The following is a 72,089-nucleotide window of genomic DNA, read 5'->3' as shown; positions in this document are numbered from 1 at the left end:
TGACACCAGGCCTAACACACAAGTATTGGTGGATCCTGTGTTAGGCCTTAGGCTGTATTCTTCCACAATACGACTATGCTGAGCCTGTGTCTTTACCTTAGCAGTGTCCACTCTGCCATACCAGTAAGGTGTTTCTCCTCCTGGATTAGCCTTAGCCACCCCAGGGACATTCTGTATGTTGCATTTCTCTAACTGCCCAGTCCATATGTGTAACTCCCACATGATACCTCCCTCTGCAGCTTTCCCTTCCCCTGGATGGAACATACTTTCCCAGTGTTATCCAATGTATATCCAACTTTCCATATGGATCCTAATATGCCGGTGACGTCGTACTTATGGTGATGGTACAGCAACTGTGGCGACGGGCCTATACCATGATGGTAATTGAACAAACTCAGGTTTTTGGGATTTATTTGACAAACCCCAATCAATTCAATCAGGCTTTGTACCACGATCAGTGGTGGTTCTACATTGAATTACACCCTGGGTGAGACCTTCTTCGAGCACCTCCTCAATTGCATAAATCCTTCAACAGTACATTTGAAAAACACACTTAGAATAATTATTTAGGGGCTATTGAAATTGTTAACATTCTTCTTCTTCTTCTGACATTGGAGTCTATGACAGCCCATAAAACCGCTTGCGGGAAAGTTATGAAATTTGGCACTCAGATAGAGGATAGTACCAATAGTAACCACACCAAAATTCTAGCGCCACCACCTATCCAAAGTTTCACTCATATTTATGTGTATAACTTTTGAACCATAATAGCTAGAAACAAAATTCACCTTCCTCTGATTCCTTGACTCAAGCCAATTCGAATCCATTTCCATATGATTCCTTGACTCAAGCCAATTCGAATCCATTTCCATATGAACATTTTCCCGCCATTTAACATTTTCTGAAAAACCTACTTTTTTGCACTCCTCCTAAACGGTTTGTCTGATTTGCATGAAAATTGAACGTCTCAGTTACGTATGTAACCCTCGTTCCTTGAGGAGGGAATGGAGGCGTAATGTCAGTGACTGATGAATGGGGGTTCGCCTAGAAGACAATCATCTTCGAGATCTAGAAAACGCCCAATGACATTGGCATGCACAATTTGCATAGCATAACTCCGCCCCACCAGGTGGGTATATAAGGAAGCTGGCATGATTGCATTATGTTTACCTGCTGAGGAGCCAAGACTGAACTCTCGGTCGTTCCACAGTACAGCGGATGTGGCACAGGGACGTTACGTCTCCGATTCCAATGTCACTGGGAAGCATATTCCAGGTGGATATATGCAAAGATGCCTACCCGTAGGGAGGACTTAGAGAGTTCACATATGAACCGATAAGGGCTGCTTATGGAAGATCACTGGGGTACCAGCCAAAGGTGGATTTTTAAGCACAGGGGCGGCAAGGGAAGACACCCGCTCAGCGAGGCTTACGGTGGAAATAAACATGTGGGGGGTCATGGGGGGGTCATTGGGGGCGTTGACAGTGCTGGAGGAGCTCAGGGCTTCCAGGGAAGCTCACCTGGAGGAGCTCAGGGCTTCAGGGAAGCTCACCTTAGGAGAATATTGCCCGTATCCAGTCCGTGGAGTGGGATGGCAAGCAAGTGATGATACCTGAGTCCAGTCCATTACCGGCCACTTGTAGAGGTGGGTACATAGTCGGACACAGGCTCCACCCGGAGATTGTAGAATCTGGTGAATGTGTACAGTGTCGCCCGGCCTGCATCTCTGCAGGTGTCTGTTAGTGAAGCGCCATGTGCTAAAGCCCAAGAGGAGGCCACACTCTGAATGGAGTGTGTCCTGACCTCAAGGGGACATGGACGCCCCAGCATCTGGTAAACCAAAACAATGGGGTCCACTATCTAGTGAGACAACCTTTAGTTTGAGAGAGCCTTCCCTTTCAGCTTCCCAACGTTACAGACAGAGAGCTGTCTGAGGTCTTGAAACACTGCGTCCTGTCTACGCAAGCGCGGAGAGCGCATACTGGACAGAGCACTGCCAAGGCTGGGTCTGCCTCCTCCAAAGGTTGGGCTTGCAGGTTCACCACCTGGTCTCTGAACGGAGTGGTGGGAACCTTGGGCACATATCCAGGCCGGGGTCTCAGGATCACATGAGAGTCAGCCAGCCCGAAATCCAGGCACGCTTCATCAACCGAAAATGTCTGCAGATCCCATACCCTCTTGATGGAGGCCAATGCAGTCAGGAGTGCTGTCTTCATAAACAAGAACTTAACATCTACTGACCGCAAAGGCTCAAAGGGAGCCCTCTGCAGAGCATCAAAGTTTACTGAGAGGTCCCAAGAGGGCACGAGGGGAGCGTGAGGAGGATGTAGTCTCCTCGCTCCCCTCAGGAACCTGATGATCAGGTCGTGCTAACTTAACAGTTTGTTGTCCAAGAGGTCATGATAGGCGGCAAAAGCAGCCGCATAAACTTTGAGGGTGGAATGAGACAGCCTTTGATCCAATCCTTGGAGGAACGATACCACAGACCCGTTCACGCTTTTCCAGAGGTCTTCTTGACGAGAAGAACACCAGGTAACGAAGAGGTTCCACTTCAACACAAAGGCGTGTCTCGTAGACTCGGCCCTAGCGGAAGTGATGATAGGTAGGGTACTCAAACCTCACAGGTCCTATCCAGGAGACACACATTCCAAAGATCGGGACATGGGTGCCAGAGGGTGTCCCGTCTCTGAGAGAGAAGGTCCTATCTCAGAGGAATCGGCCAGTAAGGGGCTGTCACAAGGAGTAGGAGTTATGAGAACCAGTTCCGGCCGTGCCAGTACGGGGTGACCAAATTACCTGCTCCTTGTCCTCCCTGACCTTGCACAGAACCTGTGCAAGAAGGCTCACTGGGGCCAGCTGTGCGCTAGTGCACCCGTGCCGAATGCGCTCTCGGTCAGGGAATAATACAGGCTGCAATGGGACGAGTCGTGGGAGACAAACAGATCTACCTGTGCGTCCCCGCACTGATCCCAAATCAGCTGGACCGTCTGGGGAAGGAGTCTCCATTCTCCAGGGAGTGGCTGAAGCTGTGAAAGATCATCGGCTGCACGCTTCAGGATCCCCGGGATATGGACAGCACGAAGGGACCTCAGATGCTTCTGACTCCATAAAACGAGATTGTGGGCGAGTTGGGACATGCAGTGGGACCTTAGACTACCCTGGTGGTTGATGTATGCTACAACAGCTGTGTTGTCCGACCAGACTAATACATGTTTACCCTTCAACAACGCTCGGAAGCAAAGGCGAATATCCGCACAACGCAGCTGCTGACGAATGTACGCTGTGTTTAAATCCTGCTCTATGAACGACACTTTGACTCCGAATTTAGTTTTATACAATTGTGTGATATGGAAACATTACAGGTTCTGTGTTGAATCATCTGAAAACAGCTGCGATCATGTATTCATGACGAGGTAAAGTGGAACACGGCAATACACACAAACGTTTCACTTTAGCAGAACCACAATTTACCTTGCAGCTAACAGCAAAGATATATATAGAGGCTTTATAGAGGCTGTTTTCGTATTTTCTACAGGTGACATTTTTTTACTTACAAATATAATAGTTTATTATGTATGTTTTATATAGTTTTAGAACCCATATAGCCATATAATGAGGAGCAAGGTTTTTACAGTCTATGTTTTTTACCCTGTGACTACCATGATCTTACATTTAAATGAAACTGGCCCACAGTAAACTACTGTCTATAAAACAGCTTTAAAGTCTGGATCCCATGAATTAAGGACAAAGCTTTTTCCTCTTTAAAAGTTGTATTAACTTTTTTAATAGATTTAATGAAATTTAATAGCCTCATGAAAGATAGATATCAGTGTCTTACTTAAATTATGTGTTAACTCTTAAAAAATATTATTGTTCAACCCAAAAATGTGATAATTTACTCACCCTAATGTCATTCCAAACCTAAATAAATTTATTTCTCTGTAGCATAAAATAAAATGATTTGAGTCTGTTTTTTTGTTCATACAATATTCAAATGGTAGCCTAACCAAAATGGCTTGGTTGCCAACATTCTTCAAAACATCTTCTTTTGTGTTTCACAGAAGTCATACAGGTTTGGAATGAAAGAGTGAGTAAATGATCACACCATTTAAAATAAGTAAATTTACTTTACTGCATCCTAGCTCAAAATCATCTACCAAGGGCATTTCTGTGTGACAAAAAAACTAATATTAAGTTTATCTGCATTTGCAGCAAATTCGATAATATCTATCATTATTTGTCCTTGTCCTAGTTTTATTTATATATGCCAATTTAAGGCCCCAACCCCAGCATAAACATTCACGGGTGGGCTGGGTATGCCAGAGTCGAAGTTTCGAAACAGTGCCACCTAGTTGAGAATTTTTTTTTTCTTCAAATGCTTATAACTTTGGGGTGTGGTGGACTTATTTTAACAAGAGTCATCTCCTTAGAATCATTGCTGAGTCCAATGCTACCAGACTTGCCAGGATTTGGTGTATGGTTTCTACAAAGTTCTAAATTAGCGCTTAAAAATGTCAGGTGATATCTTTGAAACCGCAAGTGCAATTGAGACGAAACCAGCATCAGAAGTTCTAAAACATAGGTCGATATGCCCTAATGTAAAAATGTTGATAGTAAGGGGTAGTAAAATCCAATCAAATAGCCTAGAAATCTAGACACACCCTAGTGGCAGCAAATTTAATCTGCCCGCAAGTGTCGTCTAGGAACTCTCAATACCCTTCTGAGCTGTATTCCTCTCAATCTGGACGGGCCAATCACATCGTGTATAGAGTCGGCGGGCGGGGCCATAATGACGACGGCCGAGTTGCGTTTGCGTGCTCCTAGTAAACACAGAAACTGGCGAACGGCGGCGGTCTTTCGAATCAGCTTTGACTGCGATTCTGGAAGACTTGGAGTTAAGCTTTTCTCTGAGAAAAGAACAAAGAACGGCACTGAAGTCATTCTTAAAAAGGGAAGATGTGTTCGGAGTTTAGTCGACCGGATACGGTGAATGTTTAATCTATCAACAAGCTCTGCTTCACCTTCGTTGCTCTGGTTGGTGTACCGCTATCCTATCGCGTGCAGAGGGAGTTTGAAAGACAAACGTTTATCCCGCCCCTCGGATTGAGCTCTGTCTATGGTGAGTTTCCAGACCAAACATCTTGATGTGGGTCTGGCTTGTCAGGCTAGTGTCACTCATTTTTTATGTTTTTTTTAATTATATACACACTATGTATGTTCACTCTGAGGACACATACAAAAATGGTGGGATTATGCATCTTGGTGGCGCTATAATAGAGTTGTCTATTCGCCGCTTCTCCACCCAAAAATCATGTTAACTGTACTGTTAGATTTAGATTTTATTTTATTTCAGTATGACTGTGACTAGTCAACCAGTCAGGGCTACAATTGGGACTGTTGCTGGCAGCAACTGGGAGGACGTTGTTCACCGTTCGCAGTTTTCGCTGTTTTTGTTTGATTTGTTGTGGTTGCTTCTGATTTGAAGGACATTTGATGTTGCTCGTGGCAACTGCTTTCTCTTCTAGGTGTCGGCTGCTCACTGGTGGACTCCCTCGAGCTTGAACTGAGGTTGCCGGTGGATTGGCGGCGTTTGCGGCAGGTTAGCGTCATCAGCATCCGTCATGATGTTGAGATGTTCTGCTTCTCGGCTGCTGAGTCTCAGCTGCGTTGCTGTTCTGTCTTGCCTTGCGGCCATGGAGTGGCTTGGACTTCTGCGCCGACCCTTCTGTGTCCACAGAAGTTCCCGGAAAACTTTGTTTGCCTCCTGCATGGTGCTTAGCTGCGCATGTGGTGTCTTGGCGACGTCATCAGGACACTGCCGAATTGGGAATATGTGGCAATAGAGCCTCTAGCACTGGGAGAAATGTAAAATGTGGAGTGGACCACAGTGTACTGCAGAGCTTACAGACACTACCACCACCAGCTCTGTTTTCTGTTCAGAAAAACTTTTAAATGTTATATGTTAAATGTTTGATTGTGTGTATTATTCTATATTTTTACTTTTAATCATTTTTTGTTATTTTTTCCCTTTTTTTACCATTACGAAACTCTGGGTGTGTCTTTGGGACCATGCCCTGAAGACACTAAACAAGTTTTGAAGCAGTTGTGGTCAAAAGTTATAACAAAATTTACAAAAATGATAATACATTTTTAATAAATTAGCCTATTGTAATGAAACTGGTAATAATGCTTTCCTTCCCGGGAACATAGATTTCATAACTGTACCACCTATTGGTAAAAAGTGATAAACAATTAAAACATTATTAGCCAGCAGCCATATCACCCTGTAGCCCAAGACTGGTTTCCCACTGAAGCTAAGCCTGGCTGAGCCTGGTCAGTACCTGGATGGGAGACCAAATGGGAAAACCAGGTAGCTGCTGGTAGAGATGTTAGTGAGGCCAGGAGGAGGTGCTCACCCTGTGGTCTGTGTGGGTCCTAATGCCCCAGTATTGTTATGGGGACACGGTACTGTCAAAGAGCACCGTCTTTCAGATGAGGCGTTAAACCGAGGTCCTGACTCTCTGTGGCCATTAAAAATCCCAGGATGTTATTCGATAAAGAGTAGGGGTGTAACCCCGGCATTCCAGGCCAAATTTGCCCATTGGCCCCTCTCCATCATGGCCTCCTAATAATCCCCATATAATGATTGGCTTCACCACTCTTTCTCCTCTCCACCAATCAGCTGGTGTGTGTTGCGCGTTCTGGCGCAATATGGCTGCCGTTGCATCATCCAGGTGGATGCTGCACATTTGTGGTGGTTGAGGAGATTCCCCCTTTCTATATGTAAAAGTTTTTTTGAGTGTCTAGAAAAGTGCTATATAAATGTAATTAATTATTATTATCATTATTATTATTGAATGTATTTATAATTTTACAGCTATTTTACCTTAAATTATATTAACAGCTTTAATGGCTGATTTTTGCAGCGGGTCTGACACTCCTAGCCATATTGGCATATCTTATAGTCTTATTTGCGCTTGGCCTCGATAATGGCTTATATTTAACTGTTGCAATTACAACAGGAAACACACGTTTTTAGGTGCACAATCTAAACTTCCAACACTGCCAAAAGGCAAGGAACACAATTCTGCACAGACTATAACAGTATAAGTTATCAAAACTTAGGGTACATCGGGCTAAAGGCTCCACAGGGTAAAAGGTTCCTTTGATTTGATTTTCCTCTAATTCATTAGATGGCACAAAAACTTGCCTCAGCACTTTCCAAAACATTCATTTTTCAAGACGTGTGGAAATTTGTCTGATTTTTGAGTCTTGATCTAATATTTGATATTTTTTAAAATGTTGTAGAATTAAAGGGGAAAATGAAAATTCTCTCAATAATTACTTACCCTTCAGTAATTCGACGTTCTTTTTAATGATTTAATGTCAGCATTGTCCAGCTTCTTTGTGCAAAATGTTATTATATTTGGAAGCAACAGCCTAGGAGGAGTTTGTATAGGAGGTTTAAAAAAGAATTTAAAAAAAAATGTAGACAGAAATTATTCTATACATTTTGACTTGACTCCAGTATTAAGGAGAATAAAGAATTCTGTTTCAAGCCTTTACAGAGCCACCTAGTGTTGAAAGGCTGTGTGCCTACGCATCTGTCAAACCACTGAGGCGCAAGAAGGGGACTCAAAATGTTTCTAAAGTTAAAATTCTCCAGTTTACATTCTCTGATGCATATCTCTTTTAGGATAGTGAAATAAAGAAGAAGATTTTAATCAGTACATGCAAAACAGGATGACAGTTCCTTTGTTGCTTATATAATCCCTAAACATTTAAACAGAACATTACAGTACAAGTAAACCTAATCAGTAGTCCACCAATCGCAGCAAAAGAGAATAGTTTTACACTCTTGGGATTGATGACAAAAGTTTTTGTGTGACACACATATATAATGGTAAAGCCATCTCTTCTGAAACACTTTTTGCTATTGAATCTCATGAAGCTAAAGGGAATGCAACAGCTGTGTGCCACTATATTAAACTGAGGAGACAGCTATTTATCTATTATTCATCTACCGTATGTAAGTATACATATAAGAGTGGGGTGGTTTTCAATCCTGGTCCTGAAAACTCACTACCCTGCACATTTTGTAAGTCTCTTTTATTTAATACACCTTATTCATAGTATCCGCTCATCAGGTGAGCACTTAATGAACTCACAAAAGAGTGTCACAAAAGAGAGAAATCTAAAATGTGCAGAGTTGGTTTGAAAACAACTGGGGTAAACAAATCAGGGGAGAGTTTATTTAATTATTTCATATTTGATATTTATTCATTATCAAATATTTAATATCTGCAGCTGTGGTTAAACGTTTATGAGAATTACTGGCATGGGCAAATATGGGTTCTTTTTTTGACTACAATGTGAAAAAAAAAAAATTCTGACAATTTTTTTCTACTTCTGTGTTTCACAAACGCATCATGAGTCTAAATTGGTTGTAAAAAAAACTACAATCTACTGTCTCTTTGAACTTCTTATGCTTATACAATGCTATATCTCCTTTATCTATTCTTTAGGTCACAGATGGACAACCTGACGGTCAGATACAACATACTCTTGGTGGAGGGACTACAAGAAACAAAACTGTCCAATTATCTTGTATTCATCCTTTTTTTACTTCCGTACATATTTATTACAGTATCTAACGTTGGGATTTTGATTCTAATTGCAGTGGAAAAAGGGTTACATCAGCCAATGCACATTCTTTTCTGCAATTTGCCACTGAATGAGTTATTAGGGACGACTGTTATTTTGCCAAGCATGATGAGTCATATCTTAAGAGACCCCTCTGAGCGCTATATCACGTATGTGGAGTGTGCTATGCAAGCTTTTTTTGCACATTTATATGGAGCAGCATCCCACACTATACTAATGATCATGGCCTTTGACAGATATGTGGCCATATGTAATCCATTGCGATATCCAACCATAATGAGCAATAAAATGATGGTTAATCTGTCGGCAGGAGCCTGGGGTTCTGCAATAGTACTGGTGGGAATTCTGATCGGCCTCAGTCTCCGTCTGTCTCACTGCAGATCTGTGATTCAAAACCTGTTTTGTGACAATGCTTCACTATTTAAACTGTCCTGTGAAAATACAGTTATTAATAATGTGTATGGATTAACTTTTACTGTGGTTTTACTAACATCCTCATTGGGGTGGGTGTTATTGACATATCTCAGGATAGCGAGGGTATGCTTCCAAAGCAAAAACAAAGCAACTAATAGCAAAGCAATAAAAACATGCAGCACTCACCTGGCTGTTTATATGATCATGATGGTTTCTGGATTTGCCACCATTTTAATTCATCGTTTCCCTGCATCCTATGAAAGTAAAAATGCATCTACTATAATTCGCTATGTTATTCCACCAAGCTTGAATCCCATAATATACGGTTTACAAGCCAAGGAAATCAGACAGAGACTGTTTAAACTTATTTTTAAAAGTAAAGTTAATTTAATGTGATTTTTTGTTACATTACAAAAATAAAATGAAAATAATGTTATATTACAATATTTCTATAAGTAATAATCATAAAGTTTGAATAGCAAATATACATTGATCTTCATTTCTGTTTCATTCTAAATATTCATTCTAATATATAATATTGTGTGAATATCCTATATAACATTAAATGCATTGGAGACATCAGCTAACAACCTTGTGATGAATGTGGACAGTGGAACTATAAATGTGCTAATAACAACAGGCCTTTTATGTCCCAGGTAAGCACTCTAAAACTTATATATACACACACACACACACACACACACACACACACACACACACACACACACACACACACACACACACACACACACACACACACACACAAGTGCTTTATTGTATATAACCATCTCCACATTATAAAGATGAAGGTAATTATAACAGCAATTAAATATGATACAATATATACATGTACATATATCATATAGAATATGACTATAATATACATGTAAATATAATATAAGTGAAAAAAAATCATCAAAAGATTCAATGTCACCTGTTAGCACTAATGCTTATTTTAAATTACTACTCTTGTTTCGTAAGAGAAAATAAAACTTATTTTAAAATAAAATAAGGTGAAGAAAGCATAAATAAAGTTAATTAGTAATTAGTAATTAGCAATGAAGGAACAAGAAAAAAAATCAGCAAATCTCACAAAATCATAATGTACTTTCACAGTGTGTCACGGTTTATTCATGTTCATGTCTTTCATTTTCAAATTTTTTTCACAGTAATGTTTTCTTTTTTGTCATGTGCTTCCTGGTTTGTCATTTGATTCTGTTGCCCTCGTGTGATCCTGCCATGTGCTGTCTTGTCATGTGTTCTGCTGTCATGTTCTCATTGGTTCATTGTTAATTCATTGTTCACAGATGTCGCTTGTCTAGTCATTAGCCTCTGTGTATTTAAGCCCTCATGTTTGCCTTGGCCATTGTTGAGTATTGTTATGTGTAACCCACTGTTGGTGAGTGTTTGTAGTCAAATCTGGTCATAGTCAAGTATGTTTTAGTTTATGTAGGATCTGTTCTCATGCTCAGTAAAGCGGCACTTGGGTTTACTTTCAATTTGCCTGCATTGGATTTGTTCGTTACATGTCCATATACATTTCCATACGTGACTAAATGAAAACTGCAAAAATGCTCTGCTTTTAATTCAACTTTCCATAATCATGATTTTAATTAAACTTAGTACAATCTTATAAATGTCATGTAACCACATTAATATAACAACATTGAGGACTTTGTAATATTAAAGGGATACTTCAGCGCTAGAAAGATGAATCTGTATTTAAAATTATTGTATTAGAAATGTGAAATTATTTTTGAATTTGGTGCCTTTGACTGAGAAAAGACAGAAAATGTATTTTTGTCTCATGGGGATGAAAGACTACAACTCCCAGAAGGCTTCGCTGCCCTGTGAGGTTATTCCCAAAGCCGTCTGGCACGTTTTCAGTTCATGCCTTTGGAAGCTTAACTTTCATATAAATTAATTTGAGAAGTTAAAACATTTACATTGCTCAGCATCCGTTTAAATAAATGCCTGCAGCTAAGCTGAGTGCTGTGAGTGCGATCTCCATCCCTCCTGTGTGGGCATGAGCAAATGGCTCCCTCTGCTGGCTGTAGTCTTTAGCCTTTGGCCAAACATTCCAAAGATGACGCAAATATCGTCAATTTGCATCACGGGAGGATTTTTACCAGAAATAAAATGCATAAATCTCTTGTCTCAGGGGCATATGAGGGGGGAAGCACAATAATTTGATTATACTCCAGGGTTTCTACTGATACAAAGCCATATTATACGAATTGCTGAAGTAACCCTTTGAGGCATATCTCAAGCAAGAGCGCAACACCTGTAGAATGATTAGCAGTGGCAAGCAGATCAGATGTGAGAGAGTGATACTGCTTTTATACAATCATTATATAATCAAAAGTTTCAGTTACACTTTCTCTTTGTTACACTGTTATTATACATTTAAGTACTGAGTAATATTAAGTAGCTATGTACTTAGAACTAGGTTTGGTTTAGGGTTAGTTGCATGTAATTATGCATATTTTATAGTTATTACTGTAATGTAACAATGATACTGTAAAATAAAGTGTTACTGTTTCTGTCACGGTTCATGAATTCACTGTCTCCTTCTGCCTGTGTTGTGTGGTGTTGTTGGATGCGTGGTCACTGATTACTCATCACTGATCACTCTCACCTGCTGCACCTCATTACCAGGCCCATATATTCCTGCGTCTCACTCAGTCTTTTGTCAGACCGTTGCAGTGTGTCTTGTGGGTTCCTGTGTGTTCATGTTCTTCGTGGGATCGCTTCGCTTCGCTCCGGTTCCGGTTCCGTCCGACCGCATCTGCCCTCAAGCTTCCCGGAGAAAGAAGACGACCGGCGTGCCGACGTGGTCATGTTCTCATTAGAAAACATGAACCACCCACGAACGCAGTCTCAGCATGCTGCCCAGACATGTGAAACCATGCTCGTGGCCGTCAGTGAGGACAGAGAACAACTGCAACCAGAAACACACAAGTAGATTGGCATCTTTATAAAGACGCAAGCTCTATCTGTGTAGCTCTTTTAGGGAAAATGCTCTCTGGGGTGCCGAAGCACACAGGGGATAGTCGCGGCGACACAGACAGGGAATGTGTGTAGCCTGTCATGCGCGCTCTCGTTCTCATAGAAGGCGATCTCTTACCAGCCGTAAAAATGGCTTTTTAGCGCTCTAAACAGCGCACCCAACCAGCTGTGAGAACAGCCTTTTGTTGCAATACTGCTGCAATACTGTCACTCCAACACCAAACGAAGAGAGATCCACCCAAAGAGCTTGACTCGTTATGTTAACACACGCTTGTAGAGAGTGATTTCAGGACAATCCATTCACCACTCGGCTCTGAAGCAAAAGGCTAATTTGATGCAAGCACCTGTTTCTCATTTATACCCGCTCTGCGTGGCATGAGCAGCTGGTGCAATCATTGCATGCCAATGTGCATTGGCTCGTTTAGTTACACTCGAAGTATATTGGCTCTCGCTAGCGAGATTCCTATTCGTCGGTACTCCGACGTGGTGTTGAGAGTGACCAACTGAATGGGAATCCCCATTTTGTCAGTACTGACGTAACTCGTAGTGTACTGAAAGAAAGAGAACAGTGTATCACTGAATGTTGGTTAACAGAGGGCCATAAAAAAATCATAAAATGTGTCAATAAATTAATGTATTTTGGTTAACCAAGATTTAAAATATTATAAATATAGATTAAATGAGTGCCTGTAGCTGCAAGCTGAGCTCTTAGTGTAATCTCCCATCCCCCATGCGCGGGTTCAAAACATGCGTAAATGGCTCCCTCTGCTGGCTGTAGTCTTTAGCCTTTGGCCAAACATTCCTCCTATGATGCAAATATCGTCAATTAGCATCATAGGAGGAATTTTTCCAGAAATAAAATGCATAAATCTCTTGTCTCAGGGGTATATGAGGGGGGAAAGCACATTTATTTGAATATACTCCAGGGTTTCTACTGATGCAAAGCCATATGCTAATCGCTGAAGTAACCTTTTAAGACCTGTAATTAAAACCATTTCACTTTTTTTTATTACACAAAAAGACATTATGTAGCACTCCTGTAAGGGAGTACATTTGTGAATAACAAATCAGACACGATGCTTCTCATCCATATTTTTACTGAGAATGAATTTGTGGCAATAAATGAACAATTATTACACACAACAATGTATGAACTGTCTTATTCATATAATTGTATACAGAATAAATGCATGAGCTCTCCTGGTGTACTTCCCCTTTAAATGTGCATCTCAAATTCACCGTGAATGAGTATACACTCAAAGTAGTGCACATCCCACGCTAAACATCCACACTCTTTATATTTACTAGCCCACATCTCATACAAAACACACACAATACAAATCATAACAGTTTATAGAACAACTCAACCGCATACATTTAATCGTCCTCTAGACACACATGAATGATTTGCGCGCGAACCGCATGCTCCACAGCCAATAACTCTAAAGCTGTACGTTGTACTCGGCCCGTATCACACTCCAAGTAATAATAAAACACAATACTCTTAGAAAATACATCTAGAAACACTAATCATCCACATGTGTGCAAATGTACGCTTCATATACCTGTAAGGGAGTACATTTGTGAATAACAAATCAGACGCGATGCTTCTCATTCATGTTTTTACTGAGAATGAAGCGTCTCGCGAGAACTCCCCAGCTATGAGCAAACGCACGCACACAAACACGACCAATCAGATGCACCCATCCCAAATGTATTAACAGTTAATTTTAAACCTCATACTAATTTACTAAACGTGTTAATTAATGCAAAACATAACATTTCAACGTCCTTACTAACATTAATATTTAATAATTATTTAAACTGATTACTTCATTAAACCTTATGTAAACACATACAGTACATCTAATTCAGCATATTACAATTACACACTGATAAACTTATAAAATACTCACATACCTCCTTAAAATACGCTATGGTTCACTTTGTTGACAAACACAGTCTCAGTGAAGGCAGAAATGGGTTGTAACGCAGTCGATTCTGTATGAACCTCTGTGCACGCTGTTACTCTCAACTCATCGTAACATGATCATTAGGTAGCTGAAGCCAACGCAGTGTTGTCCGCACACAGCGCGTTCAGATCAACAGGTCATCAGCACGTGAATAATCCTAAAACAACATGGCATTTAATACTAACGTCTCCTATTAGATTATACTCCCACATAGATATAAAAGACATCTACGCACATTGAATTGTCAAAAGCATCAGAAATATACACACGATCATTAGGTAGCTGAAGCCAACACAGTGTTGCATGCACAGTGTGTTCAAATCAACAGATTATCAGCACAGGAATAATCCTAAAACCACACGTTGCATTTAATACTGACTCTTGTTAGATTAGACTCCTATGGATAAAATTACATTTACTCACACCATTTCTTCAAGGGCAGCAGTCAACAAGCAGTTTCTCCAACGCACCAGTTACGGAGGGGGAAAACCACACACACTCATTCGAGGGGTTCACAATGACCGCGAGACATTAAACTCGCTGGCGTCATCACGTCACCTCTTAAAGGCATAGCGTACTCATTCCGGTTACAAGGAGAATAAAGAATTTAGTTTCAAGCCTTTAAGGTACGTTCACACCAAACGCGAATAGAGTATCTGGAGCAAATTATTTCCATGTTAAGGAAATGGAAAGGCACGTGGACGTGCGTCTGGAGGTGCTTTTTGTGCATTCACGCGTTTGAAGCGAATTCGCGTCTATGCCCGAGTTGAAAAATTTGAACTTTGCCGTCAATTCGCGCCGCATTAACCAATGAGGATGTGATGTTAACCAATTATTAACCAAATAACCAATGAGGATGTCATCCATGTGATGAGAAACCCTGCATATAATTTAAAAAATACTGATTTATTCTGTCACTAAATGTAGTTTTAATGCTTTTCTGTTGATAATGTAGTTGTTTAAAGCTAAAATATGTGGTTTACATAGGATGTTTTACTCATAGACAGAGCCTAAAATAACACTCTTGCGTTTTTGGAGTTGTGAGATCCAGGCGATCTCCGGGCGCTCAGCGCTCGTTAAACCCAGCGAGAGCATCCTTTCCTCGGCCAGTCCTTCTGGCGTTTGCCGCTGGCTCGGAAGTCTATGTAGAGGTTAAACATGACATATACTTCGTCTTGTGTACATCTAATGGGCGATTTTTTTGGTCCAATTAATCTATTGTTGCCTACCAAATCATTTTGACTGAGGGCAAAGTGAAGTTTCATAACTTTATGTTTTATTTAAATATACATGCAGACAGTGAATCCAGGTAGTGGGTTGGCTGAACCACATGTGTAGCTGTTAATGCTTAATATATTTCACCTGGAGCGCCTTTAACGCATGTCTATTTCGCTTCAAATGCTCGATTTCTACGCGCATCCGCAGCTAATTGATACAAAATGTTCACGAGTCAAACTAGACGCGGTAAACACGATTTTGACGCTCAATTCGCGTTTGGTGTGAACGTAGCGTTGCAGAGCCACCTAGTGTTGAAAGGCTGTATGCCTACGCATCTGTCAAACCACTGAGGCAAGAGAAGGGGGACTCAAAATGTTTCTAAAGTTAAAATTCTCCGGTTTACATTCTCTGATGCATATCTCTTTTAGGATAGAGAAATAACGAAGAAGATTTTAATCAGTACAGGCAAAACAGGATCACAGTTCCTTTGTTGCTTATAATCCCTAAACATTTACACAGAACATTACAGTACAAGTAAACCTGATCAGTAGTCCACCAATCGCAGCAAAAGAGAATAGTTTTACACTCTTGGGATTGATGACAAAAGTTTTTGTGTGGCACGCATATATAATGGTATAAAGCCATCTCTTCTGAAACACTTTTTGCTATTGAATCTCATGAAGCTAAAGGGAATGCAACAGCTGTGTGCCACTATATTAAACTGAGGAGACAGCTATTTATCTATTATTCATCTACCGTATGTAAGTATACATATAAGAGTGGGGTGGTTTCAATCCTGGTCCTGAAAACTCACTACCCTGCACATTTTGTAAGTCTCTTTAATTTAATACACCTTATTCATATTATCATACTCATCAGGTGAGCACTTAATGAACTAATCTGAGTGTCACAAAAGAGAGACATCTAAAATGTGCAGAGTTGGTTTTAAAACAACTGGGGTAAACAAATCAGGGGAGAATTTTTAATTATTTCGTGTTTATATTCTGTGTTTCACAAAAGCATCATGAGCCTAAATTGGTTGTAAAAAACTACAATCTACTGTCTCTATGATCTTCTTATGCTTATACAATGCTATATCTCCTTTGTCTATTCTTTAGGTCACAGATGGACAACCTGACGGTCAGATACAACATACTCTTGGTGGAGGGACTACAAGTTACAAAACTGTCCAATTATCTTGTATTCATCCTTTTTTTACTTCCATACATATTTATTACAGTATCTAACATTGGGATTTTGATTCTAATTGCAGTGGAAAAAGGGTTACATCAGCCAATGCACATTCTTTTCTGCAATTTGCCACTGAATGATTTATTAGGGACGACTGTTATTTTGCCACGCATGATGAGTCATATCTTAACAGACCCCTCTGAGCGCTACATCACATATGTGGAGTGTGCTATGCAAGCTTTTTTTGCACATTTATATGGAGCAGCATCCCACACTATTCTAATGATCATGGCCTTTGACAGATATGTGGCCATATGTAATCCATTGCGATATCCAACCGTAATGAGTAATAAAACGATGGTTAATCTGTCAGCAGGAGCCTGGGGTTCTGCAGTAGTACTGGTGGGAATTCTGATTGGCCTCAGTCTCCGTCTGTCTCACTGCAGATCTGTGATTCAAAACCTGTTTTGTGACAATGCTTCACTATTTAAACTGTCCTGTGAAAATACAGTTATTAATAATGTGTATGGATTAACTTTTACTGTGGTTTTACTAACGTCCTCATTGGGGTGGGTGTTATTGACATATCTCAGGATAGCGAGGGTATGCTTCCAAAGCAAAAACAAAGCAACTAATAGCAAAGCAATAAAAACATGCAGCACTCACCTGGCTGTTTATATGATCATGATGGTTTCTGGATTTGCCACCATTTTAATTCATCGTTTCCCTGTATCCTATGAAAGTAAAAATGCATCTACTATAATTCGCCATGTTATTCCACCAAGCTTGAATCCCATAATATATGGTTTACAAGCCAAGGAAATAAGACAGAGACTGTTTAAACTTATTTTTAAAAGTAAAGTTAATTTAATGTGATTTTTTTTGTTACATTACAAAAAATAAATATATATATATATATATATATATATATATATATATATATATATATATATATATATATATATATACACACACACACACACACACACACACACACACACACACACACACACACACACACACACACACACACACACACACAAGTGCTTTATTGTATATAACCATCTCCACATTATAAAGATGAAGGTAATTATAACAGCAATTAAATATGATACAATATATACATGTACATATATCATATAGAATATGACTATAATATACATGTAAATATAATATAAGTGAAAAAAATCATCAAAAGATTCAATGTCACCTGTTAGCACTAATGCTTATTTTAAATTACACTACTCTTGTTTCGTAAGAGAAAATAAAACTTATTTTAAAATAAAATAAGGTGAAGAAAGCATAAATAAAGTTAATTATTAATTAGTAATTAGCAATGAAGGAACAAGAAAAAAAATCAGCAAATCTCACAAAATCATAATGTACTTTGAGTCACTGTTTGTTCATGTTCATGCCTTTTATTTTCAAGTTTTTTTTTCACAGTAATGTTTTCTTTTTTGTCATGTGCTTCCTGGTTTGTCATGCGATTCTCTTGCCCTCATGTGATCCTGCCATGTGCTGTCTTGTCATGTGTTCTGCTGTCATGTTCTCATTGGTTCATTGTTAATTCATTGTTCACAGATGTCGCTTGTCTAGTCCTTAGCCTCTGTGTATTTAAGCCCTCATGTTTGTCTTGGTCATTGTTGAGTATTGTTATGTGTAACCCACTGTTGGTGAGTGTTTGCAGTCAAATCTGGTCATAGTATGTTCAAGTATGTTCAAGTTTTAGTTTATGTAGGATCTGTTCTCATTCTCAATAAAACTGCACTTGAGTTTACTTTCAATTTGCCTGCATTTGATCTGTTCGTTACATGTCCATATACATTTCCATACCTGACAAAATGAAAACTGCAAAAATGCTCTGCTTTTAATTCAACTTTCCATAATCATGATTTTAATTAAATTTAGTACAATATTATAAATGTCATGTAACCACATTAAAATAACAAGATTGAGGACTTGTAATATTAAGGCATATCTCAAGCAAGAGCGCAACACCTGTAGAATGATTAGCAGTGGCAAGCAGATCAGATGTGAGAGAGTGATACTGCGTTTATACAATCATTATGTAATCAAAAGTTTCAGTTACACTTTCTCTTTGTTACACTTTTATTATACATTTAAGTACTGAGTAATATTAAGTAACAAAAATGTACTTAGAACTAGGTTTGGTTTAGGGTTAGTTGCATGTAATTATGCATATTTTATAGTTATTACTGTAACATGTAACGATGACACTGTAAAATAAAGTGTTACCATTGTTTCGTATTGAGAGTTTACATTTCAGGACAAAATGAGAGTGTACATTTCAGAACAAAAGACAGTAAGCTTGTATATTTATCACCTACCAATGCAAATATAGTTTAAAAAAATCAAAGATGTGTGTTGCCAAGCAATGCACAGAATGCTATGAATTAGTTGTACCTGTAGAGATGAGAAGTGAAACGTCTCGGTTACGTATGTAACCCTCGTTCCCTGAAGGAGGGAACGGAGACGTACGTCAGAACTGAACCGACGAATGGGATCTTACTTTAGAGACCAATCCTACTTCGAGCATCTAACAACGAGCCAATGAAATTTGGCATGCGATCACGCATTCCACGCTCCGCCCCGCAGCGCGGGTATAAATAGGAAGTGGAATGGTAGATCAGCGCTTTTTCTGCTGAGGAGCCGAAAGGTGACCGGACTCCCAGCGGAAGCACAGCATCTGGCGACGGGACGTACGTCTCCGTTCCCTCCTTCAGGGAACGAGGGTTACATACGTAACCGAGACGTTCCCTTTCAGTCGGTCACGTTCGACGTACGTCAGAACTGAACCGACGAATGGGATCCCTATGGAAAACGCCAGGATGCTGGCCCTTCCAGCGTCCTGCTTGAGCGCACTGCACCGTCTAGTATGGTACGGAAGTCAGGGCTCCAAGCAGGGAGTACAGTCACTGCTGTTTCTGCAAGACCCACTCAGAATGACTATTGGAACGCTGGGAAAGCGTGCCTACCTCGTACTTGAGAGAGAGGGTACGCTGCGGGGCCACGTCCTTCAGGTAAGGAGAGGTGGCAGAATACACATAAGGACTAACCTGGCAGGGTAGTGCAACATATGGCAGTCTCTGGGGTGGTTCCAGCCTGACTAAAGGGGGGAAAGAACACGCCCAGAGACGACAGAGCGGGCTCTGTCGAGGGAAAGACACGGGGCTAGCCCGAAGGGTAGCTGGTACCGTGGAAGAATACACATATGGGGTTGCCGTGAGGGAACCGCTACATATGGAACCCAGCCTACAGCCACGTTTCACAAGCATACGGGTGCAGGCCTGGCGTCAGACGGTCCGCAACGTCTGACACCGGAGGGGTGACGGAGGAGCTCGACAGGGTTAGCCGGTTTCCCGGGGAACACAACTGGAGACAATAGACGCACGTATCCGGCCCAGAGGGCGGGAGTGGCGTTTCGCAAGCCGACACTTAGAACAGGCACTTAGCGCTCCTGGCCCCTGGGGGCGAGGATGCGGGAAGATACCGGCTCTACACGTAAGCTATAGAATCTAGCAAACGTGTTAGGTGTCGCCCAGCCCGCAGCTCTACATATGTCTGTCAGCGAGGCGCCTTGAGCCAGCGCCCAGGAAGAAGCAACACTCCGAGTGGAGTGAGCTCTTACACCGAACGGGCAAGGCACGTCTTGGGACTGGTAGGCCAAGACTATAGCATCCACTATCCAGTGGGCTAACCTCTGCTTGGAGACAGCCTTTCCCTTCTGCTGGCCTCCGTAACAGACGAAGAGTTGCTCTGAGGTCCGAAGGCTTTGGGTCCGGTCAACGTAAGCGCGAAGAGCGCGGACCGGACACAGCAAAGCCAGGGCTGGGTCTGCCTCCTCCGAAGGCAGCGCTTGCAGGTTCACCACCTGATCCCGGAAGGGAGTGGTAGGAACCTTGGGCACATATCCGGGCCGGGGTCTCAGGACAACGTGAGAGTTACCCGGCCCGAACTCTAGGCACGATTCGTTGACCGAAAGTGCATGCAGGTCCCCTACCCTCTTGATCGAGGCCAATGCCGTCAGGAGCACTGTCTTCATTGACAAGATTTTCAACTCACAAGACGCCAAAGGCTCGAAGGGAGGGCTCTGAAGTGCTCGGAGCACTAGAGCTAAGTCCCAAGAGGGTATCGAGGATGGACGAGGAGGATTTAGTCCCTCGCACCTCTGAGGAACCTGACGACTAGGTCGTGCTTCCCCACGGACTTACCTTCTACTACATCATGGTACGCTGCTATTGCTGCAGCATATACCTTGAGGGTGGAGGGAGACAGCCTTCTCTCCAACCCATCTTGCAGGAAGGAAAGCACGACACTGATCGAACACCTTCGGGGGTCTTCCCGGCGGGAAGCGCACCACTCAGCGAACAGGTTCCCCTTCAGAGCATAGAGGCGCCTCGTAGAGGGGGCTCTAGCTGAAGCGATGGTATCTACGACAGCTTGTGGTAGTCCATCTAGAACCTCCGCGTCCCGTCCAGGGACCAGACATGAAGATTCCAGAGGTCTGGACGCGGGTGCCATAGTGTGCCCCGTCCCTGAGAAAGAAGGTCCTTCCTCAGGGGAATCGGCCAAGGAGGGGCTGTCGCGAGGAGTGTGAGTTCTGGGAACCAGGTCCGGTTGGGCCAATACGGCGCAACTAACAAGACCTGCTCCTCGTCCTCCCTGACCTTGCACAGAGTCTGTGCAAGAAGGCTCACTGGGGGAAACGCATACTTGCGTAGGTCCCGGGGCCAGCTGTGCGCCAGTGCATCTATGCCGAGGGTACCCCCGGTCAGGGAATAGTACCACTGGCAATGGGTCGAGTCCGGAGAGGCAAACAGGTCGACCTGTGCGGCTCCGAACTGGTCCCATATCAGCTGGACCGCCTGGGGGTGGAGTCGCCACTCTCCCGGAGGTGTTGGCTGACGAGAGAGCTCGTCGGCTGTCTAGTTCAGCACACCAGGGACATGAATGGCCCGAAGCGACCTCAGCTGCTTCTGACTCCACAGGAGGAAGTGGCGGGCGAGTTGGAGCAGACGACGGGAGCGTAGACCACCCTGACGGTTGATGTACGCAACGGCCGTGGTGCTGTCCGTACGGACCAGTACATGCTTGTCACGCAGCGGCCCCTTGAGGCGGCGGAGTGCCAGATGTACTGCCAGTAACTCGAGGCAATTGATATGCCAATGCAATTGCGGCCCCGTCCACAGACCAGCAACTGCATGCCCGTTGTACGTGGCCCCCCAGCCCGTGGTGGAGGCATCCGTGAATAGCACAGCATGCCTGGACACTTGTTCTAGGGGCACCCCGGCCCGGAGAAACGAAGTGCTGGACCACGGGCTGAAGGTTTGGCGGCAGTAAGGAGTCACTGGGACCCGGTACTGCCCGCTCTGCCACGCCCACCTCGGGACTCGGCCATTGAGCCAGAGTTGAAGCGGTCTCATATGAAGCAATCCGAGCGGCGTGACCGCGGCTGCAGATGCCATATGCCCCAGGAGCCTCTGAAAGAATTTCAGTGGGACCGCTGTCCTGCTCTTGAACATATTCAAGCAGTTCAACACCGACTGGACTTGCTCCTCGGAGAGGCGCGCAGTCCGGTTGACCGAGTCCAGCTCCATACCGAGATAAGAGATCCTCTGTGTAGGACAGAGTTTGCTCTTCTCTCGGTTGACCCGAAGGCCCAACTGGCTGAGGTGACTGAGCACCAAGTCCCTGTGTTCGCACAACTGGTCCTTCGACTGGGCTAGGATCAGCCAATCGTCGAGGTAGTTGAGAATCCGAACGCCGCGTTCTCAGAACGGAACAATGGCTGCCTCCGCGACCTTCGTAAAGACGCGGGGCGACAGGGACAGCCCGAAGGGCAGGACCTTGTACTGATATGCTTTCCCCTCGAACGCCAAACGTAGGAACGGTCTGTGTTGAGGGAGAAAGACACACGGAAGTACGCATCCTTCAGGTCGATCGCTGCAAACCAATCCTGGGGACGGATGCATTGGAAAAATGCGTTTCTGCGTCAACATCCTGAACGGGAGCTTGTGCAGGGCCCGATTCAGAACTCGCAGGTCCAGGATTGGTCGTAACCCACCCCCTTCTTGGGCACAATGAAGTAGGGGCTGTAGAACCCCGTCTTCATATCGGCTGGAGGAACCGGCTCGATCGCGTCCTTCGCCAGTAGGACCTCGATCTCTGACCTCAAGACCTGAGCATCGCTGCTTCGCACGGAGGTGAAGAGGATGCCCCTGTACTTGGGCGGCCGGCGCGCGAACTGAATCGCGTAGCCGAGTCTGATTGTAGCGATTGAGCCAGCAAGACGGCCCGGGGACCTAGCCAGGCCCCCAGAGACCGTGCAAGCGGGACCAACCGCACCACAGACGTGCCCGGTGTGGGGCAGCGAAGCGGAGTACTCTGGCCCGACTCGGGAGGCCCGGAGGCGGCCCGAAGTGTTGCCTGAGCACTCCTGGTTTGGACAGAGAGTGGGTGAGAAGGCCCGGGGGCGTCCTCTGAGCCCACTCTGCTGCCCACTGCCCGGAGGCAGGAAAGTGAAGCACTCAGCCCCGACCCGGGAGGCCCGTGGGCGGCCCGGAGTGTTGACTGAGTGCTCACGAGAGAGGAAGTGTGTGGGTGAGAAGGCCCGGGGGCATCCTCGAGGCCCACACAACTGCCCCCTGGCGACGGGAGGGTAGGAAAGGAGTGACAAGGCCCGTGGGCGTCGCACACTGCCAACCTGACCCTCTTGGGGCCCAGAGAGAGAGGAAACTGCTCTTAAAATGTGGGTACCGCTGGACTCCGGAGAGCCAGTGGCAGAACCGCAACCAGTCAGGGCCCCCCGGTCCTCCTCCGGGGGGGTGGGGGAGGGATGCGAACATCGTCTCCCCCGAGCAGCTCCTGTTCTCCCTAGCCGGCCCGTCTCAGGGCCGCGTCCCCTTGCGCTTGCCTGCCGGTTAGCGGGCCCTGGACGGGTTGGGCGTCCCTCGCGTCCGGCACCCTGCTCCTCCAGTGGAGGCTGCTGCTCGGCTCTAGCAGGGTGGAGGCGGACGCAGGAGGGGATGCCCTCGGCGACGAGCCAGCAGAGGCGCTGCGACCGACGACCGAGCAGCTGGTCGTCGGCACCCTGGTGCAACGCCTCCGTCTGCTCTTGGGCCACCAAGAACTGCTGGGCAAAGTTCTCGATGGTGCCGCCGAGGAGGCCAGCCCGACAGACAGGCTTTTCTTGCGCATATCTGCCAGGTTAGCCCCCTATTCCTGGACCACTAGTGTGGACATCGCCTGACCCAGGGAGCGTGCAGTGATTTTTGTCGCCCATAGGGCGAGGTCCAACACCGCACGCAGTTCCTGCACAACCCCTGGGCTGGGACTACCCTCGTGCGTGCAGGGCAGAGGGCAGTGAGAGAGGGAAAACAATGATACTTTTTTTTTTTTTTTTTGTCTCATTTTTGGCCCTTTTGACCCTCCATATTTCCCTCTCTCCGATGCAGCAATTGACATCTGTCCTCTGCCAGAGCCAAAAATGAAACGCTAGCCCTTTTTCTCTTTAGGATCAGCGATTCCACCTTCAACTACCAGCAGGCATGCGAGACAGTGAACGTGGCCGTCAGAACGGCACACAGCGCACTGAGCGCTCAAGCCTCTATGAAGAAGGCAAGGCGAACAATGCCCTGACGTGGTCGTGTTCTCATGAGAGAATCCGTACCACCCACGAACAGAGTCTCAGCATGCTTTTGATGCAATAGAGGAGTGGGGGCCCGAGGGGATTTACCCGGCGGGGAATCCCCACTGTAATCCTCAGGCCACCAGCGCTTATCAGCCAAAGTAGCCCTTTTCCAGTAACACTAGAAATGAACTAGATCGGGGGATAGGCGAAGGGACTCGACCCCATCTGAGGTTTCATAGTCTCGACCGCGCATCTAGAGCGCCGACTGACGCGCGCCGGTTGTCGTGACAGCGAACCAACAGTTTGTATGGGAAACGCTCAGCGAACCAACAAGCTCCTTTAGATCGCTTGATCACTGATCAGACGGTCTCTCACTGACGCGCCGTATCACCCGCACTGGCAGACTCTCTCACTCAACACTTTTGACTCATAGTCAGACACTCTTCGTAGGAAACAGTAAGCACTGCTCGGCTCCGAAGTAGAAAGCGCTGATCTACCATTCCACTTCCTATTTATACCCGCGCTGCGGGGCGGAGCGTGGAATGCGTGATCGCATGCCAAATTTCATTGGCTCGTTGTTAGATGCTCGAAGTAGGATTGGTCTCTAAAGTAAGATCCCATTCGTCGGTTCAGTTCTGACGTACGTCGAACGTGACCGACTGAAAGGGAACTCTCATCTCTAGTCTAAGTGGAAGCTCAGTTTCTTGGAACTTAAAAAAAAAAGAATAATTATCATAAATAATGGTACTCATTGCTGGCTTCTTGTTTATTTTACCATTCTTTATTTTTCTGTCTGATTTACTTTTTGATTGTTGTATTTTTTTATTACTGTAAAGTGTTTTTTGAATATCCTTTAAAGGCACTATATAACAATTAAGTTATACTTTTTTATTACTAAACTGTTCTTAAAAAGTTGTTACCTTTATTATTTATATCTGATCAGATAATTGTACCACAGGACATGTAGTAAATGTAGAGAAATAAATATAGTGAATAAAACAACAACATGAGCCTTTAGCAAAATAGGTATTACAAATTTTATAATTTCAAACTCTGATATTTAAATTTAAATTTTTTCAGTCAGTCAATAATCAGAGCTACGAGACTGCAAACAAACAGAAGAGGAGCCTCTAGACCCCTTCAGTGTTTGTAAACATCGTAGATGGGGTCAGAAAACGTACTCGGTTACTTTCGTAACCTCGGTTCCCTGAGAGAGAGGAACGAGTATTACGTATGGAAAAAACTCCTTTTCTCGAGAATATGAAGCAAAACTTTAATAAAGGTATCCATGTAAAGCACAGTGCCACTGAACGGCCATAGCTCAGCGCGAGGAGCGCTCTGATTGGCCGGGCCACGGCAACTGCATGAACCTATGGTGAGGCGGCTGAGAGGAACGAGCCAATGGGGGGCGTTCCAGGAGCCCGCCGAAAAAAGGTGCTTATATTTGCATACAGGAGGCTATATAAAGCCCTAATTTCGCCATAGGTGTCAGGTTTTTAGATCGACTGAAGCACAACCTTTAGTGCGGCCGCCGAAGCAGACAAACAGCTGGTCCGACTGCCTGAAGGGGGAGGAGCGCTCCAGATACAGTCTCAAAGCTCTGACCGGGCAGAGTAGATTCGCGTCCTGTTCACCCTGAGATGCGGGTAAAGGAAGCAGAGTAATAACCTGTGCTCTAAAAGGGGTAGAAAGCACTTTGGGTATAAAACCATGTCTCGGTTTAAGAACAACTTTGGAGTTGTTGGGCCCGAACTCGAGACAGGACGGACTCACTGAGAGTGCGTGTAAGTCACTCACACGTTTAACCGAGGCCAGAGCCAGCAGAAACGCAGTTTTGAGTGATAAAAGCTTTATGGTCGCGGTCTGGAGAGGCTCGAAGGGGGGACCCTTCATAGCGTCTAGAACCACCGCGAGGTCCCAAATAGGGACCGAAGGGGGGCGAGGGGGGTTCAATCTCCTGGCCCCTTTAAGAAAACGTACAATGAGCTCACTTTTCCCTAGTGAATGTCCCGCGACCTGAGCGTGGTTAGCTGCTATGGCGGCGACATAAACTTTGAGCGTGGAGGGGGAGCGACCCGCGTCCAGTAGCTCTTGGAGAAAAGCGAGCACTTCTGTTGTTTCGCATGAGCGTGCGTCGATATTTCGGACGGCACACCAGTTAGAAAACACTGACCACTTCAGAGTATAGAGCCGCCTCGTCGAGGGGGCTCTAGCTTCCGCTATAGTGTTCATAACTCTGTCAGAGAGGTTTCCCGATACCAGTTGATGGGCCATACGTGGAGGGCCCATAGTTCGGGACTGGGATGCCAGATCCCCCCCTTCGCCTGCGTGAGGAGGTCATTCCTCAGCGGAATGGGCCATGGGGCTGTGTCTGACAGCTGGATCAGATCGGAGAACCACGTTCGGTTCCTCCAGAGCGGGGCTATTAAAAGCACCGCGGATGCTGTCTCCCTGATTTTCTTGATGGTTTGTGGTAGCATCGTGATCGGGGGGAAAGCATACAGCGAGAGACTGGGCCAGACATGGGCCAGGGCATCCCTGCGTTTGGAGAAAAATATTGGGCAGTGAGTGTTGTCTTCTGAGGCGAAGAGATCCACTTTCGCTCTGCCGAAGGTGTTCCAAATTAAGAGAACCGTTTGCGGGTGAAGAGACCATTCCCCTGGGATAACATATCCGGACCCACATTCAGAATACCTGGCACGTGAGCCGCCCTCAGGGAGCTCAGGTTGTGCTCTGCCCATAAAAGGAGATGCTTCGCCATGCGGTGAAGGGAACATGATCTCAGGCCACCCTGGCGGTTTATGTACGCTACCACCGACATGTTGTCTGAACGAACCAAGACGTGGTGGTTCTTTATATGTGGAAGGAAAGCTCTCAGCGATAAGGCGACCGCTTTCATCTCTAGACAGTTTATGTGCAGCCGCTTTTCTGTTTCTGCCCACAGGCCAGAGCTCGGCTTGCCCTCGTGCAGGGCTCCCCACCCCCGAGTGGAGGCATCTGTCGAGACCACTTTCAACTTCGTAACTGTGCCCATAAGCACGCCCCTCCGATACCACTCTGTCCTCGTCCAAGGAGCCAAAGTTTTGACAACGCTGTGGCTCACTCTGACGGGAAAACGGCCCCATTTCCATGCATAAGGAGGGACACGGGCGCGTAGCCAACGCTGGAGGGGGCGCATGTGTAGCAGTCCCAGCCTGAGCACTGACGATGCCGAGGCCATAAGGCCGAGCATTCTCTGAAAGTGTTTCAGGGGAACGCGAGTTCCGGCTTTGAATGAAGTCGCCATGTTCTGGACGGATAGCGTCTCGAGTCTAGAACAATGCCCAGAAAAGATATCTTTTGAGTGGGTGACATCGAGCTCTTGGCGATATTGATCCAGTCTAAATGGTTGAGGAGCCAGGATCTGTGTGTTAGTAGTTCTGCTCGAGACTGGGCTATCACTAGCCAGTCGTCGAGGTAGTTGAGCACCCGCATCCCTTTCAGCCTGAGCGGGGCTAATGCCGCGTCCATACATTTCGTAAACGTGCGGGGCGCCAGGGATAAGCCGAATGGCAGGACCGTGTACTGATAAGCCTGCCCCTCGAAGGCGAATCTCAAGAATGGCCTGTGGTGGGGGGCTACCTGCACATGAAAGTACGCATCTTTCAGATCTATCGTGAAAAACCAGTCCCCAGGGCGAATGTGCGCGAGGATCTGTTTCACTGTTAGCATTTTGAACGAGCGAGTCATTAGAGCTTTGTTCAAATGCCTTAGATCTAGGATGGGCCTGAGCTCTCCGTCCTTCTTCGGAACGAGAAAGTATCGGCTGTAGAAGCCCGACTCGCTTTTGGAAGGGGGGACGGGCTCCACCGCTCCCTTCTCTACCAGTTTCAAAATCTCGGTGCGAAGCACGTGACTGACGCTGCTTCTCACCGAGGTCTCGACCACGGCGCGAAAGCGCGGGGGCCTGCGAACGAACTGTAGCGAGTAGCCTCTTTTTACTATGTTCATAACCCAATTTGATACCCCGGGCATGGCTTGCCAGGCCTGAGCCCGACACGATAGCGGCTGGAGCCGGCGCGGATAAGGGTCACCTACTAGAGGGAACTCGGTAGCGCTGCCATTTTGTGCTTGAGACATAGAGGGGGTAGTGCTTATGTGTGGCGGCGTGCACTGTGGAGTGGGCGCCGGGACATTTATAGCATGGGTGGGAGGGGTGAATGAGTGTAGGAGTGCAGACTGATGTGTGGGCACATTTACTACAGAGAAAAAGCTCTTTTTGAGATTTATTTGGGTCGCCGTGATAACAGCGTTTGTGTGCAGGCGAGTGCGTTTGACAACGGGCTCGTTGGCTGCTAAACTGAGGTCGGCAGTCACCTGGGTGCAGGGAACTGGGAGACCGGGAGGGAGAGATGGGGGTCCGGCCGAGGCGAGACCTGACCATCTCCTTTTTATCCCTGCGGCTAGGACGGCTTCGGAGGCTCGGGGTTCAACACAAGCCTGGGTCGAGGTCCCCGGCGTTCAGGCCGACTGCTGCGGTTCGCGGAGCGGGAACGTTGGCGCGGTCCAGAAGAGGAGCGAGGCCGGGAAGGTGGCTCTGCCGGCTTAGCGGGTTGAGAAGGCGGGGGTCTACCTCGAGAGCGTCCCTGGCCTGAAGACGAGCTGGAGCGCTTAGGCAGGAAATGCCTCATAGCCTGCGAAGCCTTTTGCGCTTCAGTGAAACGTTCCGCGAAACCCACGACTGACGGGCCGAAGAGACCGGTAGTGGAGATGGGGGCGTCCAAAAAGGAGGCTTTATCCGCGTCCTTCATCTCGGTCAAATTCAGCCAAAGGTGCCTCTCTAAGACCGTCAGGTTAGCCATATTTTTCCCGATGGCTTGTGCAGTGGCTTTAGTGGCGCGAAGGGCCAAGTCCGTCGCGCTGCGGAGGTCCTGGGCTCATCGGGCTGGGACCACTCGAGCCCGAGGTCTTCCACGGCCCTGGAGAGCACGCGGATGAGTTCCGCGTCGACGTTAGATTTGGCGCTCGTGGCGGTCTGCGTCGAAGCGGGGGGCTCCGAGACAGAAGCTGACCACTCGCTACCAGAAGCGGCTGTGGAGAGGCTGTCCTCATCATCCTCTGGCGACGGGCCACCGAAGGAAACCGAACAGGCCGCTGCATGAGAGGGACGCTTTTCCTCCTGGGTGAAGGTGACCGGCGATGGCGAGGCACGCGGGGAGTCATCCGGCGTGCAGTCGCCAGACCGTTCCGGCAGTCTCTGGTCGCGGCGTTTCTTGCGGCGCGGCCCAGCGGCAGGAGGAGGGACCTGGTCGAAGGTGGCGAGGCGAGCCCGAAGGGTCTGCAGCGCCATCTCATCGCACTCGGGGCAGCCGCCCTGAGAGAGTGCGAGCTGCGCGTGGTCCCGTCCAAGGCATGCCACACAGATGCCGTGGAACCTCTCTCGAAAGGGAACCAACACGATCTACTGTAGTCATAGTGAAAGCGCTAATGTAAAGACAGTCTGCAGCATGCCACAGGTAAAATTGCCATATATCAAACTTCACCTAACTATTGAATCAGTTTACAGAAAACATCTTGTTTACTTACCATGGCTTAACTCTGCGTTGTTGTCACAATGTTGGCGCTAGCCTGCGGCTAACTACAAACGTTAAATTACCACTTTTTGTTTTTACCTTGGCTTAAATCAAGTAATTGACCAGTTTAGGTTCACTACAAAGGGCAAGTATTTATAAGGCACATATAAAACACAGACAATGACTATAAACGTACCAATTTATATTGTTTGTGCAAGATTAAATGAATACAAAACCATCGTTAGCCAAAAGCATTATTAAACCAGCAGCCATATCACCCTGCAGCCCAAGACTGGTTTCCCACTGAAGCTAAGCAAAGCTGAGCCTGGTCAGTACCTGATGGGAGACCAACTGGGAAAACTAGGTTGCTGCTAGTAGAGGTGTTAGTGAGGCCAGCAGGGGGTGCTCACCCTGTGGTCTGTGTGGGTCCTAACACCCCAGTATAATGATGGGGACACTATACTGTCAAAGAGCACCGTCCTTCGGATGAGACGTTAAACCGAGGTCCTGACTCTCTGTGGTCATTAAAATCTTAGATAAAGTGTAGGGGTGTAACCCCAGCATCCTGGCCAAATTTGCCCACTGGCCCCTGTCCATCATGGCCTCCTAATAATCCCCATATCCTGATTGGCTTTATCATTCGGTCTCCTCTCCACCAATCAGCTGGTGTGTGGTGGGCGTTCTGGCGCAATATGGCTGTCATCGCATCATTCAAGTGGATGCTGCACATTGGTGGTGGTTGAGGAGATTCCCCCTTCTATGTAAAGCGCTTTGAGTGCCTAGAAAAGCACTATAAAAATGTAATGAATTATTATTATTATTATTATGTTTCATTGTTATCAACATAGTTTTGTCACGTTACAAACACAAAGAAAAACTGGTGCGAGGACTCGTGCAGAAAATGATAATTTATTATAAAATAAAACATAAACTCAAAACAAAACCCACGAGGGGGGAAAAACACATAATCATAAAACAGAAACCAAAGACTCAAACATACCAAAGGAATGACGGGGAACCGGGAGACGTAGACGAGACATACAACGATCCGACCAAGACTGACAAACACAAGGAGCTTATAAAGGGAATATATCAAAAGGGAATCAGGGAACACAGGTGGGGCCAATAAACACTAATCAGATAACAAGGGGGAGGGAACTGACAGGGACACGAGCACATGCTCAACATAACAAAACCCACAAGTGCACACAAGACAGGACAGGCATGTGACATTACCCCCTCCTTAAGGAGCGGCTTCCAGACGCTCCACTAGGGACGGGAGGGACAGACCAGGGGGGCACGGGAGGGACAGACCAGGGGGGCACGGGAGGGACAGACCAGGGGGGCACGGGAGGGACAGACCAGGGCGGGACGGGAGGGACAGACCAGGGCGGGACGGGAGGGACAGACCAGGGCGGGACGGGAGGGACAGACCAGGGCGGGACGGGAGGGACAGACAAAGAAGGTACAGACAAGGGAGGGGTAAACAAGGGAGGAACGAGGAAAACAAAAAGTCGAGTTCGGGAGGCCCACAAAGTTCAAGCGGCCGGGGCGGCCCGTAGAGTTCAGGCAGCCAGGGCAGTGCGGGTAGAGCAGGGCGCCAGGGAGGCGCGGTGAGAGCAGGGCACCAGAGAGGCGCGGTGAGTGCAGGGGGCACCAGGGAGGCGCGGTGAGTGCAAGACGCCTCAGTGGCGCAGGGAGAGCAGGACGCCTCAGGGGCGCAGGGAGAGCAGGACGCCTCAGGGGCGCAGGGAGAGCAGGACGCCTCAGGGGCGCAGGGAGAGCAGGACGCCTCAGGGGCGCAGGGAGAGCAGGACGCCTCAGCGGCGCAGGCAGGGCGTTGGGGAAACTTCTCCAGTCCAGCAGTATCCACTGGCACTGGGACCACCGGAATACGATCTGCTGGCATTGGGACCACCGAAACATGATCTGCTGGAACTGGGACCACCGGAACACGATCCACCGGCACAGGGACCACCGGAACACGAGCCGCCGGAACTGGGACCACCGGCACACGATACACCGGAACTGGGACCACCGGAACTGCCTCTGGGGCTTCGGATAAAGCCCTGTGCTCCTTCCACGCATGCAGGACTGCCACCACAAAGCATCCCATCACAGCCCTCCAGGCCGTCTCCGGACTCGGGACCACCGGAACGGAGTCCACCGGCACAGGGACCACCGGAACGGAGTCCACCGGCACAGGGACCACCGGAGAACGATCCACCGGCACAGGGACCACCGGAGCACGATCCACCGGCACAGGGACCACCGGAGCACGATCCACCGGCACAGGGACCACCAGAGCACGATCCACCGGCACAGGGACCACCAGAGCACGATCCACCGGCACAGGGACCACCGGAACACGATCCACCGGCACAGGGACCACCGGAGCACGATCCACCGGCACAGGGACCACCGGCACAGGGACCACCGAGGTTGTGGATGACACCCTGTGCTTCTCCCAAGCATGCAGGACTGCCACCACAAAGCCTCCCATTACAGCCCTCCAGGCCATGTCTGGACTCAGGGCTCCCGGACTCGGGACCCCCGGAACTGGCACCGAGGGAGGCCTTCTCTGCTGAGTCCTCATAGTATGGTCGGATCGTTCTGTCACGTTACAAACACAAAGAAAAACTGGTGCGAGGACTCGTGCAGAAAATGATAATTTATTATAAAATAAAACAAACACATAAAAAACACATAATCATAAAACAGAAACCAAAGACTCAAACATACCAAAGGAATGACGGGGAACCGGGAGACGTAGACGAGACATACAACGATCTGACCAAGACTGACAAACACAAGGAGCTTATAAAGGGAATATATCAAAAGGGAATCAGGGAACACAGGTGGGGCCAATAAACACTAATCAGATAACAAGGGGGAGGGAACTGACAGGGACACGAGCACATGCTCAACATAACAAAACCCACAAGTGCACACAAGACAGGACAGGCATGTGACAAGTTTGAGTTTGTGTTTTTCCGAAATCATTGTTCGAACGAACATCCATAAACATCATCGCAAACTTGTGTGGTTGCAACGATAGCTCTCGACCTGTGCAGCAGATTTTCTTGTTTGCATGACACGTTATCTTGAGCAAAATAAAGCAAGCTGACATTCAGTACGATCATATATTTTATTGTGAATACATACAAATGTAATTTGTCTTTTAGTTGAAGAGCGCATGTGCATACATTAAGAATTACGAGCTTATGAACGAATCTGGAAATGAAGCAAAATAATGGAGAAAAAAAGAATTAGTCCTCAGATGCCATGTCTATAATTTATAGCAAAAAAATCTAGCATGAATTCAATCTCAAGCTAATTCATTAAAAGCAGTTAATACTCCGAGTCCACCACCTGCGTGACATCATTAACACACCCCAGCCCGTTATAGCTTGCAGCCACATAACGTTATATCGTCGATGTTCTTTAACGGATGAGATCCTGTGGGAATCCTGAAAAACTTGACCCACAACTGGTGCGATTTTCACAGTTCACGATGCAAGTAGGCATTTTTTTCTTGAAGAGAAATTCTCTGGTTAACGTACAATTCAGTGGGATGGAATGAACTTTCTGACCCTGATATGCGCACTGCGAACTGTGAATTTTCCTGTGACGTCACCCGTGAAGGGGTCTATACCATGATGGTTGTTGAACAAACTCAGGGTTAAGGGATTAAGTTGAAAAAAATAATTCAGCATGTGCACATGAAAGTGTGACATCAGTAGCAAACAGCCAATCGCATGTCTACAATTCACTTCTCTCGATAGAGAGAGAGAGAGAGACAATAAGCAAGATTCGTTGTTCAGTTCCGTAGATAAATGCATTTACACAGCAATAAGAATATATCTTGCTATATCAAAAAATTAAAGTTGTGAAGTTTATAACACACGCAAGCTCACTTGTAGTCATTTTAAAAGCTTTATCTACTGATTCCAAATCTTATTTAGATTACATTTATATTCATAAACTGTTTAATAATAATGTCATGGCTGAAATAAGAGACAGGAGAATCCAATAGCGAAAAGATAAGTTTATTGTTAAGCAGGATGGCGAGCATCAACAATAAACAAGACTCAATAACAGGCAGAAAAGTAGCAAAAGAGACAAGCTCCAGGGCACAGGGAGGCAAACCACGGCGAAGGTCAGGTGCAGGCGGCTAGGCAGCGAGCCAGCGAAGCAGGGGACAACCAGAGGCCAAAATCCTGGACCTGGAAAAGAGAACTCTCCCAGGGGAAAAGATCTGACATTGAGTGCCAGTGAGAGACCAGGTTAAATAATGTGGCTGATGAGTGCAGCAGGTGAAGTTGATGAGTCCCATAATCAGTCACCACGCCTCCAACACAACCTCACAAGACACAGAGAAGAGAGACGGTGAATATATAAACCGTGACAAATAATTGTTAAACTAAAATTGCTTAAGTGTGTAACAAAGGTCCACTGGAGAGGCGAGGTTTCAAACCCAAATGCAGTTTATTTAACTTAACTCAAAATCATAAACCTAAAACCAAGACTTGGGAAAACCAAACAAAAGACATGACAAAACAATGACTCACAGACAGTAGAATTACACATACAATAACTGACAAAGACTATGGCAAACATGAGGGCTTTAATACACAAGGACTAATGACAAGACAAGGGACATCTGTGAACAATGATTAACACATAAACCAATGACAATATGACACAGAAACACGAGGCAGGAACACATAATGTCATATGCCACTCCACTTTAAGACACACACTAGCAAACTTCCCTAAGCCGTTACCCTTGGGGGAAAACCCGCCACCATTTTGAAGTGCGTTCCACTTCGTGAAGTGGACAAGGGAAGTTTATATGGACAGACCCTTGCTCCCTCGATTTTGACCGAGTGAGCAAGTCTACTTCATATGTACACTTCAGGCAGCTTCATATACCACAATGCAACACGATTGTGACGTCTCCACATATCGCGTTTAATTTACCCCACCACAAACAACTCTATGATATTTTTAAAAACATTTAAAACAACCCAAACACATCCATATACATATAGAATGCTGCATTAAACAATTTCGTAAAGAAAAAAAAAAAAAAAAAATCAACTCCATAGTGGATTCCAAGTGATCAAGGGTTTAGGGCGTTCCAGTTCAGTCCATTGCAAAGTTTCCACCAGTAGTGGGCACTCATGCAATATAAGCAATGACGCACATCCGAGTGAATGAGACGGAGGGAAGTTTGCGAGTAAAGGGCATGATAAAAACGAACTGGAACGCAGCAATGGACTCACATGACAAGGGAACACATGACAAAACCAGTAAGTGCATGACAAAACATGGCAGTGAACATGATAAACTTAAAAAAACATGAAACTACACCAAAACACCCTGTGACAGATCCCCTCTCTATGGGCGGCCCCTGATGCCCATACATAATCAAAACATCAATAAAAGTCTTGGGGGCAGACTTGGGGGAGGGATGGTGGGCCAAGCCCGTGTCAAGGCACTGGACATGGACCCTGGCGTGACTGAGACAGGCCTGGGAATGTGGGTGGACCTGGACCCTGTGGCGTGGGCGGAACTGGACACTGTGGCTTGGGCGGACCTGAAACCTGAGGCGTGGGGGGACCCGGACCCTCAGGAGTGGGCGGACCCGGACCCTCAGGCGTGGGCGGACCTGGACCCTCAGGCGTGGGCGGACCTGGACCCTGAGGCGTGGGTCAAACCTGAACCCTCAGGTGTGGGCATGGGCAGCCATGGCGGTAGAGGCAGTTCAAGAGACCATGGCTGTAATGGCAGTTCAAGGGGCCACGGCAGTGTGGCCTTAGTGGCCTCAATGGTCCCCTTGCCCCCCTAAAAAATTTTTGTTCTTGGGGGTAGCTATGGGCTCGTGGGCTGAGACTGGAGCAGTCTCATGGCAGACTGGAGCGGGCTCATGGGCTGGAGCCTGAACTTGGAGTGGAGCCGGAGTGGGCTCATGGGCTGGAGCATGGACGTGGCCTGGAGCAGGACTGTGGGACTCCTCCTCCACAGTTTCCACAGTAAAAGAGAAACCATTCAGAAATGAAATAAAATCCATAAACTGGAAAAGGGTAGAAAGGTTTTCTACCGAGGGCATGAGTTCAGCGAGGTCAGGGTCCAAGCCAAAACATTTTTTTTTTTTGTTAAGTCCTCAATAAAATATAAAAAGTCCTGAACGTAGTCCTCCATCGACCAGTTCCCTTGGCGTAGACGCAAGAGAGCAACTGCTGGGTCCATTTTTGGCGGTCAGTTATTCTGTATCAAAGGTCCACTGGAGAGGCGAGATTTTGAACCCAATTGCAGTTTATTACTTAACTTAAATCAAAATCATAAACATAAAACCAAACCAAACAGAAGACTTGACTGGACTTGGACTATAAATACATTTTATTATGAATAAAACCAAATAACAATGAAGTAATAATACAAAATAATTACTTACACACATGCCAACACATTCATGTACACATATCACACACATGTAAACAAATGAACGGATACACATGCATGTAAACACATGAACACACGCAAACACATGAATGTCATGCATGCAAACACATGAACACACGCAAACACATGAATGTAGTGCATGTAAAAACATGAACGGACACACATACACATGCAACGCATACGCGCGTGTATACACACACACACACACACACACACACACACACACACACACACACACACACACACACACACTATGATGCGTGAAACAGTGGTATTTTGAACTAAAACATCTGAATCTATGCCTATTTCACCAACATTTCTCACAGTTTCAGCATAGAAAAGACAAGCTTCACTTACCTATAGATCTAGGATAGCAACAAATGCCTCCACAACATCTGAATATGCAGTCTCTGGGTCTGAAGAGTCCCTCTCGGCTGCCTTCCAAGTGTCAAAAATAAACTAAATAGCCTCCTATCTTGTATACACTGTCTTCGCCATGTTTTTGACTGTTTTTAATAGTGTTTCGTAATCTAAAAATCCTCTTAAACTCTGCCACGCTCCGTATCTCTGTTCAAATCGCCCCTTCCCGCCCCCAGCCCCAGTCATTGTCTGATGAGGCAACGAGTCAGCAGCCTATGTTTTCGGACGCAGCCAGTAGGTGTTCAGTAATGATAAACTTAAAAAACATGAAACATGAACCTACACCAAAACACCCTGTGACAATGTGTAAATGATTAGAGGTATAATAATGATATGATAATCAGTGATGCCAGTAACTCTAATCTGACTACTTTTTTCCAGTAACGAGTAATCTAACGCGTTACTATTTCCAAACCAGTAATCAGATTAAAGTTACTTATCCAAGTCACTGTGAGTTACTATTTTAGTCATTTTCCTTAGTAAAAACCGACAGCTTATCAAAATTCTCAGCCCGAGGGCTGGAGCCGTGTTTTTTATTTATTTATTTTACTTTTTACATTGTTGCAGCCATTAAAATAGTTCAGTTTTGTTTTTAATGTCAAAGTAGTTATTTTTCGTTTCGTTTTTTTATTATCCTAATTTAGAAAAATGTTCAGAGCAATTTTTTGTTTGTTAAATTAAAGTTTATATAGGCAAGACAATTCAAGAGTTGGTTTGAGAGACTAGACTATTAAACATGCGGGAACTCACTGGGTCGTCACATAAAAAAATTAAAACTTTAATTTAACAAACAAAAATTGCTCTAAACATTTTTCTAAATGAACTTAAAAAAGAAACGAAACGAAATATAACTACTTTAACATCAAAAACAAAGTAGGCTAGTTATTATACCACCACAAAGGCATTTTTGACGAGCTGAGGCAGGCTGATAGATTAGCCTACTGCTCGCAACGGCGCTCAAAAAAACGAAACGGGCTACACAATCTTAACAAAAAAAAAAGTACATGCAGGTTGTCTTATAGCCTACCTTACACTTCAGCAAAATTAATATAAATCCGATCTTCAATTCCCGCGGTATATGCTCATTTAACGGAGTTCACATCAAAGCAAAAGATTCCAGCATTTCCCAGATAGCACACATACGTCTGGCCGACGTCGGCCCCAGAGCGAACGTCGGCCTCCAAATCATAACATCGAATAAGTATCGGCCAGGCATACGCGAATATCGCTTTATTTCCAGCTCGTCGGCTTTGGGTCGGCCCAATATACTGGAGGCCGATGCTGTGTTTATCTGTTGTTTGCTCATGATGCCCATTCATCTCTTTGCCACCAACCAGTGGCGGCTTGTCAATAGAGGGCGCTGGGGCGCCGCCCCCATCACAATTCCAGAAATATACATGTATACAAAAATTATATAAAAATGAAATAAAAATAAAATAGTTTACTCATATGATGTATGAGTGGGTAATTAAGAGCCTCAGCATTTAATAAAAAAAAACTATTTTATATGTTTTTTAATGTTTCATGCGGTTTCATGGGCGAGGGACGCCGGACAAATGGATGTCTATCTCAGTCCATAAATCGTCGGGCAGCATGTGACCTGAAGCTGGTCTCTAATTGGTTTCTTAAAGATTCTCCTCCGGGCGCAGGTCGCTGCGTCCCTGGCGAATCAGAATTGCATACATGTTTTTTGATCCAATCTGATTGGTTGTCGTCAACTGTCATTCAATGTTACGCTCTTGGCCACTACTGCGAGAGAGCGTTGGTGACAACGTCACTCCGACCCCGCCCGCCTAAACATTCGTAGAGATGGCAGCAGTCAAACTAAATTCTGTGATTGATTTACAAAAAAATCCTTTCACAAGGCGTTCGCTGGAAGAAAAAATAAGAATTAAGGATCTCGGACCGGACCAGCCCGATTTACAAATTCAGCAGCAGTCCAGTGACAGAGGACGAAGCTACACTCGGAGCTTCACCTGCTCTCGTTATGAGAAAAGGAGGTGGCTGACTGGATGTGACGGTAGCATTGCCCTTTTTTTGCTTTCACTGTCTCTTATTTCAAAGTGAGTGAGAGGTGTTTTTTGACCTTGAAAAGAATAAAAACTTTTCTCAGAAACACCATGACCCAGGAGAGGCTGAATGCACTTGCATTGCTCTCCATGGAAAAGAGACTTGAGATGACTGACTTTAATCAGAGAGTAATTGAGAAATTTACTGGCCAGAAAGAAAGGAGAGCAAAATTTATGTTCAAGTAGTCAACATGCCAGTCTGTTGTTGCTACTTTTGTTTTTTCCTTTCCTTGTTCAATTATATATGGGAAATAAATATGTAAAAAGATAAAAAGTGCAGACACTGTTTTCTCTTTAATGCTTGAATTTAGTCAACATGCTTCTTGGTACTGCTTTGTATTTATTTTACTTATTTGATTTATAAATAAGTAAAATAATTTATAAGTAATTATACTTATATATACTTATATACTTATTATTATTATTATTATTATGTATAATTTATAAGTAAATTATACTTAAATTAACATAATTATACTTAAATATACGCAATTATTCTTAAATATACGTAAATCCCCCCCCCCCCCCCCCCAAAAAAAAAACCCCGCGCCCCCCCAAAAAAATATATCACCAGCCGCCACTGCCACCAACCCGAGAGAAAGCAATAATAACCAACTGCAGAACCGCAGAACCCATATACGTCACTCACAACGGTCTGAGGACAACAGCGCCATGCCACAGTCTCATGCCGGAAGTGGGCGGAGTTCATGAAAACAACAATCAGCACGGCGGAAGAGAACACGGTAAACAGCTGTTTTGTGTTGTGGTTTTAATCTATCAAGTTTATTTGTGTTGTGTATTTGATCCATCGTTGTTGTATTAACACTTTATAGAACGTGGCTCTATTTTTTTCTAATGTGCTCTGCTTTACGATGTCTATCGCGTCTGTTGATATGGTCTTGGTTTAAGTAACATAATTGTTTGTGATTTTATTTTGTTGCTGGCGCCGTATTTTTTATTTGCTTTTATCTGATACTGACCAGTGTTTTATGTGTTTTTCCCACTAATTTATTGAGGCATTACGATTTGGAGAGGATCAGCTTTACTTCATGTACATCAATGCAAGACATTCTGCAACAGTTTCTACTGCCCAGTGTTTTAAACTGACCAGATGGCACAGTACACCTTCAAATTCACTTCAAAAAGCAGCTGTCCATGGAGGTATGAAGGTTTTGAGTTATTTGTTTATACACAGTAGCAAGAAATAGTATTTATTTGTTGTCCCTTTTGAATTAGTTGGTTATAAAGTTTCAAGTGTGTGTGTATATATATATATATATATATATATATATATATATATATATATATATATATATATATATATATATATATAGTGCTTAAGCTAACAAAATGCACTATTTCATGTGTTTGAATGTGTCCCATTAAAATTAAATTTAAGTACACAACCAAGCATTATATATATCTGTTTGATTTTGTTGCAGTAAATTGACAATCAGAATGTCACCCAGGATAATGGAAGCTGATCAAAAACAAGGTTAGTTTTAAAAGGCTCTAATAAAGACATAAGCTACTTATACAGATAGTGTGTTGTTATATGTCACATTTTCCAGGAATGTTCTTCTATTCTATAATGTTCAATTGGTTTAGACTGTTCCACAACAGTTGGATGGCTCTATTGACAGTATGATCTTCATGTTAATGGTAAGAAAAAGAAGGAAAAGGTAAAAAAAAATTAAATACAAGCTTCCCTTCATTAGGATAAAAAACATGAGGGCTTTTCACACTTGAAATAGTAAACTCTGGGTATACAGAATCTTGGGTTATCTTGCTTCATGTTTCACACTGATCATCATTTACCTGAGATGAACAATTAATCCTGGGTATTCATACACTGCCGTTCCACACTGTACTTTAATAAACCATGGGATAACATATGTGCAGTATCAGGGTCACTGACAGACACTGCACTGCACACAATATGTTTTCATAAATGCTCAAGCTATGCATGTCCTTGTATTACAAGTTTATCCTGAATGGACATTTCAGACTATACAATAATTTAAATGGTCTCTTCTTCGCTGCAATTGCGTTTTCTGTTTGCATTTGATGTTTTTCCTCTTCAATGCTGACTTTATTATTTATATAGAGGGCACAGTGGTTCAGTGACTGTCCAAAGCACGTAAATATAAAAGTGTGAAATGTTACTTTACCCGAGGTTAAAAGTGTGTTTAGAATGACGATAAGCTCAGTGTGAGAAGCCCTATGAAGTGCTTGCCTTTAATTTCTGCATACATTTTGAACTGCAAAAATGGTTAATTAATTTGATTGTGACAGGGTATCATTTATGTCAGAAATTTAGACACTGAATTTCACAACTTTATTATACATGCTACATCCTTACTTCAACCCACGATATTGTTAAAACACTTCCAACATTTCATCCTATTTTTTTGTACCCTTGTCTCATGAAGGAGCCACGGATCACAGAAGACCTCTGCACTGCAGTGTAAAGACTGTGGAACAACCAAAAGTTTTCAACAGTTTAGTGGAAGAGCCCTGATTTCTGAAATTTGAAAGTGGAAGACTAGGAAAAAGCCCTTCAACTTTCACAGGCTGAATGGTTGACCGACAACTGGCCAAAGAGACAGTTGTCAATGTTTATAGAGGTTACATTTATATTAGAAATAATTTGTCATACTGTGCAATAACTTTCAACTTAGTTCAATTTATTCCCCTTGGTCTGATTGTGTATTTTTTTTAAAGCAAACCCAAGCTAGTATATGATGCCTTTGCTACTTAAGGGGATTTTTAAGGAACATTTTATAAAATTAAACAATTTCTGTGTGTTTTGGGGTTTGTTTGATTAATCTGAATCATGCATAACAGTGTAGAATTGTGTAATATATATTATGTACTATAAAAAAAAGGTTTATTCTGAGATGCTTGAGTAAAAAAAAAATATATTGTGTCATAAAAATAAATGTTCAAATGCTCAATCTTGTTTTCATTTTTTGTGTGTTAAGATTTGTGTTCAGTTTATCTAATATAATATTTAAGACATAATATAAATAAATAAAAAATAATAGCAACTTTTTACTTTAAAAACGTTACAATGTTTTTTTATAAATACATTTTTTAACGTAAATTATTTGATTTTGTATTAATATCCAGTATTGTTTATTTTAAAACATATTTATATGATTTAACTATCTATCTAGCCTATCTATCATCTCTCTATCTATCTTCAATTAGAACTTATTAATTAAATACTTGACATTATTAACATCGTTTAAACTTTGGGCTTGAAACGCTCCAAATAGAGCAATGTATGAAGGTAAATTTTCACTTGAGGAAATCAGAAAAAAAACAGGCAGTTTGTAATCGCAGTTTTCACTCCAAGAATTCCTCACAGTTTTTAGTCAGAAATGGTGCATACTCTTGTGCCAAAGTTTTTTGAGTTGCCAAACTGTCTGAACATTTGTCATCATCTGATAAATAAACTGACTGTTCATTAAATTGGTAATGTACGTGTTTATTTACGTAATGCTGCTGCGTGACTTTGACGGGCGTGCGTTAACAGTCAAACACTGGAAGTTACCATGGAAACGGGCCGGACTTTGCAGCAAGCCAGCAACAGCACGGACACGCTCCTGTTATTTTCGCTGCTTTCAGGTAAGTTTAGTCCATAAACATTACACAAATAATATAAAACTGTTCCGTACACGTTTCTTACTGTAATTGACACGCTTCTGTCGAATATTTACTTTATTAAAATTGTTCAGTGTCTTTGAAAAAGTCCGTTAGCATCTCAACCGTTTTTTATTAGCAGTTTGCTAATATACTTTAGCTCTAATGAAAGTGAGTTTTTAATCACGTCTTTATGTGCAGAAGAGAGGCTTTGATAGTTTTTTTTTAGGTTTGCTGGTAGTCTGTCAATGGGTTATTGGAAGTGAGCTAATTTATTTAACCTAACTTCACTAAGTTATTACAGGAAACGCCAAAATCAAATGAAATGATCTTTCAAAATTGCTTTTTGATCTTTCAAAATCTTGCAAAGTTCCTTTAAATCCAGAAAAACGTAAATAACCTCTCAAAAGGCTGAGCTGAGTTGAACTTAAAGATGGAATGGAAGCATAAACATTCCTTGTTCCAAAAAAAAATAATAATAATAATAATAAAAAAGTGAATATAGCTACATTGTCTGAACTTCAGTGCATGTGAGAAATTGGCTCATTTATTTTCTGCGCCCTTACCTCAGACTGCTGAGGATAAAGGGGTCTTTAAAATGTGTATGGCTGAATCAGAAATCGCCCCTATACCCTAAATAGGGCATTATTTGAGGGGACAGCCATTTGTAGTGGCGTCCAAAACCACAGTGGACATGTTTGAGTGTACTCACATGTTGCACCGCAATAACGGGTGTACAGCCGATGTACACACAACAGCTGTCCGACTTCACGCACTCGTTTTCATTCACTCCTTCAAGTGAACTGTAATAGTGGACAAACGTAGGGAATAGTGAATGAGGGTTAAGGGGCCAATTTCTGATTCAGCCTCTGTTTTGCGCGCCGTTTTCTTCAGTCTCTTCAATGCGCGTCTAAACATGTAGTGAGCATAGTAACGTAGCCGCACACCGGACTGAAGCTCATGGGCGCGTCTCAGGTATCTCACACCGGACGCTCACATACGCGCAAGCTCAGTTTTGAATCGACTTCTGACAGAAGAGCTGCACGATGTATTACATTTATATTATATTTCCCTCAAATCCTCCATGTACATACTGATTTCACCTGCTACAAGAGATACACTCATCATGAAGTTCTTCTGTCAGTAGTCGATTCAAAACTGAGCTCGCTCGTAATGTGTGCGTCCGCTGTGAGATCCTGTCAACGCAACCATGGCAACATAGGAAAAACGGTTCTACTGAGCTGCCTGATATAAATGTGATTATTTATTTATTTATTTTAAATCGCATTTGGCATTTAGTTATTTCAGTGTGTCAAACGGCTTCGCGGTCCGGATGGATGCATCTCGCGGTCCGGATCCGGACCGGAGTCCGCCAGTTGGCGACCCCTGCAATACAGTGTCAAAGGGTAAAGATATCATTAGAGTTCTTACAGTTATTGCTGTGCTCTTATTACCAGATCAGATATAAAGCCCAGCTAAGGTGCTGAGATTCTTCAGGACAAGGCCTTGATGACATCTACAATTAGTACATGAAGATGGTGAGTTTCCCAATAGCTGCCACTATCCCAGATCAAAAGACTGAAAACAACAGGCTTCGATCTGTATTAAAGGTATAGTTCACTCAAAAAGTTAGACTGTGCTGTTTATCTGCTGGGCTTCCGAGATGTAGGTGTGTTTATTTCTTCAGTAGAACACAAATGAAGATTTTTAACTTAGCTGTTGCTCATATAATGCATGTCAATGGGGTGTATTTCTATGAGAGTAAAAAACACAAAGACTTAGGAATCCATATTAAACACGACAAAACATGTCTTAAAACACAAAACGATCCCTTTCTGTGAGAAGCACACCAGTATTTGTGTTATTTTTTACCTCATATCAGACGAATCTCATCTAGTATTCCCAACGCCATTAGTTCCATCTAAGAAGGTCAAAACCCGGTGCGATCATAGATATATGCCTTATTAGTGCCTCGATGGATCGGTCGAATGAGGCATCTACGTTCGCGCCGGGATTTTGACCTACTCATCCTAAATGAGATTCGTCTTATATGAGGTAAAAAAATAACAAATACAGTTGTGTTTATCACAGAAACCGATCGTTTCGATGTGTCGCCACGAGCCACAGTGTTTAATATGGATTAATATCGCTCATATAATGCATGTCAAAGTTAAAAATCTTCATCTGAGTTCTACTGAAAAAACAAACACACCTACATCTCAGATGCCCTGCGGGTCAGCAGATAAACATCACATTTTCATTTTTGGGTGAACTATCCCTTTAATTTATTTTGATAGATTTAATGTTACATTGTTAGTCTGGAAAATACACTCAAAAACAAAGCTATTGAACGCACTTAAATTAAGGAAAACTTTTCCACAAAATTGAATTACATTTTTCAAAATCTAATGGAATTATCTGTTATAATCTTGTTATATGAATTTAATGGGTTAGTTCACCCAAAAATGAAAAATCTCACTACAGTGGTTCTACACTAATTTTATGAAGCGATGAGAATAGTTTTTGTCCGCCAAAAAAAGCAAAATAACGACTTATATAGTGATGGCTGTTTTCAAAACACCGCTTCCTGAAGCTTCGAACCGTTATGAATCAGTATCGAATCATGATTCGGATCGTCAAAGTCACGTGATTTCAGCACAGCAGTTTGGTCATGAATCGATATGCTCGGATGCTTCAGGAAGAAGTGTTTTAAAATCACCCATCACTATAGAAGTCATTATTTAGTAGGGATGCACCAAATTTTCGGCTTTCTGCCAAAAGACTTTCATCACCAAAACAATATGGCCAAACTATATAATATGGGTTATAACTTGAAAATTATGCTTTGTTTATTAAATTATCCTGTCGATGGATACACGTACTGGCTCCTCAGTTATACACTACAACAACAGTGATAATTAAAGCTGCGAGCAGCGATGACGGGCCCAAGCCGGGGGCACCGCCACCCCGGTGGCATCAGCTTAACTGTGCACAGCAGGCAATAGGCATTTAATATGGGAAAAAATAAATAAAGGGACTATGTCAAAGTCATTTGAATTCACCTCATTAACTGCAGCAACTGGTGCTGCTATGACCAGGAACCACAACACTCACATCTCTGAGATCAATTACATTTTATTCTTTAATTTTATGTCAGATGATGTCAAATGTCAATTTCAAAATGAGTGCAGAATACTGTCCAAATGCTGAAGTTGTATTATCCTTACACTTCTCTTAAAAATAAATTAAGCCAAATCACAGAGACCGCAACAATGATTTTAATATCAGTGTCAGGTAAGAGTAATATGCGTGCATAAAATTTATAGAAGTTTATTATAAACAGCCACTTTTATAAGATCATGTGAAATTATATTTTTTTATCCATTTGAATTTTATCAATAAATAATTAGTTTAAAGAGGTGTCATACGTGATCTTTGCAAACACAGCGCATGACCTTCTTTAAAGCCCATGTTATAGAAAACGGTTAAAAGTATTAGGATATCACTTTCAATTATGTGCAAATGTATTTTTTGCAGCTCAAAATATTGTAAGTTCAGAAGACCAGTGTTATATATATATAATAAATTTTTTTAAACTTATTTTTCACAATAAAGTGATAGATATTGCTGATAGCCTATGATATGAAAGGGTTAAATTATGAAAAACAAGAAACAAGGCGACATACACAGAGTGAGAGAGACCCCCTCCACACACACACACACACACACACACACACACACACACACACACACACACACACACACACACACACACACACACAGAGAGTGATCCTGAGAGAGAAGGGGGGGGGGGGGAAGGGGGGGAATGACAGACACAAAATCTAAACAGTGAGAGAACATTGTTTTTATTTTACTGTCTGAAAACACTGTTTTGCAATAACAACAATAGTTTAATCTTCAAAACAGTGTTCCCTAGGACATATCCAACCTGGTTACTAAATAAGGCTACACTTCTACCTTCTGGTTATTCTATATGCCGGTAGCTCATTTGTTCTCATTTTTGTCCTTAAACAAAGGGCATTAATCATCTCATTTTTAAGTTACACACACTACTTTTTTTCCTTTTCTTTTTAAAGACAATTAAATGTGTTTTTTCTTTTGTTAGTAATGTTTTTTTAAATATTTATATTTTTTTATTAATAATTATTTGTATTAACACAATTATTTAACTAATTATATAAAACAATATTGTCAATGCCCTACAAATAAACCGGTTTTATACATGAATTTTTTTATTCAAACCCAGAATAATATGTTTAATCCTTTAATGCAGGCCAAAGCACAGCATTGAGAGGTAATCTTTTTAGACAGAAGAGTGGCTCTCTCACACACACACACACACACACACACACACACACACACACACACACACACTGTAGAAATCAGTGACACGTGTCCCCATGAGTCTGTGTGCATTCAGGTTGAAGTCCCCACCAGGCTAGAAAAAAGAACACACACACACACACACACACACACACACACACACACACACACACACACACACACACACACACACACACACAGTAGTAATGCTGAAGTATGCTGCAGGCAACTCTTATCAGTTAAGCCCATCCACCATCCCCCATCCACAACACCCCCCCACCCTCACCCTCCCCCCCCCCCCCACACACACACTGTAGAAATCAATGACACATGTCCCCATGAGTCTGTGTGCATTCAGGTTAAAGTCCCCACCAGGCTAGAAAAAAGAACACACACACACACACACACACACACACACACACACACACACACACACACACACACACACACACACACACACACACACACACACACACACACACATCTGGTTCACTATCTTTCTGGGGACTCATCATAGACGTAATGGTTTTTATACTGTACAAACCATACATTCTGTCCTCCTACACTGCTCCTACCCCTAAACCTACCCATCACAGAATTTTCTGCATTTTCACCTTTTCAAAAGAACTCATTCTTTTTGATTTATAAGCTTTTGTACCCATTGGGAAGTCCCCATGAGTCTGTGTGCATTCAGGTTTACGTCCCCACCTGGCTAGAAAACCATTCACACACACACACACACACACACACAGAGGCAAGTTTTTTTTGCTTGAAAACTTATACAATATTGCCCTCTACTGGACATTTAAGGGAGAGCATGTGTTGAAAAAAAAAAAAAAAAAAAAAAAAACACAGTGTGCTATATAGAATAACCAGCAGGTGGGAGTATAGACTTATTTATGAATCAGGCACTTGTGTTCTTATTTTGTGTTTTTTGGGCTTTTGCTACGGGAACACCGTTTGAGATATCCAATAACCGTTCGCATTTTAGCATCTTCTGTATATTTACTTCATGTTGTCCGAGTTTGGAGGAGATTGAATGAATCGCTTTTGAGGAGAAGGTAAAAACTCAGAGCTCGCTTTGCCACTTCTTATTATCTTCCAACCAAATTATCTGACTTCCTGTTGGTCAGAGCTAATGACTGTAAATTAGAAAGTTGTCCGGCTCGAAAAGTACAATATATATACCGAGTTTGGTGACTGCAGATAAAACTAACCCCCCACTTTGGACAAAAGCCACACTTCCTGCTGCCAGTTGGTGGCGCTATAACTTTGACTCACAAAAGTCATATCCATGTGATCAGCCTCTTACAACGAACACACAGCTGAAGTTTCATCTAAATGAATTAATGTATGCAAAAGTTATAACACACTTCCTGTTTCCCTTTTCTCGCCATAAATTCGTCTCTTCGCCACGGCAAAACCGTTTGAGATATCAAAAAGTTGCTCGCAATTTGGCATCCTCAGTGTCTTGACTTCAGGCTGACCGAGTTTGGTGCTGATCGGGTGAATCGTCTAGGAGGAGTACCGCAAATTCCAGAGCATGCGTTTTCCGAACAACCCATTATAGCTCACTTCCTGTTGGGCGAAGCTTATGACTATGAGTGCGGAAGTTGTTCGGCCTGATGAGATCTATTAGTGTACCGAGTTTCATACATGTACGTGCAAGTGTGTTTAATATATAGACCCTGTTTTTCAAGGGGGCGCTGTTGAGCCCCCCTGCCACGCCCGGGTCAAAGGCCTCTGCCCGACCCTGTTGGCCGTGCATTCCGATGCGTGTGCAAAGTTTCAAGAGTTTTCGAGCACGTTAAGTGCCCCAAAAATGCCCAAAAGGCGAAAAGATAATAATAATAATAATAATAATAATAATAATTAAAGCTGCGAGCAGCGATGACGGGCCCAAGCCGGGGGCACCGCCACCCCGGAGGCATCAGCTTAACTGTGCACAGCAGGCAATAGGCATTTAATATGGGAAAAAATAAATAAAGGGACTATGTCAAAGTCATTTGAATTCACCTCATTAACTGCAGCAACTGGTGCTGCTATGACCAGGAACCACAACAGTCACATCTATGAGATCAATTACATTTTATTCATTAATTTTATGTCAGATGATGTCTAATGTCAATTTCAAAATGAGTGCAGAATACTGTCCAAATGCTGAAGTTGTATTATCCTTACACTTCTCTTAAAAATAAATTAAGCCAAATCACAGAGACCGCAACAATGATTTTAATATCAGTGTCAGGTAAGAGTAATATGCGTGCATAAAATTTATAGAAGTTTATTATAAACAGCCACTTTTATAAGATCATGTGAAATTATATGTTTTTATCCATTTGAATTTTAATCAATAAATAATTAGTTTAAAGAGGTGTCATACATGATCTTTGCAAACACAGCACATGACCTTCTTTAAAGCCCATGTTATAGAAAACAATTAAAAGTATTAGGATATCACTTTCAATTATGTGCAAATGTATTTTTTGCAGCTCAAAATATTGTAAGTTCAGAAGACCAGTGTTATATATATATAATACATTTTTAAACTTATTTTTCACAATAAAGTGATAGATATTGCTGATAGCCTATGATATGAAAGGGTTAAATTATGAAAAACAAGAAACAAGGCGACATACACAGAGTGAGAGAGACCCCCTCCACACACACACACACACACACACACACACACACACACACACAGAGTGATCCTGAGAGAGAAGGGGGGGGAGGGGGGGAATGACAGACACAAAATCTAAACAGTGAGAGAACATTGTTTTTATTTCACTGTCTGAAAACACTGTTTTGCAATAACAACAATAGTTTTATCTTCAAAACAGTGTTCCCTAGGACATATCCAACCTGGTTACTAAATAAGGCTACACTCCCACCTTCTGGTTATTCTATATGCCGGTAGCTCATTGGTTCTCATTTTTGTCCTTAAACAAAAGGCATTAATCTTCTCATTTTTTTAAGTTACACACACTACTTTTTTTCCCTTTTCTTTTTAAAGACAATTAAATGTGTTTTTTCTTTTGTTAGTAATGTTTTTTTAAATATTTATATTTTTTTATTAATAATTATTTGTATTAACACAATTATTTAACTAATTATATAAAACAATATTGTCAATGCCCTACAAATAAACTGGTTTTATACATGAATTTTTTTATTCAAACCCAGAATAATATGTTTAATCCTTTACTGCAGGCCAAAGCACAGCATTGAGAGGTAATCTTTTTAGACAGAAGAGTGGCTCTCACACACACACACACACACACACACACACACACACACACACACACACACACACACACACACACACACACTGTAGAAACCAGTGACACGTGTCCCAATGAGTCTGTGTGCATTCAGGTTGAAGTCCCCACCAGGCTAGAAAAAAGAACACACACACACACACACACACACACACACACACACACACACACACACACACACACACACTAGTAATGCTAAAGTATGCTGCAGGCAACTCTTATCAGTTCAGCCCATCCACCCCCACCCCCCACACACACACACACACACACACATGTCTGGTTCACTATCTATTTGGGGACTCACCATAGACATAATGGTTTTTATGCTGTACAAACCATATTCTGTCCTCCTACACTGCTCCTACCCCTAAACCTACCCATCACACAAAACTTTCTGCATTTTTACATTTTCAAAAGAACTCATTCTGTCTGATTTATAAGCTTTTGTACCCATTGGGAAGTCCCCATGAGTCTGTGTGCATTCAGGTTTAAGTCCCCACCAGGTTAGAAAACCATTCACACACACATAGAGAGGCAAGGTTTTTTGCTTGAAAACTTATACAATATTGCCCTCTACTGGTCATTTAAGGGAGAGCATAGGTGTTGAAAAAAAAACAAACAAAAAAACAGTGTGATATATAGAATAACCAGCAGGTGGGAGTATAGCCTTATTTATGAACCAGTTACTTGTGTCTCTCTTTTGTATTTTTTAAGCTTTTGCTACGGGAACACCGTTTGAGATATCCAATAACCATTCGCATTTTAGCATCTTCTGTATATTTACTTCATGTCGTCCGAGTTTGAAGGAGATTGAATGAATCCCCTTTTGAGGAGAAGGTAAAAACTCAGAGCTCGTTTTCAACTTTTTGTTATCTTCCAACCAAATTATCTGACTTCCTGTTGGTCAGAGCTAATGACTGTAAATTAGAAAGTTGTCCGGCTCGAAATGTACAATATATATCCCGAGTTTGGTGACTGCAGATAAAACTAACCCCCCTATTTTGGACAAAAGTGACACACTTCCTGCTGCCAGTTGGTGGCGCTATAACTTTGACTCACAAAAGTCATATCCATGTGATCGGCTTCTTACAACGAACACACAGCTGAAGTTTCATCAAAATGAATTAATGTATGCAAAAGTTATAACACACTTCCTGTTTCCCTTTTCTCGCCATAAATTTGTCTCTTCGCCACGGCCAAACCGTTTGAGATATCAAAAAGTTGCTAGCAATTTAGCATTCTCAGTGTCTTGACTTCATGATGACCGAGTTTGGTGCTGATCGGGTGAATCGTCTAGGAGGAGTATCGCAAATTCCAGAGCATGCGTTTTCCGAACAACCCATTATAGCTCACTTCCTGTTGGGCGAAGCTTATGACTATGAGTGCGGAAGTTGTTCGGCCCGATGAGATCTATAAGTGTACCAAGTTTCATACATGTACGTGCAAGTGTGTTTAATATATAGACCCTGTTTTTCAAGGGGGCGCTGTTGAGCACCCCTGCCACGCCCGGGTCAAAGGCCTCTGCCAGACCCTGTTGGCCGCGCATTCCGATGCGTGTGCAAAGTTTCAAGAGTTTTCGAGCACGTTAAGTGCCCCAAAAATGCCCAAAAGGCGAAAAGATAATAATAATAATAATAATAATAATAATAATTAAAGCTGCGAGCAGCGATGACGGGCCCAAGCCGGTGGCACCGCCACCCCGGTGGCATCAGCTTAACTGTGCGCAGCAGGCCAATAGGCATTTAATATGGGAAAAAATAAAAGGACTATGTCAAAGTCATTTGAATTCACCTCATTAACTGCAGCAACTGGTGCTGCTATGACCAGGAACCACAACAGTCACATCTCTGAGATCAATTACATTTTATTCATTAATTTTATGTCAGATGATGTCAAATGTCAATTTCAAATGAGTGCAGAATACTGTCCAAATGCTGAAGTTGTATTATCCTTACACTTCTCTTAAAAATAAATTAAGCCAAATCACAGAGACCGCAACAATGATTTTAATATCAGTGTCAGGTAAGAGTAATATGCGTGCATAAAATTTATAGAAGTTTATTATAAACAGCCACTTTTATAAGATCATGTGAATTTTTTTTTTTTATCCATTTGAATTTTATCAATAAATAATTAGTTTAAAGAGGTGTCATACGTGATCTTTGCAAACACAGCACATGACCTCCTTTAAAGCCCATGTTATAGAAAACAATTAAAAGTATTAGGATATCACTTTTAATTATGTGCAAATGTATTTTTTGCAGCTCAATATATATATAATACATTTTTTTAAACTTATTTTTCACAATAAAGTGATAGATATTGCTGATAGCCTATGATATGAAATGGTTAAATTATGAAAAACAAGAAACAAGGCGACATACACAGAGTGAGAGAGACCCCCTCCACACACACACACACACACACACACACACACACACACACACACACACGCACACGCACACGCACACGCACACACACACACACACACACACACACACACACACACACACACACACACAGAGTGATCCTGAGAGAGGGAGAGTGAGGGGGGAGGGGAATGACAGACACAAAATCTAAAGAGTGAGAGATCATTGTTTTTATTTCACTGTCTGAAAACACTGTTTTGCAATGACAACAATAGTTTTATCTTCAAAACAGTGTTCCCTAGGACATATCCAACCTGGTTACTAAATAAGGCTACACTTCCACCTTCTGGTTATTCTATATTTATATTTAAACATAAGGCATTAATCTTCTCATTTTTTAAGTTACACACACTACTTTTTTTTTTAAAGACAATTAAATGTGTTTTTTTCTTTTGTTAGTAATTTTTTTTATATTTATATTTTTTATTAATAATTATTTGTATTAACACAATTATTTAACTAATTATATAAAACAATATTGTCAATGCCCTACAAATAAACTGGTTTTATACATGAATTTTTTTATTCAAACCCAGAATAAAATGTTTTATCCTTTAATGCAGGCCAAAGCACAGCATTGAGAGGTAATCTTTTTAGACAGAAGAGTGGCTCACACACACACACACTGTAGAAATCAGTGACACGTGTCCCCATAAGTCTGTGTGCATTCAGGTTGAAGTCCCCACCAGGCTAGAAAAAAGAACACACGCACACACACACACACACACACACACACACACACACACACACACACACACACACACACACACACACTGTAGAAATCAGTGACACGTGTCCCCATGAGTCTGTGTGCATTCAGGTTGAAGTCCCCACCAGGCTAGAAAAAAGAACACACGCACACACACACACACACACACACACACACACACACACACACACTGTAGAAATCAGTGACACGTGTCCCTATGAGTTTGTGTGCATTCAGGTTGAAGTCCCCACCAGGCTAGAAAAAAGAACACGCACACACGCACACACACACACACACACACACACACACACACACACACACACACACACACACACACACACACACACACACACACACACACACACACACACACACACACACACACACACACACACAGTAGTAATGCTGAAGTATGCTGCAGGCAACTCAAATCAGCTCAGCCCATCCCCCCATCCACAACACCCCCTTCACCCCCCCACCCCTGCCCCTCACACACACACACACTCATGTCTGGTTCACTATCTTTTTCTGGGGACTCACCATAGATGTAATGGTTTTTATGCTGTACAAACCATATATTCTGTCCTCATACACTGCTCCTGCCCCTAAACCTACCCATCACACAACTTTCTGCGTTTTCACCTTTTCAAAGTAACTCATTCTGTCTGATTTATAAGCTTTTGTACCCATTGGGAAGTCCCCATGAGTCTGTGTACATTCAGGTTTAAGTCCCCACCAGGCTAGAAAACCATTCACACACACACACACACACAGAGGTAAGGTTTTTTTGCTTGAAAACTTATACAATATTGCCCTCTACTGGTCATTTAAGTGAGAGCATAAGTGTTTAAAAAAAAAAAAAAAAAAAAAACAGTGTGATATAGAGAATAACCAGCAGGTGGGAGTATAGCCTTATTTATGAACCAGGCACTTGTGTTCTTATTTTGTGTTTTTTAGGCTTTTGCTACGGGACCACCGTTTGAGATATCCAATAACCGTTCGCATTTTAGCATCTTCTGTATATTTACTTCATGTTGTCCGAGTTTGGAGGAGATTGAATGAATCGCTTTTGAGGAGAGGGTAAAAACTCAGAGCTCGCTTTGCCACTTCTTGTTATCTTCCAACCAAATTATCTGACTTCCTGTTGGTCAGAGCTAATGACTGTAAATTAGAAAGTTGTCCGGCTCGAAATGTACAATATATATACCGAGTTTGGTGAATGTAGATAAAACTAACCCCCCCACTTTGGACAAAAGTGACACACTTCCTACTGCCAGTTGGTGGCGCTATAACTTTGACTCACAAAAGTCATATCCATGTGATCGGCCTCTTACAACGAACACACAGCTGAAGTTTCATCAAAATGAATTAATGTATGCAAAAGTTATAACACACTTCCTGTTTCCCTTTTCTCGCCATAAATTTGTCTCTTCGCCACGGCCAAACCGTTCGAGGTATCAAAAAGTTGCTTGCAATTTGGCATCCTCAGTGTCTTGACTTCATGCTGACCGAGTTTGGTGCTGATCGGGTGAATCGTCTAGGAGGAGTATCGCAAATTCCAGAGCATGCGTTTTCCGAACAACCCATAATAGCTCACTTCCTGTTGGGCGAAGCTTATGACTATGAGTGCGGAAGTTGTTTGGCCCGATGAGATCTATAAGTGTACCGAGTTTCATACATGTACGTGCAAGTGTGTTTAATATATAGACCCTGTTTTTCAAGGGGGCGCTGTTGAGCCCCCCTGCCACGCCCGGGTCAAAGGCCTCTGCCAGACCCTGTTGGCCGCGCATTCCGATGCGTGTGCAAAGTTTCAAGAGTTTTCGAGCATGTTAAGTGCCCCAAAAATGCCCAAAAGGCGAAAAGATAATAATAATAATAATAATAATAATAATAATAATCCTTAGAAGAACAATAGGGCTCTGCGCCCTTTCAGGGCTTGGGCCCTAATAATCCTTAGAAGAACAATAGGGCTCTGCGCCCTTTCAGGGCTTGGGCCCTAATAATTAAAGCTGCGAGCAGCGATGACGGGCCCAAGCCGGGGGCACCGCCACCCCGGTGGCATCAGCTTAACTGTGCACAGCAGGCCAATAGGCATTTAATATGGGAAAAAATAAATAAAGGGACTATGTCAAAGTCATTTGAATTCACCTCATTAACTGCAGCAACTGGTGCTGCTATGACCAGGAACCACAACAGTGACATCTATGAGATCAATTACATTTTATTCTTTAATTTTATGTCAGGTGATGTCAAATGTCAATTTCAAAATGAGTGCAGAATACTGTCCAAATGCTGAAGTTATATTATCCTTACACTTCTCTTAAAAATAAATTTGCCAAATCAGAGACCGCAACAATGATTTTAATATCAGTGTCAGGTAAGAGTAATATGCGTGCACATAATTTATGGAAGTTTATTATAAACAGCCACTTTTATAAGATCATGTGAAATTATTATTTTTTATCCATTTGAATTCTATCAATAAATAATTAGTTTAAAGAGGTGTCTTGCGTGATCTTTGCAAACACAGCACATGACCTTCTTTAAAGCCCATGTTATAGAAAACAATTAAAAAGTATTAGGATATCACTTTTAATTATGTGCAAATGTATTTTTTGCAGCTCAAAATGTTGTAAGTTCAGAAGACCAGTGTTTAATTAAAGATATAATATATGTTTTAGTTTTTTACTTATTTTTCACAATAAAGTGATAGATATTTGTGATAGCCTATGGTATGAAAGGGTTAAATTATTAAAAAAACAAGAGACAAGGTGACACACAGAGTGAGAGAGACCCCCTCCACACACACACACACACACACACACACACACACACACACACACACACACACACACACACACACACACACACACACACACACAGTGATCCTGAGGAGGGGGGGGGGGTAACTAATTATATAAAACAATATTGTCGATGCCCTACAAATAAACTGGTTTTATACATTTATTTTCTTATTCAAACCCAGAATAATATGTTTAATCCTTTAATGCAGGCCAAAGCACAGCATTGAGAGGTAATTGTTTTAGACAGAAGAGTGGCTCACACACACACACACACACACACACACAGTAGAAATCAGTGACACGTGTCCCCATGAGTCTGTGTGCATTCATGTTGAAGTCCCCACCAGGCTAGAAAAAATAACACACACACACACACACACACACACACACACACACACACACACACACACACACACACACACACACACACACACACACACACACACACACACAGTAGTAATGCTGAAGCATGCTGCAGGCAACCCTTATCAGCTAAGCTCAGCCCATCCACCATCCCCCCCCCTCCCAACACACACAGACACACACACACACACAGACACACACACACACAGACACACACACACACACACACACACACACACACACACACACATACACTCATGTCTGGTTCACCATCTTTTTGGGGACTCAGCATAGATATAATGGTTTTTATGTTGTACAAACCATATATTCCGTCCTACACTGCCCCTGCCCATCACAGGAAACTTTCTGCATTTTCACATTTTCAAAAGAACTCATTCTGTCTGATTTATAAGCTTTTGTACCCATTGGGACGTCCCCATGAGTCTGTGTGCATTCAGGTTGAAGTCCCCACCAGGCTAGAAAACCATTCACACACACACACAGAGGCAAGGTTTTTTGCTTGAAAACTTATACAATATTGCCCTCTACTGGTCATTTAAGGGAGAGCATGTGTTGAAAAAAAAAAAAAAAAAAAAACACAGTGTGATATATAGAATAACCAGCAGGTGGGAGTATAGCCTTATTTATGAACCAGGCACTTGTGTTCTTATTTTGTGTTTTTTAGGCTTTTGCTACGGGAACACCGTTTGAGATATCCAATAACCGTTCGCATTTTAGCATCTTCTGTATATTTACTTCATGTTGTCCGAGTTTGGAGGAGATTGAATGAATCGCTTTTGAGGAGAGGGTAAAAACTCAGAGCTCGTTTTGCCACTTCTTGTTATCTTCCAACAAAATTATCTGACTTCCTGTTGGTCAGAGCTAATGACTGTAAATTAGAAAGTTGTCCGGCTCGAAATGTACAATATATATACCGAGTTTGGTGAATGCAGATAAAACTAACCCCCCACTTTGGACAAAAGTGACACTTCCTGCTGCCAGTTGGTGGCGCTATAACTTTGACTCACAAAAGTCATATCCATGTGATCGGCCACTTACAACGAACACACAGCTGAAGTTTCATCAAAATGAATTAATGTATGCAAAAGTTATAACACACTTCCTGTTTCCCTTTTCTCGCCATAAATTCGTCTCTTCGCCACGGCCAAACCGTTTGAGATATCAAAAAGTTGCTCGCAATTTAGCATCCTCAGTGTCTTGACTTCATGCTGACCGAGTTTGGTGCTGATCGGGTGAATCGTCTAGGAGGAGTATCGCAAATTCCAGAGCATGCGTTTTCCGAATAACCCATTATAGCTCACTTCCTGTTGGGCGAAGCTTATGACTATGAGTGCGGAAGTTGTTCGGCCCGATGAGATCTATAAGTGTACCGAGTTTCATACATGTACGTGCAAGTGTGTTTAATATATAGACCCTGTTTTTCAAGGGGGCGCTGTTGAGCACCCCTGCCACGCCCGGGTCAAAGGCCTCTGCCAGACCCTGTTGGCCGCGCATTCCGATGTGTGTGCAAAGTTTCAAGAGTTTTCGAGCACGTTAAGTGCCCCAAAAATGCCCAAAAGGCGAAAAGATAATAATAATAATAATAATAATAATTAAAGCTGCGAGCAGCGATGACGGGCCCAAGCCGGGGGCACCGCCACCCCGGTGGCATCAGCTTAACTGTGCACAGCAGGCCAATAGGCATTTAATATGGGAAAAAATAAATAAAGGGACTTTGTCAAAGTCATTTGAATTCACCTCATTAACTGCAGCAACTGGTGCTGCTATGACCAGGAACCACAACACTCACATCTCTGAGATCAATTACATTTTATTCATTAATTTTATGTCAGATGATCTCAAATGTCAATTTCAAAATGAGTGCAGAATACTGTCCAAATGCTGAAGTTATATTATCCTTACACTTCTCTTAAAAATAAATTAAGCCAAATCACAGAGACCGCAACAATGATTTTAATATCAGTGTCAGGTAAGAGTAATATGCGTGCATATAATTTATGGAAGTTTATTATAAAGAGTCACTTTTATAAGATCATGTGAATTTTTTTTTTTTTATCCATTTGAATTCTATCAATAAATAATTAGTTTAAAGAGGTGTCATACGTGATCTTTGCAAACACAGCACATGACCTTCTTTAAAGCCCATGTCATAGAAAACAATTAAAAGTATTAGGATATCACTCTCAATTATGTGCAAATGTATTTTTTGCAGCTCAAAATTTTGTAAGTTCACAAGACCAGTATTTAATTAAAGATATAATATATGTTTTTGTTTTACTTATTTTTCACAATAGTGATAGATATTTGTGATAGCCTATGATATGAAAGGGTTAAATTATGAAAAAACAAGAGACTAGGTGACACACACACAGAGTAAGAGAGACCCCCTACACACACACACACACACACACACACACACACACACACACACACACAGAGAGAGTGAGAGAGACCCCATACACACACACACACACACACACACACACACACAAACACACAGAGAGAGAGAGTGAGGGAGACCCCATACACACACACACACACACACACACACACACACACACACACACACACACACACAAACACACAGAGAGAGAGAGTGAGAGAGACCCCATACACACACACACACACACACACACACACACACACACACACACACACACACACACACACACACACACACACAGTGAGAGAGACCCCCTCCACACACACACACACACACACATAGAGTGATCCTGAGAGGGGGGGGGGGGGGGGGGTTGTGACAGAGACACAAAATCAAACCAATAGCTTATTGGTTCTCATTTTTGTCCTTAAACAAAAGGCATTAATCTTCTAATTTTTAAGTTACACTACTTTTTTTTTTTTTAAAGACACTCAAATGTGTTTTTCCCTTTGTTAGTAATGTTTTTTTATATTTATATATTTTTTATTAATAATTATTTGTATTTACACAAATATTTAGCTAATTATATAAAACAATATTGTCAATGCCCTACAAATAAACTGGTTTTATACATTTCTTTTTTTATTCAAACCCAGAATAATATGCTTTATCCTTTAATGCAGGCCAAAGCACTGCATTGAGAGGTAATCTTTTTAGACAGAAGAGTGGCACACACACACACAGACAGACACACACACACACACACACACACACACACACACACACACACACACACAAACACACACACTTACACTCGTGTCTGGTTCACTATCTTTTTGGAGACTCATAGATGTAATGGTTTTTATGCTGTACAAACCATATATTCTGTCCCCCTACACTGCCCCTAGCCCTAAACCTACCCATCACACAAAACTTTCTGCATTTTTACATTTTCAAAAGAACTCATTATGTTTGATTTATAAGCTTTTGTACCCATTGGGACCTCAGTTTAGGTCCCTACAGTGACACGTGTCCCCATGAGTCTGTGTGCATTCAGGTTAAAGTCCCCACCAGGCTAGAACAACACACACACACACACACACACACACACACACACACACACACACACACACACACACACACACACACACACACACACACACACACACACAGTAGTAATGCTGAAGTATGCTGCAGGCAACTCAAATCAGCTCAGCCCACCCCCATCCACAACACACACACACACACACACACACACACACACACACACACACACACACACACACACACACACACACACACACACACACACACAGAGTGAGAGAGATCCCCTCCACACACACACACACATAGAGTGATCCTGAGAGGGGCGGGGGGGGGGGGGGGGGGTTTGGTTGTGACAGAGACACAAAATCAAACCAATAGCTTATTGGTTCTCATTTTTGTCCTTAAACAAAAGGCATTAATCTTCTAATTTTTAATTACACTACTTTTTTTTTTTTTTAAAGACACTCAAATGTGTTTTTTCCTTTGTTAGTAATGTTTTTTTATATTTATATATTTTTTATTAATAATTATTTGTATTTACACAAATATTTAGCTAATTATATAAAACAATATTGTCAATGCCCTAAAAATAAACTGGTTTTATACATTTATTTTTTTATTCAAACCCAGAATAATATGTTTTATCCTTTAATGCAGGCCAAAGCACAGCATTGAGAGGTAATCTTTTTAGACAGAAGAGTGGCACACACACACAGACACACACACACACACACACACACACACACTGTAGAAATCAGTGACACATGTCCCCATGAGTCTGTGTGCATTCAGGTTGAAGTCCCCACCAGGCTAGAAAAAATAACACACACACACACACACACACACACACACACACACACACACACACACACACACACACACACACACACACACACGCACACACACGCACACACACGCACACACACGCACAGTAGTAATGCTGAAGTATGCTGCAGGCAACCCTTATAAGCTCAGCCCATCCCCCCGATCCCCCCCCCCCCCCCCTCCTCCCAACACACACACACACACACAGACTCATGTCTGGTTCACCCTTTTTGGGGACTCAAGCATAGACGTAATGGTTTTTATGCTGTACAAACCATATATTCTGTCCTCCTACACTGCCCCTGCCCATCACAGGAAACTTTCTGCATTTTCACATTTTCAAAGTAACTCATTCTGTCTGATTTATGAGCTTTTGTACACATTGGGAAGTCCCCATGAGTCTGTGTGCATTCAGGTTTTAGTCCCCACCAGGCTAGAAAACCATTCACACACACACACACAGAGGCAAGGTTTTTTGCTTGAAAACTTATACAATATTGCCCTCTACTGGTCATTTAAGGGAGAACATAAGTGTTGAAAAAACAAAAAACAAAAAAAACAGTGTGATATAGAGAATAACCAGCAGGTGGGAGTATAGCCTTATTTATGAACCAGGCACTTGTGTGCTTATTTTGTGTTTTTTAGGCTTATGCTAAGGGAAAACCGTTTGAGATATCCAATAACCGTTCGCATTTTAGCATCTTCTGTATATTTACTTCATGTTGTCCGAGTTTGGAGGAGATTGAATGAATCGCTTTTGAGGAGAAGGTAAAAACTCAGAGCTCGCTTTCCACTTTGTGTTATCTTCCAACCAAATTATCTGACTTCCTGTTGGTCAGAGCTAATGAATGTAAAATAGAAAGTTGTCCGGCTCGAAAAGTACAATATATATACCGAGTTTGGTGACTGTAGATAAAACTAACCCCCCACTTTGGAAAAAAGGGACACTTCCTGGTGCCAGTTGGTGGCGCTATAACTTTGGCTTACAAAAGTCATATCCATGTGATCAGCCTCTTACAACGAACACGCAGCTGAAGTTTCATCAAAATGAATTAATGTATGCAAAAGTTATAACACACTTCCTGTTTCCCTTTTCTCGCCATAAATTCGTCTCTTCGCCACGGCCAAACCGTTTGAGATATCAGAAAGTCGCTCGCAATTTGGCATCCTCAGTGTCTTGACTTCATGCTGACCGAGTTTGGTGCTGATCGGGTGAATCGTCTAGGAGGAGTATCGCAAATTCCAGAGCATGCGTTTTCCGAACAACCCATAATAGACCCCCATAATTCAGACCCCACTTTAGGGGGCGCCGTAGAGCCCCCCTGCCACGCCCGGGTACCAGCCTCAGCCCGGCCCTGATGGCCGCGCATTCTGATGCGTGTGCAAAGTTTCAAGAGTTTTCGAGCATGGGAAGCGCCTCGAAAATGCCCAAATAGTCGGGTTAAAATAATAATAATAATAATAATAATAATCCTTAGAAGAACAATAGGGCTCTGCGCCCTTTCAGGGCTTGGGCCCTAATAATAACAAATAATCCTTAGAAGAACAATAGGGCTCTGCGCCCTTTCAGGGCTTGGGCCCTAATAACAAATAATCCTTAGAAGAACAATAGGGCTCTTCGCCCTTTCAGGGCTTGGGCCCTAATAATAATAACAAATAATCCTTAGAAGAACAATAGGGCTCTTCGCCCTTTCAGGGCTTGGGCCCTAATAACAAATAATCCTTAGAAGAACAATAGGGCTCTGCGCCCTTTCAGGGCTTGGGCCCTAATAATAATAATAATAATAATCCTTAGAAGAACAATAGGGCTCTGCGCCCTTTCAGGGCTTGGACACTTCCAACTTCTGGTTATTCTATATACCGGTAGCTCATTGGTTATCATTTTTGTCCTTAAACATTAATCTTCTCATTTTTAAGTTACACACACCAATTACTTTTTGTTGAAAAAGACAATTAAATGTGTTTTTTCCTTTGTTAGTAATTTTTTTAAAAATATTTATATGTTTAATAATTATTTGTATTAACACAATTATTTAACTAATTATATAAAACAATATTGTCAATGCCCTACAAATAAACTGGTTTTATTCATTTATTTTTTTATTCAAACCCAGAATAATATGTTTTATCCTTTAATGCAGGCCAAAGCACAGCATTGAGAGGTAATCTTTTTAGCGCACACGCACGCACACACACACACACACACACACACACACACACACACACACACACACACACTCATGTCTGGTTCACTATCTTTCTGGGGACTCATAGACGTAATGGTTTTTATGCTTTACAAACCATATATTCTGTCCTCCTACACTGCTCCTACCCCTAAACCTACCCATCACACAAAACTTTCTGCATTTTTACATTTTCAAAAGAACTCATTCTGTATGATTTATAAGCTTTTGTACCCATTGGGACCTCAATTTAGGCCCCTACAGTGACATGTGTCCCCATGAGTCTGTGTGCATTCAGGTTGAAGTCCCCACCAGGCTAGAACAACACACACACACACACACACACACACACACACACACACACACACACACACACACACACACACACACACACACACACACACACACACACACACACACACAGTAGTAATGCTGAAGTATGCTGCAGGCAACTCAAATCAGCTCAGCCCATCCCCCCCATCCACAACACCCCCCTTCACCCCCCCACCCCTGCCCCTCACACACACACACACACACACACACACACACACACACACACACACACACACACACACACACACACACACACTCATTTCTGGTTCACTATCTTTTTCTGGGGACTCACCATAGATGTAATGGTTTTTATGCTGTACAAACCATATATTCTGTCCTCCTACACTGCTCCTACCCCTAAACCTACCCATCACACAACTTTCTGCATTTTCACCTTTTCAAAGTAACTCATTCTGTCTGATTTATAAGCTTTTGTACCCATTGGGAAGTCCCCATGAGTCTGTGTGCATTCAGGTTTAAGTCCCCACCAGGCTAGAAAACCATTCACACACACACACAGAGGTAAGGTTTTTTTGCTTGAAAACTTATACAATATTGCCCTCTACTGGACATTTAAGGGAGAGCATGTGTTGAAAAAAAAACAAAAAAAAACAGTGTGATATAGAGAATAACCAGCAGGTGGGAGTATAGCCTTATTTATGAATCAGGCACTTGTGTTCTTATTTTGTGTTTTTTAGGCTTTTGCTACGGGAACACCGTTTGAGATATCCAATAACCGTTCGCATTTTAGCATCTTCTGTATATTTACTTCATGTTGTCCGAGTTTGGAGGAGATTGAATGAATCACTTTTGAGGAGAGGGTAAAAACTCAGAGCTCGCTTTGCCACTTCTTATTATCTTCCAACCAAATTATCTGACTTCCTGTTGGTCAGAGCTAATGACTGTAAATTAGAAAGTTGTCCGGCTCGAAAAGTACAATATATATACCGAGTTTGGTGAATGTAGATAAAACTAACCCCCCACTTTGGACAAAAGTGACACTTCCTGCTGCCAGTTGGTGGCGCTATAACTTTGACTCACAAAAGTCATATCCATGTGATCAGCCTCTTACAACGAACACACAGCTGAAGTTTCATCTAAATGAATTAATGTATGCAAAAGTTATAACACACTTCCTGTTTCCCTTTTCTCGCCATAAATTCGTCTCTTCGCCACGGCCAAACCGTTTGAGATATCAGAAAGTCGCTCGCAATTTGGCATCCTCAATGTCTTGACTTCAGGCTGACCGAGTTTGGTGCTGATCGGGTGAATCGTCTAGGAGGAGTACCGCAAATTCCACAGCATGCGTTTTCCGAACAACCCATTATAGCTCACTTCCTGTTGGGCGAAGCTTATGACTATGAGTGCGGAAGTTGTTCGGCCTGATGAGATCTATTAGTGTACCGAGTTTCATACATGTACGTGCAAGTGTGTTTAATATATAGACCCTGTTTTTCAAGGGGGCGCTGTTGAGCCCCCCTGCCACGCCCGGGTCAAAGGCCTCTGCCAGACCCTGTTGGCCGCGCATTCCGATGCGTGTGCAAAGTTTCAAGAGTTTTCGAGCACGTTAAGTGCCCCAAAAATGCCCAAAAGGCGAAAAGATAATAATAATAATAATAATAATAATAATAATTAAAGCTGCGAGCAGCGATGACGGGCCCAAGCCGGGGGCACCGCCACCCCGGTGGCATCAGCTTAACTGTGCACAGCAGGCCAATAGGCATTTAATATGGGAAAAAATAAATAAAGGGACTATGTCAAAGTCATTTTAATTCACCTCATTAACTGCAGCAACTGGTGCTGCTATGATCAGGAACCACAACACTCACATCTATGAGATCAATTACATTTTATTCATTAATTTTATGTCAGATGATGTCAAATGTCAATTTCAAAATGAGTGCAGAATACTTTCCAAATGCTGATGTTGTATTATCCTTACACTTCTCTTGTGTGTTTTTGACCTACCGTAGCTTGTGATTGTTCACCAATTTTATGCAGCAAAAAGCATGCTTATTTTTATTTCAATATGTGTGGCATTCAATATTTTTTTTAAATAAAAAATAATAAAAAATAAAGCCAAATCACAGAAACCGCAAAAATTATTTTAATATCAGTGTCAGGTAAGAGGAATATGCCTGCATACATTTTATGGAAGTGTATTATAAACAGCCACTTTTAAATGTTTAAATGTAATTAAATTTAAAATAACGATATCAAAGTCATCTGAATATATTTACTGGTCAAAGTCGACCTCTCTAAAACATGCAGCATGTTTTTATACCGCTGAGAATGTGCACGACAGGCAATATGCATTTTAACAGGAGAATATTTGAAAATTGCTCTAATATGCCACATGTATCACAGCAGCTGGTACCCCTATGACCACAAGCCACACCTATTATGAAATTTAAATATAGATTTTTTTTTATGTATTAGGATATAATGGGTCACTTTCAATTATGTGCAAATGTATATTTTGCAGCTCAAAATGTTGTAAGTTCAACACACACACACACACACACACACACACACACACACACACACACACACACACACACACACACACACACACACACAAACAACCCAAACAGAGTGAAATTCAGAGAGGGAGAGTGAGGGGGGAGGGGAACGACAGACAGAGAGGCAGAGTCTAATTCCGAAAGAAACAAGATTTGAAAGAAACAAAAAAATAATAATCTAAACAGTGGGAGAAAGTTTTTTTTTCTTCTTCACTGTCTGGAAACACTGTTTTGCAATAACAATAGTTTTATCTTTAAAACTGTGTTCTCAAGGACATATCCAACCTGGTTCATAACTAAGGCTATACTCCCACCTTCTTGTTATTCTATTTCATTTGCTCTCATTTTCATCCACAAATAAAAGGCATTAATCTGCTTATTTTTAGGTTACACAAACTTTATTGTTTGAAAAGGAAACTCAAATGTGTTTTTTCTATTGTTACAAATTAACTGGTTCTATAATTTTATTGTAACCCAGAATAATATATTTTTTTATCCTTTAATGCTTGCCAAAGCACACAGCAATGAGCTAATCTTTTCACAATCAAAATGAAGCTGGCACCATCCCCCTACAAACACACACACACACACACACATACGGAGAGAGAGAGAGAGAGAGAGAGAGAGAGAGAGAGAGAGAGAGAGAGAGAGAGAGAGAGAGAGAGAGAGAGAGAGAGAGAGAGAGAGAGAGAGAGAGAGGCAAAGTGAGATTTAGATTAAACATGATTTTCAGCAAAACAATAATAGTAAAGTCTAAACTGTGGGGAAAAGTTTCAAAAGACAATTAAATGTGTTTTTTTTTTGTTAGTAATGTTTTTTTTATATTTATATTTTTCTATTAATATTTATTTGTATTAACACAATTATTTAACTGATTATATAAAACAATATTGTCAATGCCCTACAAATAAACTGGTTTTATACATTATTTTTTTTATTCAAACCCAGAATAAATTTATCCTTTAATGCAGGCCAAAGCACAGCATTGGGAGGTAATCTTTTTAGACAGAAGAGTGGCTCACACACACACACACACACACACACACACACACACTGTAGAAATCAGTGACACGTGTCCCCATGAGTCTGTGTGCATTCAGGTTGAAGTCCCCACCAGGCTAAAAAAAAGAACACACACACACACACACACACACACACACACACACACACACACACACACACACACACACACACACACACACACACACACAGTAGTAATGCTGAAGTATGCTGCAGGCAACTCTTATCAGTTAAGCCCATCCACCATCCACCATCCCCCATCCACAACACACACACCCACCCACAAACACACACACATACACACACTCATGTCTGGTTCACTATCTTTCTGGGGACTCATAGATGTAATGGTTTTTATGCTGTACAAACCATATATTCTGTCATCCTACACTGCTCCTGCCCCTAAACCTACCCATCACACAAAACTTTCCTCAAAAGAACCATTCTGTTTGATTTATAAGCTTTTGTACCCATTGGGAAGTCCCAATGAGTCTGTGTGCATTCAGGTTTAAGTCCCCACCAGACTAGAAAACCATTCACACACACACACACAGGCAAGGTTTTTTGCTTGAAAACTTATACAATATTGCCCTCTACTGGTCATTTAAGGGAGAGTATAAGTGTTGAAAAAACAGGAAAAAAAAAACAGAAAAACAGCCAGTGTGATATATAGAATAACCAGCAGGTGGGAGTATAGCCTTATTTATGAACCAGGCACTTGTGTGCTTATTTTGTGTTTTTTAGGCTTTTGCTACGGGAACACCGTTTGAGATATCCAATAACCGTTCGCATTTTAGCATCTTCTGTATATTTACTTCATGTTGTCCGAGTTTGGAGGAGATTGAATGAATCGCTTTTGAGGAGAAGGTAAAAACTCAGAGCTCGCTTTCCACTTTGTGTTATCTTCCAACCAAATTATCTGACTTCCTGTTGGTCAGAGCTAATGACTGCAAATTAGAAAGTTGTCCGGCTCGAAAAGTACAATATATATACCGAGTTTGGTGAATGTAGATAAAACTAACCCCCCGCTTTGGACAAAAGTGACACTTCCCACTGCCAGTTGGTGGCGCTATAACTTTGACTCACAAAAGTCATATCCATGTGATCGGCCTCTTATAACGAACACACAGCTGAAGTTTCATCAAAATGAATTAATGTATGCAAAAGTTATAACACACTTCCTGTTTCCTTTTTCTCGCCATAAATTCATCTCTTTGCCACGGCCAAACCGTTTGAGATATCAAAAAGTTGCTCGCAATTTAGCATCCTCAGTGTGTTGACTTCATGCTGACCGAGTTTGGTGCTGATCGGGTGAATCGTCTAGGAGGAGTATCGCAAATTCCACAGCATGCGTTTTCCGAACAACCCATAATAGCTCACTTCCTGTTGGGCTGACGCTTAACTTAGAGCACGAAATTTGTTCGGCCCGATGAGCTCTATATGTGTACCGAGTTTCATATATGTACGTGCAAGTGTGTTTGATTTATAGACCCCGTTTTCAGACCCCACTTTAGGGGGCGCTGTCGAGCCCCACTGCCACGCCCGGGTCCCAGCCTCAGCCCGGCCCTGATGGCCGCGCATTCTGATGCGTGTGCAAAGTTTCAAGAGTTTTCGAGCATGGGAAGGGCCCCCAAAATGCCCAAATAGTCGCGTAAAAAAATAATAAATAATAACAAAAAAAAATAATCCTTAGAAGAACAATAGGGCTCTTCGCCCTTTCAGGGCTTGGGCCCTAATAATAATCCTTAGAAGAACAATAGGGCTCTGCGCCCTTTCAGGGCTTGGGCCCTAATAATCCTTAGAAGAACAATAGGGCTCTGCGCCCTTTCAGGGCTTGGGCCCTAATAAAAGAAAAAACAGTCATTTTCACCTTCATCACCCGCGTGTAGAGCCAGAAGACACGAATGAGAACTCTAGCGCGTTTTGAGAAGATCTGTCTCTGTGCATCATCCGAGAGCGCGCACGTCTCACAGCACGTCTCAAATATTGAGTTCTCTTACAAGTCTTGCGCTTAAACGGACAAACTCGCACAAGAAGTATGTCAACATGTCCATCTTGATGAGTATCCAAGCAGATACTCATCAAGACCCCCCCCCAAACCTGCAACTGTCTGCGTTTCGACCGCGATCTAAAGTTCCGAGAAGATTAGGCAAATTAGTCTGGTGATGTAACCTACTGCGCGACTGCTCCTCCATCAATGTCGGACAGAAATCATTTTTGTGTATACCGATTGAAAGATTTAGTGGACTGTCTACATGAGCCGTTATCTAAACTGATCTGGTGTTTACATGTGATGACTTTCAATCGCAATCATTTTGTCACATGCAGCTTGTCTGCCGCATCAAAAATGTCACCGCTGTTTTCTCCAGCAGCTGGAATGTGTTAACTGTAGCCATAGCAACTCTTAACGGCCACCAGGACTAATACAGTATTATTTATAGCTATTTATTTGTTGTAAAGTGTAATAATCATCTCAGAAAAAAAAATCTTCTGTCAGGCGCAGTTAAAGTAAAAACTGCCTGGGGCAATATACGCTGTGTCATTATTCCAACATTATCTTCATAACTTACGAAATAAAATGTTTACCCCTCAGAAAAATTAACTATTCTCTCTTGTCAACATGAGCGCGGCGCGCGCTGTCACGTCATGTAAGAACGCACACTTAAAAGTAATCGGTCAGGTCGTTTACATGGTGAAAAAAAATTAATAACAAGTATGGAAGAGATTCAAGCTGTGCTGCTTTTGCTGGTTATGACAGAAAAGAGCACTAATATGCAGATTCAGCAGCATATTCAGAAAGCTTGTAAAGCTAGATTTAAAATGACAATGTATATTATTATTAGCTATTACAGACATTGCACGTAAGATGGCTGAGACGAACGCGCGGTTGAAATAAAATGCTGCGTGAGCTCAACCAATCAGCATGTTCAGCGCCCAAGTCCCGCCCTCGAAAGTTCCTGAACTTTGAAAAAGTACTACCTTACTTACTACTTTACTATCATAAAATGATTATAGAGCCGCTGTAGTGAGATGGGCTTTGTAACGCCGTCTTTAGTGCATTTATGGGTCTTGAGAGAGGAAATTACATTGGTGTCAATGAAGGCCTTTCTGAGCCATCTGATACATATTTTTATATGTATTTAATGGCTTTTTTTACATCTTGGCCAGGGAACTACAGATGAAAAATAGCCTTTTAGCTAATTCTGGCTTTTTTAACCATGTTTGTTCATGTTTTATGAAATTGCACTGTCCCCTTTCAAATAAACCATTAAATCAAATCAAATCATCGGATTTCAACAGTAATATCTTCATCTGTGTGTGAAGATGAACGGAGGTCTGACCGGTGTCCAACCACATGAGGAATTATGACAGAATTTATTGGGTTATTGGGTTAATTTTGGGTGAACTAACTCTTTAACTTTATATCGCACACCCCACCCACACCACAACGATGGTAGTGCGCACTGCAGCCTCACTTCACCGCTCTAAGACACCAGCATTGCATCGGTGGCTAAACACCTCCTAACTTTAGTGCATCGTGATTGGATTTTTTGCTCATATCAGCATAGACTCATTGGCACACAAAACAGAGCCAATTCAGAGAGAAATAAAATGCACAGAAATTAATGCAATACACAAGCGCCTATTGATCCAAGGGTGTCGTACCGAATGGGTCAATATTATATTGAGAATTGTGACATCCCTAATATTTTTCCAGTTTAGTTATGTAATTATTTATATTTTACATTAATCATTCATTTTGTATAAAAATTAAATAGAGAAGAAAATGTGACAATGTCACTGGGCTTGTCACAAATTGCCAAATTAATGGAATATTCAGAGTGCAAGACAAAACCGTGCCTTTTGTGCAATATTATGCTGCAAATATTGTATATTGAGCTAAAGTTAAATTGAACCTTGTATGATAATTTGTGTAACCAGATTCAATACTTTGTAATGAGTATGTACAATGGATTTTGAACTGTACTATTTTTGTTACAGGTTCTCTGGGAATCCCCAGTTGAAGGCATGAAGACATCAAATGTTGGCCTGGACAGATGTACCAACAGTCCACCACACTGACCTCTGCTTTTGCATGGATGGCTGATTGCTACCCTGTTCTGTGAGGGTATTATTATAGAAAAACTGAACACCTGTGACAGTGGGATTTGTAGTTGTAAAGAATAGTCACACATCAGTGCACTTAGGGTGCTTTCACATCTCTTGTTCAGTTAATTTGGTCCGAACCAAGGCCAAACAATTAAATAATACATTGTTGCATTTTACAGCTTTTTTGGTTCCTTTTCACACCACACTGATTGCTTTGGTCCGGACCAGTTGAAACACGTGACAACATCCACATCACTCATTGGCCATGGTGTATTACCTAAACTGCTTTTCGATTGGTCAGAATTTACTTTGTGGGAAAATTTCAACAGAAGAGGAAAAGCCAGCAAACTATAACATTATAGAAAGACGACTGCGGGCAGGTTTTGTCCCTGGCCATAATCTACTACATATTGTGTATTAACCACAGTATGCAAACAATACCTTTCTATAATGAAGCGCGGATGCGACTTGAAAACAACGTATTGCAGACGGCGAGCGCACATCACTCGTCACTTCAATCGGAGGCGTGCATTAATTATTCTTAACTCTGACACGCTCATTCCGAAAATATTTCCAACGATCTATCAGGTAATAATGTCATGCACATAATGTCAGCGCAGCTAACTATGGCAGCTGGTTTAGTCAAAATATTATCAGTACTTTTGCAGTTGGTTCTGTTCGAGGTCGGATCACGTTCTCACCACCAGCTAACCGCTCCAGAGTTCGTTTGAAAGCGCACCGAGACCAGCTCTTCAAGGAGGTCTCGGTACGCTTGTTTAGTCCGCTTTTGGTGCGCACCCGAGTGCGATTGCTGCTTTCACCAAACGAACCGCACCAAAGAGGGAAATGAACTCTAGTACGATTCAACTGAACTAAATAAGGCAGGTGTGAAAGCACCCTTAAAGTCAGAGAAAATGTTTTTTTTAGAAGTTGCAAACTTTTCTTTCTCACAAAGAACACAACAGTTAAACCTTTTCAAATTATTTTCTGGTGGTGCACAAGTCCTATTCTACAAATTAACAAATGATAAAAACATGACAAAACATGATATGTCTTCATGCTCTGCAGAGTCTTTATATAAACATGAATTCAACATTTAAAAACAGTATATTCAAAATATAAAAAAAATGTCTACTTGACTTTAATACAAAGGTTTCTCGTCAATGTAATGTAAAGTGTAGTGTGACCGTATCTTTATTCTGCGTTTGGTGCACCCATGTATCAAAAGTGTGAAGCCATGGACAAATTTTACTTGTTAAATGATGTGAGATCGTGAGGTATGATTTTTTCCGCCTTGATGGAAAAAATGAGCCCACGATTTTATTAATTTGTGATTTGTAGAATAGGATTAGTACAAATGTAACTGTTGTGTTTGTGAGAGAAAAGAAAACTACAAGTTTACAAATCCTAATACATTTTCTCAGTGACTTGACTGAAATTT

General features: G+C 42.5%; 2 protein-coding genes and 2 long non-coding RNA genes across 5 annotated transcripts; 3 read left to right on the top strand and 1 right to left on the bottom strand.

Annotated features, from left to right (window-relative positions):
• The first annotated feature begins 8,532 nt into the window (after positions 1-8,532).
• Positions 8,533-9,474, top strand: LOC137046273 (olfactory receptor 52D1-like). The gene has a single exon (XM_067423410.1). It carries the CDS (start codon positions 8,533-8,535, stop codon positions 9,472-9,474), a length of 942 nt encoding a protein of 313 aa, XP_067279511.1.
• A 2,371-nt stretch (positions 9,475-11,845) lies between these two features.
• On the bottom strand, positions 11,846-36,696 carry LOC137045994 (uncharacterized). Its single transcript, XR_010898890.1, has 3 exons — positions 36,498-36,696; positions 17,136-17,203; positions 11,846-12,019 (listed from the first exon to the last, which is right to left on the bottom strand). It is a non-coding gene; the product is annotated as an uncharacterized lncRNA (long non-coding RNA).
• LOC137045993 (olfactory receptor 52D1-like) lies at positions 16,329-26,181 on the top strand. Its single transcript, XM_067423039.1, has 2 exons — positions 16,329-17,315; positions 25,816-26,181. Exons 1-2 carry the CDS (start codon positions 16,368-16,370, stop codon positions 25,894-25,896), a joined length of 1,029 nt encoding a protein of 342 aa, XP_067279140.1. The 5' UTR covers positions 16,329-16,367; the 3' UTR covers positions 25,897-26,181.
• A 2,631-nt stretch (positions 36,697-39,327) lies between the features above and the next one.
• On the top strand, positions 39,328-41,274 carry LOC137046181 (uncharacterized). Of its 2 annotated transcripts, XR_010898907.1 has the most exons (5): positions 39,328-39,372; positions 39,646-39,790; positions 40,072-40,124; positions 40,238-40,291; positions 41,062-41,274. It is a non-coding gene; the product is annotated as an uncharacterized lncRNA (long non-coding RNA). The 2 variants fall into 2 exon arrangements; XR_010898906.1 differs by lacking the exon at positions 39,328-39,372 and having other exon boundaries at positions 39,379-39,790.
• Positions 41,275-72,089: the final 30,815 nt, after the last annotated feature.

Source organism: Pseudorasbora parva, chromosome 18 (assembly GCF_024679245.1).
Source record: "Pseudorasbora parva isolate DD20220531a chromosome 18, ASM2467924v1, whole genome shotgun sequence".
Classification (NCBI taxonomy): domain Eukaryota; kingdom Metazoa; phylum Chordata; class Actinopteri; order Cypriniformes; family Gobionidae; genus Pseudorasbora; species Pseudorasbora parva.
This window is presented reverse-complemented; position numbering and strand designations above follow the sequence as displayed.

Coding starts and splice junctions, on each gene's coding strand:
- LOC137046273 (XM_067423410.1), top strand. CDS start 8,533: ATGGACAACCTGACGGTCAGATACAACATACTCTTGGTGGAGGGACTA.
- LOC137045993 (XM_067423039.1), top strand. CDS start 16,368: ATGCTATATCTCCTTTGTCTATTCTTTAGGTCACAGATGGACAACCTG. Junction 17,316..25,815: donor GACAGAGACTGTTTAAACTT/ATTTTTAAAAGT, acceptor GGTAGAAAGCAC/TTTGGGTATAAAACCATGTC.